The sequence below is a fragment of the Cyprinodon tularosa genome, unplaced genomic scaffold (genome assembly GCF_016077235.1).
Source record: "Cyprinodon tularosa strain WSP-4 unplaced genomic scaffold, ASM1607723v1 ctg49, whole genome shotgun sequence".
Lineage (NCBI taxonomy): Eukaryota > Metazoa > Chordata > Actinopteri > Cyprinodontiformes > Cyprinodontidae > Cyprinodon > Cyprinodon tularosa.
The window spans coordinates 413,402-485,490 of NW_024039218.1; the positions used below are offsets into that span (position 1 = coordinate 413,402).

General features: G+C 39.0%; 1 protein-coding gene across 2 annotated transcripts; it reads right to left on the reverse strand.

Annotated features, from left to right (window-relative positions):
* Positions 1 to 1,393: 1,393 nt before the first annotated feature.
* Positions 1,394 to 32,463, reverse strand: sox1a (SRY-box transcription factor 1a). Of its 2 annotated transcripts, XM_038302400.1 has the most exons (3): positions 31,250 to 32,463; positions 20,295 to 20,491; positions 1,394 to 3,618 (listed from the first exon to the last, which is right to left on the reverse strand). In XM_038302400.1, exons 1-2 carry the CDS (start codon positions 32,090 to 32,092, stop codon positions 20,360 to 20,362), a joined length of 975 nt encoding a protein of 324 aa, XP_038158328.1. In that variant the 5' UTR covers positions 32,093 to 32,463; the 3' UTR covers positions 1,394 to 3,618; positions 20,295 to 20,359. The 2 variants fall into 2 exon arrangements, with proteins under 2 accessions (XP_038158328.1, XP_038158329.1); XM_038302401.1 differs by lacking the exon at positions 20,295 to 20,491.
* Between the last annotated feature and the right edge of the window lie 39,626 nt (positions 32,464 to 72,089).

Sequence of the window (72,089 nt, forward strand, 5' to 3'; positions counted from 1 at the left end):
TAAGTCATAATATGTATATTCTCTTTGGGGAAAAAAAGGCCTCTTACTTTCCATAGTAATCCTTTGTCCAAATTTATGGAGAAAGCAGCAGATATTTGTCACATCTACAGCATTACCTACAGCCTTTGCTGATCAGCTTTCATGTTGCCTTTCTAAAAGAAATCTTAAATTCAGTGATGTCAATGTATTATCCAATCGTGGAAAACTGGTTAGCTCTGACATTTTTGCACCTTTCTACACGCTTTAGCGCATCTTAAGAGTATCCACATTTATAAAAGCAAACTTTTGTTGTTGTTGTTGCTGCTTTACCATTTTTCCTCCAAGAGATTTGACTGATTTTCAGATGAATAACGCAGAAATAAAAATGCAGATAGAGTGTCCTGACTCTTTTTTCTCATATTATTAGAAAGGGAAGGAGAGCCTCATAAAAAAACATGCTGGGAGAGATGTTCACCTGAGACAGCGCAGTCACCAACGCTCCGGGCACATCAGCGTGACCTAAATGCTGACAGTGTTTGAAGTTTGAAGAAAAAGCGACACAAAAGCTTCTCGATCTGAAACTGTTGTCCTTGGGGAAGGGGGGGTGTAGAGATGGGAAGTAATGGAGAGGAAGACATGAAGGAGATAGAGAGAGGAGGACAATAATAAAAAAAAAATTCCCACAGGCCTGCATGAAAGTTCAGGCCAGGCGTTTTGTATACCTGTTCTGTCATCTTATACCTCTTTACGTCTCTTAAGTCATTGTGTTTACACAAGCTGCTACTGCCGTCTCCCTGTTGTCTAACCCGCCGCGGCTGTTCCACCATCTTTCCCTTCTTTCTTTGTCCCTTTTCCTGCCTGTTGGAAATCTGTGAGGCTTGCTCGTCGACGCCAGCGTCTGTTAATCCCCTCCCAAAGCACCTTAGCAACGCTAGGAATTTACAGATACTAAAAAAACACACCAACACACACACAACACGATAACTGTTCTTACCACTGGGCTCATATTGGCAAGAGTGGCCACATCTTGAGATGTGTGTGTGTTTTCCATAAGTAGTTTGTAACAATCTGGAAGGGTGTGATAACCAAGGATCTCTTAGGAGTGTGCATTAGTGTGAGAATGTGTATGTGTAAAGAGAGAGCGTAGGTTTTTTTATGGTAACACCAGAAACCTGGTAATCACTGCATGTAGTCACCTGAGAAGCTCCTTATCTTGTCTCTGGGCATGTTTTTGTCTTTGTCTGTTTACTATTTGCCATACCACAGCCTCAATGAGGGAGAGAAAGAAAAAGAAAATGAAAAATAGACCAATTATTACATGACTTATGCTATCATGGGTGCAACTTTGATGTTGTTATCCAAATACCTTTCATGGAAAAAAGGCAAATCAATAAAGCAAGGTTACAACACTCACAGGAATTACGATTTCAGTTATTTTTCCATTTATTAGTTTTGTAGTCTTTTTCATAACAACACAGATCACCCCTCCACCTCCTGCTTTTCTCTGCCCAAAATCAATTACTTAAGGGGCTATGGTAAAATAATTGAGGGCACATTTAGGCCTTGGAATTAATACATATTTTAAAACGCTGAAAGTTTATTCTGCAACTTTTAACTTTGAGGTGTTAATTTACTTCTGAATTCAAAGGCACATTTTTTTATTATTATTTGGAGGCAGGAAGAGGAGTTTGACAGTCTATTTCATTTGTGCCCTTTTTTCTACTTAAAACAAATCATGTAAACAGCTGCAAAAAAAAAAAAAAAAAAAAGAACTTGCACTAGGTTCAAACCAAAATCTATTACATGCACACTCACACACACACACAACAAAGATGTTAATAAGAACATAACTAGTCACCTTGATGACAAACAATATTTTCTGTCTTTAGTCCCAATGAAATCTAGGCCATCAAGAGGTTTGTTTTCAAATTAAAAATTCTTCATCTTTCCCAAAGCAACTGAAGGTCATGGTCAAAGAAAAAACAAATAATAAAGCTTTGATTGATTCCCTTTAACAAACGATAACTCTGTTTAAGTTACACTTTCTCTGGCTACTGAGCAATTAGGAATATTTTGGAAAAGTTTGAGGCAAATTCTGCTAATCGGACAATTCAGCAGATTCTTGGCAAACATGCCAGCTTATGTTATAAGAGTATTAAGACGGTGAGGCTGTTGTCAAGAGAAAGAGAGCTGTTGTAGGTAATCCAATTTTTGTGTGTATAGAGCCTTGCAAAAGTATTCCCAACCAATGAATTTCCTTTAGCTCTGTCCCTTGAGAAATACTACTGCGAGTGTTTTGTAACCAGATTTATTTAACAGCTCAACAAAAAAACAGGGTGATAGTGAAGTGGAAGGAATTATTTTTTGTTTTGTATTTGATTTTAACATATATAGGTATGAAAATCCAACTGTTCCTGCATTTGTTTCAATTCCTTCATAGGAGGTCTTCAAAACTTTGCACATCTTGGCATTTCTTCCCCATTCTTCTTTACAAAAAAGAACCATGATCTGTAAGACTGCAGAGCATCTTGGAAGATTAAATTTCCTTACTGTGGCTGTGAATAAAGATATACTTTGATCTGAACTATTCAGTTAAAGCTTTTAGATAGCTTTGCCATCGATCTGCTATAAGGTAAAGCTCTGTTTTAGTTCAGGTCCTTTTGCACCCTCCAAAAGGTGTTCCGTTAGTATTTGACTGTATTTATCTTCCCTTTGACTCTGGCAAGTTCATTGTCCCAACTGAAAAAAAACCTTCCCCAAGGCATGATGCTCGTCTCTTGGGGTTTGCCTTTTGAATTCCATTAACACGGAAAAATATGTACAGAAGAACGCCACTGGCTTACAAAAAAAAAAAATTATCACTGAATTTTGTGAATTCTGAATTTAATCCTATAATCTGGATTTACTTTATGTGTTTAGCGATAAAAGTTATAGATTCAATCCACTCCATCTCCTTTAGAGATGAACAGCTCCTGACATAGTGTACTAGTTCAGGTCAGACAAGTTCTTGGTAGAATCACACTTGTGCCACAATTTTTCTATTTCAAAGCACTTTTCCCCTGGATGCCTGCAGCATATTTCTATATGGAGCTGTTAGTCCCTCCAGGGCCTTTACCAAACAGCATTTTTTTTTGTTAAGATCACATTACACTGTAGTAAAATATATCTACATAAGCAGGTTGGTGACACACTTTTTACACTGGATTTTATAGAGGATACATGTCTGACTAAATGGAATGGATAAATGCATGCAACATGTGTCTAAACTAGAAAAACTACTTAAAAGCCAAATGATCCTTTCACATCTGCTTTACAACTATGCAAAGGGTATCAATACTTATGCAAGGCACGGTTTGTCTGTGCATATTCCTGATGCCCTAAAATCATTTTAACACCAAACAAAGGCAATCGGATGCAGGGATCATGTCACTGAGGAGTTTGAAGGGCTTTATAATCACATGGTAAAGCAAACTTTAGCTTTTTCACATTTCCTTTGAGGTCCTTTTTTTTTTCTTGCTTGCAGTGCCTTTTCTCCCAGTGCTGGATGTAATGATGGCCAGTAAAGAGAAGAGACAAGGGGCTATCTGTAAATCATCATCTCCACTGGACGATCCAAATTCACTGGTAACGGTCACATAGCTGGAAGAGACAGACAGAAAGAAAATATGGACAAACAGTATAAGTATCAGAGTATTTATTCACTTACAATGTAATTCCTTATTATGCTGATAACTTAAGATATCAGTTCAATCAGAAATGATACCATGAATCTACTCTTAAACAGTTTGATATCTGGCATCAATTTAATGGCTGTGAAAACTAATAGCGGCCAGTTGTGATCATTAAGAACAATTTATTCTTGCTTCTTCTTCAATATTTCAGTGTGACATACAAATCCTTCACTTGCTCCAATCAGACTTATCTAAATGACTCGGGTTGTTGATCGCTCGATCCAACGAGGGTCAGAGGTCAGCCATTTCAAGCAGCTATCAGCGAGTTGCAGGTTGCAGCAGGTGCCATAAAACTGCTGTTTCTTATCAGAAATCTTTGACCCCTCATTAAACCATCGCTGCAGCTTTGACAATTATCACCTGACAATGAGGAAAAGAAATCCTTCACAGCATCCGGTGGGCTCATGCGTTTATTGTTCTTTGGTGTGTTTTAGATTGATTGTCTATTTGTGTGTATGAAACAAAAACAAAATACATTAAGATGTGATTGAATACATTAAGCAAATGAAAACTATTTAACTGTTTAATAAATTTGTTATAAATATATAATTTTAAATTTTACCAGGAAACACTTCCTCAGAATTTTTAAGCATTGTTTATTAAAACCATTTATGATTATTTAAGTATTTGAATCTTTTCTTGCAGCGTAATAATCAGCAACCCTGTAATGACACTGTATTTAGTCAGAAGTTACGTTTTTGCAGGGTAAGATACATAATATATAAAAAAATTAAGATTTGATAAATGATTTATGTCTATTTGTCTTAAAAGTTTTTATTTTATATGTTCCTTTACATTTACATTACATTACATTCGTTTAATTGAATATTTTTGGATTAGGTTGCAGCACCTTTGTTCAGTAATATTTTCTGACTGGATATCTGGACTTAAAAGGACAAACTTTTAGGTAGTGGAGTTTATGTTATCACAACCAGTTGGGAGAAAATGTTTAAAAAAGAGAAAAAAACAATTTAAGTGTCAGGATTTTTTTCTAATTAGATGTGGTGACATTCTTTTACCCAAGAATCAATTTTTTGTATTTATGATTTTATGCAAAGCAGGACTAAAAAATAATAATAATAATACAAAAAAAATTACAACTTAACATTGATAAATATTTCCATCTCCTCCCTTGAGTTTATTTATTGTCTCCTGCTTTCCTCAGGTCAGCAAATGCTCTGACAATTAAAAAAGTAAAAAAAGGTTTAAATAGCTAGAACTGTGAGAGACAACCCAGGATGAGGACTGAGATTTATATTAGGTTGTCAAAAGGAGTGAGCAAAGAATCCAGATTACACTGTTAGAGAGCCATAGGTAAAGTTAAGATTTTGTACAAACATTCATTATTTTGAAGTGTTTGTTCACAACTTGAAGGGTGCTGTTCCTTCCACTCGGCCCTCGAAGCTGCAGGGCAGAGGCTTTTTAGATAATAGTTATTTTTGTTTCATATCCAAAAGACCTAAATTTGACCAAAAAAAAAAAACTGGAAAACTTTATTCCCAGAGAACAGGATGCAGTATGCATCTGATATATTGAGTTTATGACTTTTTTCTTTCTTATTCAATTGCACAACACCGGGTCAGTAAAATTACTTCACCACTTTTTGGACTGACAAGAGCTGGAGTTGTGCAGATGCTATAACCTTTTTGTCTAAAATCCAGACATCTCTCAAAGTCAATTAAAGTTTTCTGTCTGCAGAATTTTCTGCAAGGACAGAATATTTACTTGCTGTCTAAAACATGCCACTCGCTTTCAACTTGAATTTTATTCAGATGATATATTTTCTTATAGGATTAGTTTTCAGAGAGCATCTTTAGAAAGATCTTTAGTTAGATCTCAGGGTTATAAGTCACATTTATGACAATGAAATGAAACGATGGCTGGAATGCGTAAGATAAAAAGCTGCAAAATGTGTTACCAATTGATGTTTTTTTAAACTAAATTAACATATAACATTTGTGCTGAAGAGAGTAATAATCAATCAATCAATCAATCAATCAATCAATCAATCAATCAATCAATCAAGCTCTTTGTAGCATGTTTTATACAGTTATCTAACAATTAGTGCTTTACAGGATTTAAATCTACCACCCTCATGCAAAATCCAACAAGCTCATAATGTTTTAAAAATCATTGAATGCCTCAGTAAACGAGCTGCTTATGGCAAGGGCCGTATCAAAAATGAATGTTTTAAAATCTATACATTTTCAGGGGGAAAAAAACAGTTCTTTTTAAATTTTTAACTACTTGTTGGAACAGAGAGTTAAGCTGATCAGCTGACCTCAGAGTTCTTGATTTTATAAGGGAGGATAATTGAGATGAGTGGGGCTCGGTTTATACTTCATACATTGTACAGGGCGCAAGTGTATACGTGCCAATGTTCGCATCGCTGTCATGATGCCTGCATGTGCATCTCTGAATTTGTGGAAGTTGGCATGTGCTGTTCTTCATTCAGAATGAATGACAAGTCAACATTTCATCCACATAAAAAAAAAAATCACTTCTTTAAAAACACAAGAAAGAGGATAGACAGGATATACTACAAACAAAAACAAGTAAACAAAACTAGACATGAGGTACAAAAGATTGTACTGTATACATCAGATATGGGCAATGTGGAGTCAACAAGTCATCTCCATGTCATGTATTTAATCTACCCAGCCAATTAACCAGGTGAGTCCAATCTGCACAGGTTAATTCACGGTGAAAATTGGACTCACCTGCTTCAGTGGTTGAATAGAACAAATACATGACATGGAGATGACTTGTTGACTCCACATTGCCCATGTCTGGTATACATTAACTGTTATTATTAGCATGGTTTAAAAACTTCTCAGCTTTTTTCTGTAGGACTAAGTTGTATCTAGGATCCTTTACAAAGAGCTTAAAATGGGTTTTATAAGAAGGAAATTTTGCACAAAGCAGTGGCAGGTTATTAATCATTTATGTTATCTGCAGAAATACTCAGATGATTGCATGCATTGGGTGTATCATGAGATGGACAAGAAGCTCAGTAAAGGGAGCTTGCAAATTATGCATCAATTAACTATGTATCTTTCATTTGGTGTTGCTCTTTCTTAGTTTAGGTGACAAAACATAAACAAAACATGTGTGGACACATTCGTGGACACTTTACATTTGTGGACACTTTTACTTCAATCAGAATTTTACTTAATAAAATATGCCAGGGAGTTGCATATTTGTTCCTTATTAATTAAGATTGTTATTTTAAGCTTAAATACTCAGCCTGTATTTGGTTTTCTGTGATGCGTCATTATGAGGGTGCGCCTATGAGAAGTGGGCAAAACGCAGTTCCCGTCCTATTATTTTTGGAAAAGCCAGGCTCCTAATTAGAGATGACAAGGCATGGGATGCCAAAAGATGAATGAAAACAGTGCACATTTTAAAAGATATCTTAAGCTTTGCCAAGAATGGAGCATGAGTGCAGATCCAATCCAGAAACAAAAATCAAACTGAAGGCCCACAAGTCTGAGAGACAACAAAGTCTCTTTAGTAACTATTTTAGAACTTTTAGGGATGACGGAATTAGATGAATAAAGACGAAAATGTCTTAATGTAATTTTTCTTTCATAAGAATATATTAATCTAGTTTTTTTTTTTAAATAATTTTTTAAGATTAAAAATAAACACTTAAAATGTGTGTTTCCTCTTGTTGATAAGTTTCTTTTTCTTTTCTACTTTTAGAGTGAAGCCGTCTCACTTAACAGCCTAATCAGAGCTCTCCACCCAGCCAGCTACCGTTACTTAATAATTGATTTAAAATTTAGATTGTTTTACTTAGAACAAATAGCTCATGCATCATTTTGTTGTGAAGGTTTTTATTTGATTACCCAGATTAAGTGACTAGTTAACAAGAATATTTGTTATGATCATGTGATTGCCAAGTACATTTTGACACCCACTACTCCCTCCACATTTACTAGCTCCATTAATAGGCAAAGATGCACATAATTATGAAGATATATTCAGATTATAGGAAATACACACTGAAAAAAAAAATCAGATTTGGTCCCAACAGGAATTTAATGATTTCACCTAAATAAGTGGTCCACCTAATTGTCAATCATGCTGGTGTTATGTTTATTTAAGGCATATGCTTTGCTCTCCGCACAAAGCATATGAGATTTGCTTTCACAGTGGCCTGCTGTCGCCATAGGCTGTCTCTACCCAACAGTGGCAAGTAATAACAAAGATGGCACAGGCACCACGCAGTAGAGGAGGAGTTACATGACCAACGGGGAGCAAATAGCAGTGATCATCTGGCCAAACCGTAAGTTAACTGAGTTCACTATGAAGTCCACTATATAGTCCCCACTCTAAATAGTGATTGAGGGATTTAGGGGTTAGAGCAGATGTTAGGGCACAGTAAGCTTGTACAGTATGAGCTATGAGAACAGCAACTTTTAAACAAAGCTTGCACAAGGAGAAATGGGCTGGTGCATGCTCTCACACATGTTTAATTGGCATTCTCTCTCGAGAGCAGGTACAGGGTTGTGCATATGCATTTTTTTTCAAAGTGGAGAGGGCGGGTCTTTTAAAATATTTGCATAAAATCTTCTACTATACCTTTAAAAAAAAGAAGGTAAATAGAATGTATTAAATTAGGTTTAAGTATTCGTCGAGAGGAGCCAGTTGAGGTGGCTCGGGCGTAACCCTGGTGAGGTGTTCCTCCGTGTGGGATGGACATGTCCCACCGGGATGAGGCCCAGGGGGAGTCCCAGGACGCGGTGGCGGGACAATGTTTCTCAGCTGACCCAGGAGCGTCTCTGGGTTCCTCCAGAGGAGCTGGCCCAAGTGGCTTGGTAGAGGGATGTCTGGGCTTCCCTACTGAAGCTGCTACCCCTGCGACCCGACCCAGCATAACCCCTTGCTCACACTGGCTCCGGTGCGGTTACCGAGCCGACGGAGACCGCAACTCCCGCACACCCCCTCTCACACCGCCCTTTAGACTACGGTGCGGTGCGGCTCTGCGGCTCCGGCAACAGGTCCGGAGATTTAACAGAAGTTCACTTGAGTTCCCGTAACTTCACGCGATAACACGGCCCAAATAAGGATATTTGCGAGAGCTTGTTGCGGAGGGCTCCGGCACGCCGCAAGGATAGCTTTCTTGCGGAATTTTCTGCAGCGCCGGAGTGTCTCGGTAACCGCAGCCGGACAGCTCAGCAGCCGGTGAGAGAGGTTTACGTCTTTTTAATGACTTGGAATCACTGCGGCGCCGCATCCACCGCACCGCAACGGTAAGACCGGAGTCGGTGTGAGCCTGGAGTAAGCGGAAGAACATGTATGGATGAATGGCTGGATATTAAATTCAAGAAATTATGGTTATAAGTCCAGCTTAGGTTTCCTCCAAAACTTCTAATGTGAGTTTTTTTTTATTTTTTGCATCCTATTGACCTTTATTGAGCCATTTACTGTTTATGTAAGTTTCCTTACATTGGTTATATTTACTGATGTTTGTTTTTCTGTTTTTACCTTTGTGTTTTAATAATTTCCATGTTGTTCATGTTTTAAAGTTCTTGCCACATTTAAAATCATTATTTTATTTGCGTACATAACATTGCAAGTATTCATGACATTAATGATTTTATTGAAAGAAAAAGCTCTAAAAGTAAGACCTTTTTCAATAAACAAAATAATTATAATACAAGTAATTAATTTGAATTATCAATGCATTTTTTAAATTATTTTTGGTAATTAAAAGATAAATAGAAACATTTAAAGGATTATTTGGTATGTAAAGGAACTCCACGAGTACACCTAAAAGGTGAAAGATCTTTTTGTTGAGGAGTTTAGATAAGGGTTAGATGATAAAACAATATCCAAAGCTTTTAACATCTTGCCTAACACTAGTCAATGCATAATCAGAAAGACTATAAACAGCCAAAGATTTATTTATTTTTTTATCTAAAAAGGCTCAGCAAAGAGAGTATTAATTAGGAAGGCAGCAGGCCAATTATCATGATCTTGGAGCGGAAGACTGGCTCAATGATTCATTACATTTAGCTGTCTAGCTCTGCCTGGTTGTTCCTTACTGCTCATCTCATCCACCTACTCCTAACTCTATTTAAGGTGCTTGCTCCCAGTCATCAGAACCAGATTATTTTCATTCTTTCTAGCCAGTGGTGAGAGTGGTTTTAGAGTTTCTTGGTGTTTCTGATTTCCTGATGCTGACCTGTCCTGTCTCTCAACCACTGAGCCTGCCTGCTTCCATCTGATCTGTTTGCCTGAAATGTCTTTGGACTCCTGGATCACTGAGCCTGCCTGTTCCTGTTCTGACCTGTTTGCCTGATTTGGCTTCGGACCTGGCAACGTGAGTTGCCACTTCTTGTTGGCAAGCCACACCTTGATCCTACCTCGTTCTCAGGACACGGGCTGAACTGCTAAACCAGGTTAGTGACTCACGCATTCATGTCATCCTCCGTCGGATTTACGTGATTACTAACCTGTGTTTCCTTTTACAGATAGACACCCTCGCCTCTGCAGCTGCTGAAGCACAGACCCGTCCTTAAATAAACACTTTTGAATTATCTCACTGTCTGTCTCGTCTCAGAATCAGAATCAGAATTCTTTATTTGTCATTGCTCCACAGGGGTGCAACGAAATTTCTCGAAAAAGAAAAAAAAAACAGTACAAGCAATTAGTGCAAATTTAAAAGAAAAATAAATACGAAAAAGTTTAAAAAGGGATACTGTGGGCTCTCCTGAGGTAGCGGGTACAGGTTATTGCACGTGAGGTAGCATTATTGATAGTTACAGTTGTTACAGTGTATGTGAGGCGTTCAGGGCAACAACAGCTGTGGGAAAGAAGCTGTTTCTCAGTCTGGTTGTTTTTGTCCTTATTGCCCTGAAACGTCTCCCAGATGGGAGCAGTTCAAAAAGATGGTGACCGGGGTGTGAGGAGTCCCTGATGATGCTGCGGGCTCTCCTGAGGCAGCGGGTGGAGTAAATCTCCTCCAAGGAGGGGAAAGGGCAGCCAGTCAGTCTTTGGGCGGTGTTGATGACCCGTTGGAGCTGCTTCTTCTCTGCTGCAGTGCAGCTGGAGAACCACAGCGAGATGCCGCAGCTCAGCACCAACTCCACTGTGCAGTGGTAGAAGGTCCGCAGCAGCTCTGGTCGTAGGTTGTTCTTCCTGAGAGTCCTCAGGAAGTGCAGTCTCTGCTGCGCCTTCTTCAGGATTGCCGTGGAGTTGGAAGTCCATGTCAGGTCCTCGCTGATGTGGGTGCCCAAGAACCTGAAGACTGGCACCATCTCCACCCTTTCCCCGTTGATGATGATGGGCTGTGTGTCCTGTTTACACCTCCGAAAGTCAACGATGAGCTCCTTTGACTTGGAGGTGTTCAGAGTCAGATTATTGTACATGCACCATGCTGACAGATGCTTCACCTCCGTCCTGTAAGCTGTCTCATCCCCTTCTGAGATGTTTTGTTGCCGACTGAACGCGTTATGAAGGTGGCTAAGGGCCGAGCTAGTGTTAGCATCCGGTGGTATGTACACAGCAGTTATCAAGACAACGGTAAACTCACGGGGAAGGTAAACAGGCCTGCATCTGACTGTGATGAACTCCAGGTCAGCGGAGCAGTGCCTATCAATGGTGGACGTGTTTGTGCACCAGCTGTTGTTCACGTACATACACAGTCCTCCTCCCCTGGTCTTACCGGAGTCTCCTATTATGCCGGTGTGCTGTGCGGCCTGCTAGCTCGATAGCCGTGTCTGGAATGGATGAATGAAGCCAGGTCTCTGTGATCAGCAGGATGCTACAGTCCCGAACAAGCCCGTTTGCTTCCAGCTGGAGCTTCATCTCGCTTCCGCAGTTGGACGAGGATCCCAGCCCGGCATCCACGCTTTTGCTTCCTCTCCCTACGCCACCTCCTCCTCCTGCCCGCGGGGATGAGTGCCCACGGTGGGCCCGGTGTCTGGGCTAACTCCGGTGGTATGTTACGTGTGTCCGTAAACTCTTCAGATGTGGGCTGTTTGCACCGTAATCCGATACGGAAAATATCCTGTCGGCTGTAGGTGGTCAGCTTACGACAGGTTGAACAGAGAAGAAACAGAATAACTAACCAAAACACTAAAAAGCACTGTTCTGTGTGAGAGCTACGAGCCGCTGCGACCATGCGCGCCGCCATCTCCGTTAGATGGTTAACTTAGATGACAACATCTCAAATACTGGATCCCTGTTCTAAGTCATGACATGAATGGTATCTATGGAAGAGCTAAGTACACAACTAATGTCTGGAGAACTTGTTAAAAGAACCATGAGTTCTATGCTAAAAAAATCAGTCCTTTATAAAATGGCAAAGTATATTGTGGAAAAAAGTCCTGAACAAATCTATTTTGGAGTTTAGTACAAGCTTTGAAGCCGATATGGGTTTAGTAGGTCAACATTTTTTTTATTTCTTCTATGTGGAGGTTGGTGTTCCTGCCTGATGAGGTAAAAAATGTATTTGTTGGCCAATGTGCAAAATTTCTTGTCCAAAGATTAACACAGCACATAACATGCCTACTAGGATGCTTGCTTGGGATCATTTGCTTCAGTTGGTTGGAATTGATGGACAGATTGTTGGAATTATATTGTGAGCAATTAGAATTGACAGAATTGAGAATGAGGTGAAATTTTACAATCTAAATAAACAACAACCCCAAACAGAGTTACAGTACAAAATTTTAAATCAAAGATCATGTGTTAAAATTTCCCAGTCAATGTATAGAGACAAATCACAGAATTTGTTCAAGAGTCACCCATGATTCCTGTCACTCTCCGATTATGCTTAACAAGCTTGAAGGTTTCTTTATTCATCACTTGACAGAGCTTTGTGGTTCTAAACAAAGAATAATAATATAAAGTCAGTTATTACTAATTAAACCAAATACTCATAAACCGTTCTTAACAGATGTTACATGCAAAACCTCACATTGGTGGTTTTACACACAATAACAAGCATGACATCAATTAAGAGTAAACATGTATATTCTACTACGTAAACTACATTATTAACTCTGGATATTGCATACTTAAATTTCTACACACACAAAGCAAATGAGGTGGAAATGAACGGTGAACAGCAGCTATAAACTCCTTTCCTGTCTGTTTTTGCTTAATTTACGGAGGGCTGCAGCTTAAACAAAAATTGAGCAGCTTTTTAGCATCTATTGAAACCTCATATTTGTTGACTTTTGGTTATGCAGGACTAGATAACCAGTGGAAACAGTGAACTCAGAGACTGCCCTCCCCCCAGACACCTTCTTCAACTCTTCTGGGTTGAAGAAGGTAAATCTATTCCAGGACGAGCTGGAACGAGCCTTTAGTGTGTCCCGGGCCATCCATTGGACTTCCTCCCAGTGGGACATGTCTGGAACAGCTCAAAGGAGGTGTCCAGAGGGCATCCAAAACAGGTGTCAAAGCCGCCTTAGCTAACTCCTCTCGGTATTGAAGAAAGGCAGTTTGAACCCAAGGCTCTTCTGGATGGCTGAGCCCCTCAGCCTATATTTTGGGGAGTGCCTGGCCACCCTACAGAGGATGATCATTTCAGGGATGAATCAGGGATTTCACTTTTCCATTCATGATCTAGCTTTTATGACCATCAGTGTTTAAGTGAATGTTGTGTAAAGCGCTTTGTTCGAGTCTCCTGACTTTAAAAAGGGCTAAAATCTGATTTATACTTCGAAACTGGGTAGTCTGTGTAGGTGTTTCAGTGAATACAAAGACGTCCCCGCCCCCGCTGCAGACACTCTGCTGCACGTCTCCCAAATCGTAGGTGACCGCAGACAGTGCCGCAGACAGGAGGCCTCTGATTTGTCAAATCTACATCCGCTCTACTCATGCGTATCTCCTGTTTGGTACCTTACCGACTTGTTTTGTTTGTATGACCACCATTGTGGAAAACGACTCGTGAAGTTGGACCAGCTAGAAATGCGAGACGTGCGGGAACGCTGGGACCCTTTTTCCACCTGGATCCCCGCTCTTTTTCGCCCCTCATGTCCCTCGGTTGTCAGACAAACTTGCCCCCATTTCTTCCACGCCTCGGCTGCATCTAGACCCACAGCTAGTTTGTGATTTTCCCCTTTTGCATTGTGGCATGGAATAAAATAGAGCAGACCGCGCTTTATTATTGAATATTAATCAAAAATGTCTGCGTCATACCTGTGACAAGCTCACTGTGACACACTGCTGCGAGAGTCTAACCAGCCCTTAAATAAGGGCCACTTACCATAATTAAGGGTAGGAACATAAACCAAACAGTAAATTAGTGCAGTGGCTGCAGAACAGCAGCAGCTGCATCGATCCATCGGTCCATTTTCTGCTCCATTCTCCCCTCACTCATTACCAATTCAAGAGATACTTGAATTCCACACTGTTAAAAAAGTAAATGGCAATTGTTGTTCTAACACACAATTGTATTGTAATCCGACTCAGAAATATAAATTTGACATCTAACAAATAAATACACGTTTGCCCAACTCAAATTCTCAGAAGTTGGTTTAACAAGGAGTTTTAAATCGCCTATACAAGATTTTTTGAGTTCCCTCAACTGTAAACTCATGGGCATGCGCACTGCTTATGTTCATGGACACGCCCACTACGGTACGGGGTTTCCTATCCCTTTCTTCAAGTGCACAGCCTTTTCCCCTCGTGTTTGAGAAGATTGGCGGACATTGTGATTTTATGCATCTGGAGAACCACGGAGGAACGACCCTGGGACCTTACCAGTTTTCCCGGTGAGTGCTGCAAAGTACAGACAGTTAGCGGTTAGCTCCGTGAGTTAGCATTCCCTTGTGGTGTATTGCCACCGAGTTGAAGCATGAGTTCACATGTTTTTCACGTTCTGATGAAAGGAAAAGCAGCGCACGTGCGCGTTTATAATGTGCGTGTGCGCGTGCGTGTTTATGCCGCGCATGTGCGGGTGAGTGTTTATGCATAGAGAAAAGAGTGTGCCTGTTATTTTCATTGTACAAATGAAAAGAGACATTAAGTTGAGTGTAATAACTTATTAAATTTCTAAATTGTTTTATGTAGTGCAGTGTTGTTGCACTCAGGCACAGAATATTACAAGACTACATTATTTTACTTAATCCGATGTGGGTATTTACTGTTATTTACATTATTTACATGTGGATTTTTTGCTTTCATGATTTTATTTGCTTTACAAGAAAAACAGTGACATTAACATTTTATATGTTAACCCTGTAATGCAGCAGTTAATTCGTAATGAGTTAGAAAAGTTACATTACACACTGAAATTTTTTATACTTGGAGAGATATAAACTGTACAGTTAAGAACAAGAAGTGAATGGATTTAACTAAGCCCTGTTGTGCTATGCAGGCTGGGTTTTTTGGATACCCTGGATTCTGGATTCTCTCCTTAAATGGAGATGGCGAGCCAACCGTGTGAACATCTGGATTTGGACTGAAGAGGATTTTCTTTTCTTGCATTCATCGTCCTGTCGGAGTGGTAGGACTAAAAAGAAAAACTCAGAGATAAAAAGGGAAAACCTTTTTCTTTTTCCGTTGGGAAACAAGACATTTTATTTCATTTTATTTTTTTTAAAAGGGTGCACCCAATTTAAAGAGACTACAATTGAAAAAAACAAACTGAAGGCCGTCCAAATTTGTAAAACTGTTATTTTTTCATATATGTTAATACACTTACTTCACAAAAAATTACCTGTGTGTTTTCCTCTTACTAAATCGGTGTCTTACTGTTTTTTCCCTCATCATCACTCTTACGAATCTAGAACATTCTGGTCCAGTGTCAGGTTACTTTGATCTGTGCAGTTAAGATTATGTTGTTGAACATGGTTTTATACTGTATCTATTGATGCAATGTTTGGCTTGAAGCAATAAAAATGTTGTATTAACATAATTTTTTGTGTGTTGAATGATTGGTAGTGAAGACGATTGGTAGGACTAAAAAAACTGAGTTGATAGAACTCAACTTGCAGATAACACTACAAAATCTGAGTTTGTAGAACTCAAAATCTATATGTCAAACTCATAAAACAAAGTTGATAGAACTCAGAACTTAAAGGTGAAACTCAAAAACCTAAGTTGGTAGAACTCAAAATTTCTATGTAACACTCCAAAAACCTAAGTTGGCAGAACTCAAAAATCTTTGTAAACTCAACCGTGAATTTAAGTAAGGAAAACTAAAAAAACCAAATGCATCACGTTGCCTAGAAAATGTAAGTTCTGTCAACCTCTATTTTTTTTTCAGTGCACAACTTTGGCGGGAAATCTGCTCCGATCTTAAGAATAGAAGTCACCCTTTTCTGGTTGGAAAACATTGACTTGGAGATGTAAGAGCTTATCTTTATCAGACCTGCTTTGCACTCAGCTGGGAACCACCCAAGTGTATGCTGTAGGTCTTGACTAGAGGAAGCCAGCTGAACCACATCATCCCCAGAAAACAGGAATGAAATCTGCTGGTAACTAAACCAGACCCCCTCTAGCACTCTTGCTGCACCTAGAAATCCTGTTCATTAAGGTTATATACAAGACCAGTGCCAGAGGGAAGCCTTGCTGCATTTCAACAAGCATGGGAACAGGTCCAGTTTAATTCCGGCAATGCCACTTTTACATTGGCCAGATGAAGGCCACAAGTAAAGGGCCCCAAGCTCTGTATTCCTGAAGTGCCTCCCACAAGCCACTATATTATACTATTAAATCCCTTCACCAGGTTCACAAAGTGTATGGAGAAAGTTTTGGATATCTCCCATAAACCATCAAGTATGCTGCAGAGAGTGTAGATCTAGTCCAGTGTTCCATGACTGGTTGCACTACACTGCTCTTCTTGAAGCCGAAGTTTGAAAATCAGCCAGACTCTCCTTCCTAGCACCGTGGCATATAGGTCTTCCCAGGGAGGCTGAGAGGTGTGATCACCCTGTAGTTTGAACACTGCATCTGGTTCTGCTTATTCTGGAGTGAGACCAAACATCCCAGTCTGTCAAGTGTGTCCCACTTCCTCCTCTTCCAGCATATCCAACCCAACATATCCAATCCCCTCTTATCGACAGTGTCCAAGAAATATGGTCAAATCTCAAAAGATATGACAACAGAGTCAATTATTGACCCCTAGTCTATGGTGTCCTGCTCCCAAGCGCACTGACTGATACCCTTATGCTTGAACACAGTGTTCATTATGGACAATACATGACTTGCTCAAATGTATAATAGAGAAACACTACTCAGATTCAGACCTGCTGGGTAGTTCCTCCAAATTTCTCCCCTTCAGGTGTCACTATCATTCCCCACATATGGATGTTGTACTTACAGAATTAAGGAATCATAGAGTGTGGTATTACCTAAGCTGGGGGAAGACATGCAGAACACCCCAGCCCTCCTCCTCTTTTTGCTCACGCCTCCAGAGTAGAAAAGAGTCCAAGCTCTTTCAAGAAGCTGAGAGAGTCCTTGAGTCTAGACTGTTTGTGGTGGTGAAGCTGACTTTGCCTAGCGGGTATCACTCAACCTCACAAACAGGCTCCTTCCCGCATGAAAGTTACAAAGCTAGTCCACAGAGCCGGATTAGGTGTCCGTGGATAAGGTCCCTTCTGGTTCCCCTGCAAGTGTTGGGACCATTGAGGGATTGCCTCACCTCTCAATTGAATTTGGCGAAGTCAGATTTCAAGCAATGCAGGGTCTGAGGGACCCATCCTTCTTCCCTACAAAAAAGAAACCTGCGCCAGCGGGATAGGATAAAGGGCGAATTATCCCAGCCTTTAGCGACTTGTTAATTTACCTCTACATGGCCTGGGATTAAGGTAAGGACAGGGAGTAGAGCCGACCTCTGGGGTAGTGTTAATTTCGTTAACGAAAACTAAAGGAAAATATTTTCATCAACACACATTTTGTACCGAACGAAAACGAGACGAGATTAAAATCCCCACTAATAAACAATAACTGGGAGTAAATCAGAAATAATTATCGTAGACTAATAAGGACGAGATGATAATGCAGTTCGGTAAATAAAGACTAGGCTAAACTCTATGGACATTTTAGTTCACGAACAAAGACGAGACGAAAATTACATATTATTATATGATATGGTTTTGTCAAATCATGTCTCCTCCTCCGCCTCCTCCTCGTCAGCTCTTCCGCCACACACCCACTTTCAAACCTGGAGCGGGCGGGCACAGAGTAGCCTACATAACACATGAGGCAGACAGGAGCTGGATTCACGGCGAGGCGGCGACAGGTTGTTTGTATGAGTTTGAAATGGATTGTCAAATGTAGTTTTTACAGAGACTTAGTCTTTGTTAAGGAAAAAAACAGACCTATATGCTACTTATACACTAGGAATTCCTGTTATGCTGTGCATCTATCCTGACATTGTATTAATTTCTGTTCCAGATTGAAGATACACCACCCACCAACAACCTACCAGCCACCCAGAAACAATGACAGGCCAGCTATAGCTGGCAGGAAAGCACTTTTGTTGTATCAGTTGGAGTTTTTTTTTCCACAACATTGACCTCAAATCTATTTATTTTATTATTCTATGTGAACTAGCTTTAAACCGCCAGCACTTGTGTTAAGTTCATAAGACACTTTATTTTATTTATTTGTTTCCTTTGTCAGGTGTGTTTTATTTGTTTTAATGCAAGCATTTGTGTTTGTGTCTTTGAACCTTAGCATTGTTCAAAATAAATATGCAAATATTGTCAGAACATCTTCCATGTCTGCATATGTTCCCTAAAATTGTGTTTTTTATCAAAAAGATGAAAGAAAATGTTGAAATGTGAAATAATTTTAGGAAATGTTAAATATTATCTGCTGACAAAAAAGTAAAAGGTTAAATGATGTCCTGACTAAAACTAGACTAAAATGTTGACAGTTTTTGTTGACTAAAACTAAACGAATAAAATTATGTTTTCTTGGACTAAAATAAAGACTAAAATGCTTGACTTACAGTCGACTAAAACTAGACTAAATAAAAATGGGATGATGTTGTCTAAATGTGATAAAAACTAACAAGCGATGCTGAAACTGGACTAAAACTGAAACTAAATTTAAAAATGGCTGGTAAAATTAACGCTACTCTGGGGGGAGTCATCCTGGGTAGCAATTTGATGCTGCAGTTGAATGGACGGTGAGGAGGCAGGGCCATGGCTCTGGACTTATTTAAAACCTACTTCAGATCATGGTACTCAGTGGGAACTCTAATCACACCGAGAGAGCTCGGGGGAGGTAAGGCGCAGTTTAGGAAATGTCGTTGTCACTTAGCGTGACATGGTGACTGGGGCTGATGCTTATAGAAAAGATGCGGCCAGAGAAGCCTGGCTGTGGAGATGAGTTAAAATCTCAGCAATGCCAGTCTCCAATTGGGAAATGGATATTTTCATGCCAGCCTGACATTAACCGTCTGGTTATAGGTCCATGTTTGTCCAGATTATACTGTGAGGAACAGTGGTTGGACCCAAAATTCAACCAAGAGAGGGCAGTGATGTTTGAATGCATTTTATTTCAGAATGGTGTTTGGTGTGCAGGGCTGGAGCTCAGCGGTCAGGCAGATTAGGAAGTCCAGAGGCAGTACAGATCAGATCAGGCAGGCTCATTAACAAGTCAGGTAACAGACAGGAAGGCAACGCTGGATGAACGCTGGATTAATCTTACTGGTATGGCTCAAGATAATCTGGCCCTGATGACTGGTCTGAGGGCTGGTTTATAGTGGTGCACACAGATTGATCCAGTGAAACCTGATTGCGGAAAGGGTGGAGCTGGGCAGGTGTGTGGAGTGATTGATCAGCCCAGCATCAGTACTGAGATCATTACAGAGAATGTAATTAGCTCAAATGAGAAAATAAAAAAGAAGATAGAATGCAGCATCAATCATGTCTTGAACAGTAAATATTAGTTCATTTTTTACTAGTGACAGTACAGCGTGTGTGGGAGCTCATTTAACATTATCTTGTCCAGGGGCAAGGCAAGTCAAGTTGGCCCAGCTGTTGGTATTGTCTTGACCTACAAGATTTAAGAGCATGAGATTACAAATCCTAAGCCAATGTTTTAGTTTGCGTTAGAAAAAGGAAAATATTTAATCATGTACCACTTTATATGATGCCTGTTTTATTAAGACACTTTGATCTAAAGGAAAAAAAATATTAATCCGGATTTTGGCTCTTTTACAAGTGTCATTAAAATTAGTGGAATCACAGTAGAGGTGTTCCTAGGCTGCAAATATGACATCAGTTTGTTTATACCTCGTGTCTTTATCAAAGTTTCTTTTTTAAAAGAAAGCATTAAATGATAAATCTGACAGAAATAATGAAAGGGAGGACATGACGCAAAGAATTAGGGAGTTCCACATTTCCGACTGAAACTGGCACAACATTAAGGCAAAGCCCAATGGTGGGATGGGGTGAAGAGGTACAGTTTTTGCACAAGCAGAACATTTTGATTTATGGCACTTCTCAGTCTTATGACAAATTTGTGTTGCTCTCTTATGGCACAACTTATTTTTTCTTCTGCAGAATGAATTGCTTTTTTTAAACGTATCAAGTTGAAAATCAAGCTCAAAAGCAAAAAGGGTTACACACAGATAACAGGGTTAAAACAAGACAAATCCAGTACCTGGACTTGGGTCAAACAGCTGTTTAGTTTGTTGAAACCAAGGTGACCCTCTGCTTTGGCTTTCATCAGTTCTCAGCCCACTCTGTCTGTGGGGTTGACAGATTCAGCAGTGGTTCTTCTTTTCTGGGTTGGTCATGTGAGGCGTGGAAGCCGTTGTTGTAGTGGCACAATCTGGACATCTGGGTGGTTCCTCTCACCTGGATTTAAAATAGAGTGGTGACCAAGTCAAAAAAGACTGTTTTGAAAAGAGAGATTATCTACATAGCAAGTGTATGATCAAAACAATAGTTAGAACTTAGAACAATGTAAATGTATTCTTCTATATGCAAAAGCTCTAGGAAAAGTCTGGTCATATTAAGAATTCAAACTTCTGAAAGTACTTTAAATATGAAATTATTACATGCTGTTCAATAAATGATAGGGATTTAATTAAGAGTAATTTTAATTTGAATGTGGTTTACTGGAGACATCAATGTTTGTCAAAGAGCACTACTGCCACCTACAAGTTTGTGACGTCACGGTGCGGTATCGGCTGTTGAACAAGTCCCAGTGCTGTGTCTGGTGTTTGTCACTACGCGCTATTATCCAAGTTATCTTGAAAACAATCTTCTTCAAAATGTTGGCTACATATGACGTGTTTTTTCTCTGGCCAGATGTTCGATGGAAAATCCTCTCTCCTTAAATTGGCAATCAAACAATGAAACAAAGTTTTTTTTCACTTTTACCCGATGTATTACAACATACAGCTGCCATGAACGTGGGCATTGTCAGTTTAACTATAGCTCTCGTGAATTTCAATGTTGAAGTCCTCTCGAAATCTTAAATAATTGATGTTGACTGCAGATGTGTTTAGTAGTTCGCATTGATTTTGCTTGTAAAGCGGGGTGAATGGCCTTCAGTTTACCGCACCGTGAGGTCACTGCTGAAAGATGTCAAGAGTGAGGTTTTACTATATTCAGGCAAAAATGGCCTGTCCAGTACTCAGTCATCGTGACAAAAACTATTGTTTTTATTTTTTTACTGATTAAACAATAAATTCATTAAATCACTGCAAACGTATTCATTTTAGGTATAAATAATGATCCATTGATTATTCCTTGCTGACCGGACTTTTGCTTTAAAAAAGATAAACTACATTTACCCACATTCCCCTCACCCCTTAAAATCTGCTTATCTAACTGTTAAGTTTTGATGACATAAATCTGATAGTCATATTTGTTGTTAATATTAATCATTGGCTGGACACTCAATAATTCTTCCATTATGGAAATTTTTTTATTAAGTGAAGCTTATAAATGCGCTGCTATGTATGCTGAACCAGTAGTTGCTTAGAGACTGCATGCAATCCCTCAGGGCTACCAAAAAAACTTGGGTGGAGTTCAGATCTCATTTTGGGAGCTGGTGGTGATTAAAAGAGGTCATCTGTGCTTTATGATAGGGGTTTCCAAACTTTTCATAATCACTGCCCCTAAACAGCAATAGCTTCTGGCCAGGGACCTCCCTTTCCAAAAAAAACAAAAAAGTATTACAAAAAATTGAAAGAAAAATCTCAGTAAAAACTTGTTATGTTTGTTTAACATAAGAGTATTTAATAACATCTTTTTAAACCCTATATTACCTTCCTATTTAATAAAAAAACTTTCCAAATATATTATATTATATTACAATAAGGGCAGAACTAAAGAAATGAAACCCCTGTAATTTTGTGTGTGTGAGTAGTGGAGGGGATGGGCTTAATGTCTGTAAGTGCCATACACGCGTTGTTGTCCACTTGCTCTATGTTTTGTTTTGAGCACCTTTAAATGTAGAAAAGCCAGACTGACACAAGTATGTTTTTTGGAAGGGGGAAAGGCATTTCAGGGCCCTGTCAGCCATGGTGTGCTCATACTGTTGCTGGACAGAGTACTCGTTTTGGAACTGCTGGACAGGCAGGCTGGACAGAGCCTAGAAGTTCAGTTTTAAATTCACATTTGTCACCTAAATATGCTGTAGCTATTGTATAATAATAGCAGAAAACTTTGTAAGCCATGATGATAAAAAAAAAATGCTTTTCTGCAATTATTTTGCATATTTTTGTTATTTATTCTCCCAATTTTCCAAGGCCCTCCTAGCTGCTACAGCTTTGAAAGAAAACAAAACATGGAAGGTTTTTAACTATGGAATTGGGGTGATAAAGTTTGCTAGAAAAATCACGTAATCATGGAATAATGACTAACAGCTCAACACAGCAGTTGAACAACCTATTCCCAGTTGTTGCATATAGGGACTGTGCAAACTGTCAAAGCATCTTTAAAACATCATCAATATCCCATGTGAATGTCATATTAAAAAATATATACTTCACTGATAGAAGTGGCTAAAAATCTTGATAGATTTGCACAGCATTATAAATCTGTGTTCAGGGAAATATGGTTAAAGATTATTTCAGCTTAATAAATCATCAGAATGTGTTTAGATTTGTGCATCATTATGTACTAAAATTGCACTTTTTTGCATGTCTCCAACAGTCCTTTGATGTGAAATAGACCACATCAGATATAAACAAACTTCTCTAATGCTTAGGAATTGCATTTGGTCAAGGGGTGAAGGAGTCATTCTAATTGGATCATAAGTAAAAAAAAAAAAAAAAAGTACGATAAAAAAATATAAAAAAAGGTATATATAAATTCAAAAAATTTTTTTAAAGAGGCCTATATCATTATGCTAACTAACTTGCTTCCAAATGTGTTGATTGATAATGTTTTTTTTTAATTAAAATATTTTTTTGTATTGGCATTTAAGGCATACCAAACCATTTAAGGCATACCATACCAAGGCGTACCCTTCAGGCCACATGTGCTCTACAAATATTTCAAGACAGAATCCCAATTGTGTTTAAAACCACAATTGGGATTCTGCACACCGCAATATCGTTATAGTAATCTATGTCGGTATGCACTTTAAACGTTTGGGGTGATTGTGTGCTAGTGAGTAGTTGTGTTTGCATGTGTGTGAATGGGTGATCATCCGTGGTGTCAAAAGTACTCACATTTGTTACTTAGGTAGAAGTATAGATAATGCAGTTTAAAAACACTCTGGTAAAAGTTGAAGCATCAACTTGACCTCTTTACTCAAGTAAAAGTGAAAAAGTATTTGCTCCAAAAACTACTTAAAGTATAAAAGTATAAAGTAACCGTTAAAAAAAACAGCCAGATGCCACTATATGAATTGAAAGCTCAATTTTTCAACTATTTCGAAAAATTCTTTGAGATAGGGCCAAGGATGAGGGAGGTCTTGTTGTTCTCCGTCTCCATCTCCTGATACGCTCATGCCTGTGTCCGACCATTCAGACATTTCCAATTACAGTAGTTTTCACTTGATGTGGATGGCGCCAATGATCTGCATTGGATGGCGCACATGATGTGAAATAAATATTTATAAACATTAAACTGAAGCCAAGAGTAATGAGTAACTTTTGTTTTAAAAATGTAAGGAACAGAAAGTACAGATACTTGTGTGAAAATATAATGAGTAGAAGTCAGAAGCAGGAAGAAAAATAAGAAATATAGTAAAGTATAGATACCTAACAAGTGTTCTTAAGTACAGTAACAAAGCATTTGTACTTCGTTACTTGACACCTCTGGTGAACATCATGTATGGGATCAAATGTGTGATAGACTTGATGTCGACCCAAGATCGTACCCTTGAGGTTTGTATGTGTGGAGATAAAGGACTCACCATCCAAAGCATAAACTGCAGCTAAAAGCAGCTAGATTCTGGAAGGCTGCATCAATCCAAGGCTGCCAGATGCAAAGCATTAGCTTAGAGCAGCCATCAACCCTGCACTGAGGCCAATAGCCATTGGAAACCCAGAGCTGTAACCCCCAGGACAAAGAGCCATGGGGTACTGAAATATTTACATTTATGGCCACTTACAAGTACTTGTTGGGACCAATGGCTGGTCTCCATTAAGAAAAGTTATCTTGTTGGAGGTTAGGTTTAGGGTTAAGTATGCATTGGTAATGGTTAGGATTAGGGTCTGGTTTAGGCCATAGTAATGAAACCAAAATAACTGAAATTATATTGCAAACAATCTACTGTTTATAAAAAGAAAAACAGGATCTTAAGGGGTGTTAATACCCCAGATACTTTGAACTCTTTAAGGGTCTACAACAATGCTTCAGAGTGGTGTCAAAATGGAAAAGGTTACTAGGACATCAGTAACTCTCTTTTTCAATAATCAGTAATGTCTTAATGTGCTACACTGAATCCTCTTGAATCACATCTTGTACACACTTATTATCTGCTCTCTCACCCTGGTTCCTTAGAAGCAGTTGGCTTTGTGTTGTCTCAGGTCCGTCCCATTTTCATCGCTGCTCTGATGGGTACCCCCTTACACCAAACCCCATCCTCCACCCCCCCTTACACCTGCACTGCTCCCACATCTCTACAAGAATGCGCTGGGGCTTGTAATCGCCTTTGTGGGGTCCATTGAGCTGTATACGGCTGACTGAAACTTCCCAACCTCACAGTGCCCAGCATGGCCTCTGAAAGGGACTCAGCGTGGGGCGACTCTCCAACCCACGAACACTGCCAAATTCCAACAGTTGCGCTGCACAATCACTCCCACACAGACCCTGGTACCCTGGCTGGCAGGAAGAGACGGGACAGGGAAGTAGAGAGGCACGGCGGGCTGAGATGTGACTTTCATGAATGCATTTACACTGTACAAAGGAATTTTGGAGGGCATTAAATATTAGCCATTGATATTTACTTCAATGTTAATTGACCATTTGCTTTTAAAGGTGATGTTCTAATATCATTTGCTGCTTTATCTTAGTTAGAAATACTGTTTTTATTTTGTGATAAGAACTTATTCAAAGGTGTTGATTCCTTCATTCTTAGTTGACGATCCTAGCAGACAACACAGTTTTTTAAAAGTTTCATCAAAATTTCACTACGGTTGCAAAACAAATATCCCCTATTCTTAAATCCTGACAGGGTTATTTTATGAACGTATAATCCGCTTAGAAAAAAATTGATTGAGTGCAATTAGACCAGAATGAAGTACATATTGTGCTGAAGTAAATTTGAACCAGCAGAATAATTATTCAGTCACTTTTTTCTTTTTCTAGCTTTGTAACAACAAACCAGTATCTGCAATCAGATGGAAACCTTTTTAGCCACCAGCGTCTGTGGTAGTTGGAATATGAAATACACTTGCCACAGATATTTTTTTTTACCAGTCAAAATTTTGTTACGTCTAAAATCAAGTTGAACAACCCAGAAAATTCTTTAAAATGGTTTTTGAAGTTGTACAGAATACACATTAAACTGATTTCATGTTATTTACCAACTTAACCTCATTTATGACTAGACCTACATAATGATAACTGTATCTGAGCTGGTGTGACTATAGAAAATGATAGAAATACAAACAGCCAATCATCTCACTGATGCTCACATTTTTTTTTTTTGTTAACACCCAGCTGGAAATCTAATTAACTTTATAGCTGATTTTTTTTCTCCCTGTTTGCTTCTAGGTTCAATTTTTTTAAATGGATTTTAATAGATATTCTCAGGACGTTATACTCTCTCCTTTATTGTAAAGACACTACATAATTTTCTCTGCATGCTGGCCTCTGGTCTATCTCCTCCCTGACTCTGCTCGTACTGTTATATTAATAAACATTTAAAAACTGTGCAAATTTTTTTTACTTCTTGCTGCTGATTTGTTAAACATTCTGATTCTCACATTCAGCTTTGCTCTGCATCCTGTTTTGTGATGAACTTCTGCCTCAGCATGTGTATGCTCATGGTGCGTTCAAAGATAGCTCAGAAAAAACAAATTACTACACATTAATAACACAGTAATAAGGATTTTAACTGTTTTAATGGTTAAACACCAGCCATATTTTTGCCATATCTTGTTTAAACCAACTCCAAGAAGAAAAAAAAAGCAAGGATTACCAGAAAAACAGTGGGCTACATGATTGGTCAACAACATAACCCTTGCTCAGTGTTGTGCGTTGTCTTTTTGGCCCCTCGCCAATGTGGCAGGTAAATTGACAGTTTCAATCCTGGCTGCCAATTTCATGGCCTGTCTGCAATGAATGCACTTCACTCTGAAATATAATAGTAACTTCTGGCTGGTATAGTGAGGTAAAGTTAGTTGTACCTAATTTGCTCAAAGGACTACTATTTGTTTTGTTTTTTATTAACATTTTTTCTTTTCTTTGTTTTATCTTTTTTTTTTTTGTTTGTTTGTTTGGTTTACCTTTGTTCTGTAGAATCACCCCGAACTACCGAGTTTTAAAGTAATTCAAAGAAAAAAAAAACATAAAATTGGTTCCTGAAGAGGACTGTGGTAGACTGGAATTGACATGTTTTATTGTTATTCACATCTGTCCAATTAAGTGCAAAACATCCACATTAAGCACCACAGAATGACCACAAATAGGCTGACGATATGTCAGTTAAACCAGAGTCTCCAACATAACTGCACATGGAATATGAACCAATGTCATTCTTTTAAAAGTTACAGTGGATTTGAGTGTCATCTACAAAAATGCCCTGCATGGAATGTATGAAGTTGTTACAGCTGATTGAAAGAAAAGCATCTAAGTACTGAAGTTGATCCTTATCCTTGTCATCGCTTGTTTCAGCCTCTCGTTAAGATGGGTCATGCATCACAGGTCTTCAGAATCATATTCTGGCTAAACCCTACACGGCTGGCCTGCTTTCAATTAGAACTGTTCCTCTATTGGAGATGGATGGCAAACCGGACTAAAGAAAAAAAACGTTTCAGCATCCATGTCATCATTAGAAGTCTTTAATAATGCCAACAAAACATACTGAAACTTGGAAATGTGTCTGCTCTCATTCTTTACAGTTGTTCTAATGCTCAAGTGAAATAGCATCAGAACGTTTTATCCTTGTGCCTGTCTAGCCATTGCATAAATACAAATAAGTTTGGAAGGGCCTTGGTGCCTTTCATATTTTTGGGGGAAAAAATAACATGCAACATTTGTGGTTTCAATTAGTTTATGACTAATGTTTTATGACTTTGTCATAAAACTATTAATACTTGTTGCTGATTTTCCTCACAGGGGATGACAAACACTATCCACAATAAGTTTTTGTTGACAGAGTGCAGTTTAAAGATTGGTTGGAATCTTACAGTTTCATTCAAAAGTAAAATAAAATAACCAAATAGAATTGAAATAAGATAAAATTATATATTCAAATAAATGTAGAAACCACACAGCTTCCTTTATAAGTGTATAAAACCCCATAGACATCCGAGGATCTTATTGAAAGTCTTGCTGCTGTTATCAAACCAATTTATTTTCACCTCACTACTGAAAACTTCAGTATGAGTCAATTCCAACACCAGAGAGTCAAATAAATAAATAAAAATAAATAGAGAATAAAACAGCATTTGTTTTTTTCTGTCTGGAAAAGTTGGAAAATAAGCCAATTTTTTTTTTACTTTCGCCATATTTGCGTTGCTTCTCAGTGCATTAGGTCTGTGCGCCGGCGTGCAGAACGGTAGCTGTGGGTAGATAGAGCAAGCACTACAGGATTAAGAGGCAGCAAGATTGTTAAACATGTCAACGTGTAATAGCACGATAAGGCCCTTCCGAGGAATCCATTGGCCCAGCTGCGTTCTCTATTCCGCGCTAATCTCGCCCGGCACATTCACTCTGTGCAATCTGTCTCCATAATCTTCTGTGACAGAGAGCAGGCTGCCTGGTATTTTTTATTTATTTTTTTTAGGAAAAGAGGGGGGAGAGGTGGAGAAAATATGCAGAGGCGTGATAAAGTGACGCTAATTATCCCCATTTAGGACAGGGAGTGCAAGGGATCGGAGCTTTGCGAACAACTGATTGTGCGCCGCGGCTGATGGCCTCATAGCCCGGAATATATCGGTGGCTACAAGATAAGAGCAGCGCACGGAGGAGAGATTTATTGGCCGGTCAGCTAAAAGCATGCGTGCAGACCACCAAACAAACACGCGCGCATTTTGGGCGCGCGAGAAAAACCGCTTTTGCACACAAAATGAATCCCTCTGTATGCGTCGCACCCTACACTCAGCCCTCTTTGCACCTCAAGGTGTAATTTATGCGGGTTAAATTTGCCAGAACGCGCCTCTTTTAACCTGGCGATGCGCCGTGACGCGCTCCGCCTCTCGGAGCTTTCAGTGTCTAATCCGCATCTCTTCACATCAGCAGATAAGAGAGGAAACAGACGCAAAGCACACGGGTGGAGGCACTCTTTGGCGCAGAGATCTCTCCATAGATGTATCTTCTTTGCGCTTTGGAATTTAAAGTCTCAATTGTTCCTCTTAGATTTGCTCCAACAGATTAATGCGCATCTAGACGTTTAACACGCTTTACTGTGAGGCCTAACAGGTTTAATCCACGTGCCAAGCAAGTCTTCATCAGTGTGAAATAGGCCCTTTTAACTAAGTAGGCCTATTTGTGAATTGATTATTCAAACGCAAAAGAAACATAAATGTCTCCTATATTGGCATGATATTAGTCATTATGAAACGAGGCCCATGGCAATCAAAAAGTGAACAGCTGTCAAAAAAGTAATCTTAAAGGCAAATTTCTTTCTTCAATTATTTTAAGAGGATTGGAAGTTTAAAATCGCGTTTCATCTTTTTTACACAATCACGTCAGATCATTTCTGCGTTGTTCCTGAAAAAAATAAATAAAATAAAAATCACTCTTAGTGTGAAATTAAACACGTGGTTAATTGAACCAGATTTGTCACGAATATTTCTGCAGTTGTTAAAGTAACCTTCAGGCGTGCGCAATAACAACCAAATCTTCCTAAAAGCTTCAGCTCTTTAGTACCATCAAGTTTTTAGATCTGGGACTAATGTTCCTCACATTTATCTCTGCTTTCGGCCACAAACTGTTGAATGAATCCCACATTTCTTGTTGTGGTTACATGATTGCTCTGCCTCAAGCACTTTACTTTCCCCGACTTTACAGACTTGAGGCTATCAAGTGTCAGACGAGAAGACACGGAGAAAACTCTCAGAACGAATTACAGCATTTGAAAATCACAGGATGAAAGAAATCGGGATAATCTTTTGTCATTATCAGGATATAGATCTTAAATTAAGTTAATAAAATGATCAAAATGTCAGATTTCAAACTATTCGTTCTTCAGTTGATCCAACTGATGCTTAAAATTGTTTTTTTTTTTTTGTTTGTTTGTTTGTTTGTATTAGAAATTAAGTATCGTCCATTGGGCCTATAGCTCACTGACATCTCTCAAAAGTATGATGTGATAAAGTTTATATCAAAATAACTAGGTTGTATAAGTAGATGTTCAAATTTGAGTTTAATTGCCGAGTACCTAATAATACAACCAGAATTTAAGAATACTTTCCAGGAATAAAAGAACTAATTCAGCGCATTAATAATCCTGGGAATGTCACATTTTCTGCAGGTGTTGTTTTTAAACGGATGACCCAAAACAGGTTTCAACTATTTAAAAAATGTAACACGTTTTCGACAGGTTTCCAAATAGATTTCAAGAAACTGTTTTGAAATTGACAGAGAAAAAGTCTGGAACAGATCTGTAATTCTAAAAAAAATAAAAAATGAAAAATTGAATCTATGGATATTGTATGATGCTTTCGTTTAAAAAAGACACATAATTTGACTATAAGGTAGTGGGATAACAAAATCAATCAAAATTATATATCATAACTAAAAACAAAATAATTTTAATCCCCAAAATTAACAGGTGGTTATCAGAGGCCTCAGCACTCTGTATGCAAAATTTCACAGATCATCTGAAAACAAACATTTACAGTCTTCTTCTTACCAATATTTTGATTTTAGGGTAAAGAATATATTAAAAATGTTTTAAAAAAAAGTATAATCTACACATACCCGGAATGTATGTGAAAGAATTGGATGATATTATTTTATTTCAAGGCAAAGTTCTGATAAAAGTAACCCTTAAACCGACAAATTAAACAAATAATATCTTATTTTAAAGAATAAATACGCAAAAAATCTTTAATGTTAAGGTGCGGGAATATTTTCAAGCGACTTATCGCTTCTTTGCTGCACTGAAATGCTTTAGTCATAAAACGGCAATAAATAATCAATCTAAGACCGCATTTTAGGAATCAAAGCAACATCTTGTGAAATTTATTCAATTATTCTTCAATGCAATATCAGGGGCTTTTCAGCTGCAGAAAAGCGCTTAATTTACAACAGCGGGTTGTCCGTCATTCTGTGGAAATAATCAAATTATTCACAATTTACATTAATCAGAATGTTACAATAAAAAGATGACCTCCAAGTAATTAAGACACAGGCGTCTGAAAATGAACACAAATATTTAAGGAAAGTATGCTCTTCTCCATATCTTTTAAAGCACTCTCTTATGAACATGACATGTTTTCTCACTTTGTAAATAACTTACAATGACGTAATTTAAAAATTATGTGTGATTTTAAGCAAATAAATGATCCCCCCCATGCATGTAACCCTGACGACCCCCCTTTAAATAAGAATGTGAAGTGATGAGCAAACAGATGGTAGCACAATTACTAATTTCTCAGCGTCATTCTTGTTTTATATTTCCACTTGGGAGCACAGCTGAGATTAATATTATTTACCCATTCATTTACAATATCATAAACATTCTGTACAAAATTCATGGAGCTCTGGGGAGCGGGGTTATTTAGAAAAGAGGTAATTATTTGGTTATGTGTTCAGTCGCAGTTTGCAGTTAATTTAATGTCAGGTCTAAATGTGCGTCAGAGGGACCGTCCCGTTCACTCCAGCCGCGGCGCTCTGGTAATGCTGCGGCAAGGCGTGCAGTCTGCTCTGCATGGACGGGTCCCCCGGCTCCCCGGTTGGTAAATACATGCTTATCATCTCCCTCAAGTCTCCAGGGCAGGGACCCCGAGAGTGCGTGCCGCTGACGGGTGGACTCACGCTCGGTTCCGACTTAACCAGCGATCCCAGTGTCCCCATGGCAGCCGAGGAGGAGACGGCGGAGCCCTGGTGCTGCGTGTAGGTGATCCCGCCATAGCTGGACGGGGAGGCATTCATGTAGCTCTGAGAGTTCGAGATGGGGCTGTACTGCAGGGCAGTCATGTCGTAGCGGTGCATGGGCTGCGGGTTGTGGGAGTGGTGGTGGTGTGAGTGGTGATGGTGGTGCGCCCCGCTGCCAGGGTGCTGGCTGTAGGCGAGCTGCGCTTCCTGCATCATCGCAGCGGCCGCGGCTGCTGCGGCGACCTGTCCCGAGTACGCACTGTTTGCCCAGCCGTTCATGTGCGCGTAACCGGAACCGGCGGATCCTCCGTGACCCCCTGGGCTCTCTAACCTCTGTCCGACCCCGGATGAGTTCATACCGACGCTTAAACCGACTCCACCGCCACCGCTGGGCCCGGAAAGCAGCCCGCCGGCCAGTGAGTATTTGTCCTTCTTTAACAGGGTCTTCGTCTTTCGCCGCGGCCGGTACTTGTAATCCGGATGCTCCTTCATGTGCATGGCACGCAGCCGCTTCGCCTCATCGATGAAGGGACGCTTCTCCGCCTCGGACATCACTTTCCACTCAGCACCGAGGCGCTTGCTGATCTCCGAGTTGTGCATCTTGGGGTTCTCCTGTGCCATCTTCCTCCGCTGGCCCCGGGACCACACCATGAACGCGTTCATGGGTCTCTTCACGCGTTCTTGGTTGGCTTTGGAGCCCCCGTTCGGCCCCGTTGGCCCCGTACTCGTGTTCGTTTGGGGACCGGGGGAATGAAGGTCAGTCTCCATCATCATGCTATACATTCACCCTGGATTTAAAGTTCACCAACAGCAGAGAAAAAAAAGTCTGTTTTTATGATCGGGTCGGGCGCGCACAAGTTGATGCTGGGTGCGCCGAGGATGACTGAGTCACAAAATTATTATTCGTACCCCTCAATGAAACAAACTGCAGATGCAAATTAATCCAAGAAGGCATAAATACATTTATAAAAAAATATTCTCCATGCAGTATTTCACTCAGGCTTCGGTCTTGGAGTCTCTTCTTATCCAAACGTGACAGAATGCGCGTTTGAGCCACTTTCCTTGTTGGAGTTGCAGAAGTTGCTTGAAGCGGCGGTCATGTGATGCGCACTGACAGCAGTTAAATGAGTCAGAAGCGGCCAATAGGGCTGCAGCAGCAGAATGATTTGCATGGCATTTAGTCAGGTGACTATGGAGTAGCACGGAGGAAGAGGAGGAGAAGGAGGAGGAGGATCAATACCGCAAATAGCACGATGCATTTGAACATTTTCAAACAGACTATCAGACACTTCAACAACAAAAATAACTCGGATTTGTCTGCAGTGACGGTGGCTCCTGTCAGTGATAGTAGTGAGTCAGACATCTCTATCAAATTTAAAGAGTTCTAATTTATGACATCTTAGCAGAGGTACCTGAAAAAAAAAAAAAAGTTTTAAAGAAGCATCTGGATGGTGGCACGGATGGAGCCATCCTTAGGGGTGCAACGGCCATTTGCATTGTCACTTTATTACAAGCATGTTGTTCAATAAGTTAGGAAATGTATTTAATAACAAATAAACTGTTATGATTTAATTAGTTGTCACGAATGACATATGTTCTGTTTATTTTTGTGAAATTCACACATTAAAACGGTATTGTCTTGAATTTTATTTGTGTTTTCTGCTTACTTATACAAAAGAATAAAAGTATAAAGCAAAAAAAACTCTGCTATCACTTATTATTGAAAGTTGTATTATTGCAACAAATGTCGCAATAGTGTCGTGCTATTAATAATGAAAATAAAATTTATTAAGAGATGCAGATTTCCTCTTTTCCCTAAAACGATAGTCACTAAAACGAAAATATAATGTAAATATTTTAAGGTGCGCTTCCATAATACTGATGGGGGCTCAAAGTCATGACTTTCCAAAACAAATATTTTACATTGTCAGCATGGCAGAAAACGAGCCGATTATATAAATATTGGACCATACTATTTTTTTAGCCATTAAAAATGTTGAGACCATAGTTTTGAAATCATGGAAGCCTCCTCTTTTATACTTCAATATTGAATGATTTGAGGGTGTGTCCAGCAGTGAGTGACGGGCATTCAAAAGGAGGAACTGGAAGCAAATCAAATCAACTGCTTTTGTTCCAATTTAGATTCTTAAAAGCATTTTTTTTCAGGTCGCATTTTCTCCATAATGTCGTAGAAGTAGGGCATCCTAATCAATGCACATCTAAACAGCTCGGTCCTTGTATTGTATGCACAGATCCAGAGGAATAACACTCTTCTTCACCCGATCTCCTGAACCGACGCTCCAAAACCAATTTCCAGTTCACAGCGTCTTTTTCCCTCCTCTGTCGCCCTCTCTCTGCTTCCCTTTCAGGTATGTAATTAAGGTGCAGTAATAACATGTGTCAGGGAGAGAAAATGCGCGCACTCGGAGCAGGAAATGATACAAAAGTGATTTTGTAAAGAAAGCCAAGTAAATCTTCTAAGAGGAGAGGTTCATAAGGATGGATGGCCGCGTAATGAGGTGAAACTGGGGCAAAGCGCAGGTATCGCCGTCTGCTGGCGATGGTAACATTTAACATTAAGCTCTATTTTAAAGCCAAACATGGTTTTTCTTTAAGATTTTGCTGAAAGCCGGTGGCAGATAGAAGCAGTTCACGTGTCTTAGAGTGCGCGCATACATAATCCAGATTACACAGTTGACCTCCTCTGAAAAGCCCAATCAGCCTCTAATTGAAAGGGAAAACGAAATACCACTTCCCGTGGCGAGACTAACGATTTAATCATTTCTATCCTCCTTTTGCGGTGTTTTCCCCTTTAACGCTCTCTTTTTAAAATAATTAGAGTTCAGGGGTTGGTGATGCTCTCTGCTGAGGGGTTTGAGGAAGCGGGATCATTCGGACCGATCCGTGGGTCTCTGCGTAAAGGGGTTAACGGGAATGTCACAGCGCTCAGTGAACTACCCCACAGCGGATTTTTCATTGTGTGTGTTTGTGTGTAGGGGGGTGTTCACGTGGCTTCAGGCCTCGTGCACTGGAAGATAGCAATGTATGATGGAGAGTCAGGAAAGCACACTGGAAACGCGCAAAAGAGGAGAGAGCAATGGGCCAAATTGAATGCATGTTATTCTGTATTTAAAATATGAAATAAATAGGATTGTTTAGCATTTTGACGTTTAAAATAGTTCATGTATTTCATTTCAAATAATTGACAATGTTTACGTTAAAAAAAATTATTGCCTATTTGTATTTAATATGTTCGATTGTCTTAAAAATACGGTGAATTAAAAGGGAGCAAAAGAACTAAAGGGTGCAACAATAAATGTTAAAATTGAAAACTTTGGCGGTTTAAATTTTAATTCAAACTAAGGGCTATTTTCACCGTATGCACATGAAAAGTAAAATTGGTGAAATAAATCTTATCATAAAATTGTAAGCTAGTTGTTTTTTTAATCTCTTGGGTGCAATCATGAAGTCATATGGAAGTAATGATTAATACTGCTCTTTATTCTCCCTGTTGACAGAGGATTTAGGAGTTGTACATAGAAGATTAGCCTTTTACACCGACACTAGGACCCTGGTGGCCCCCTGTTTACTTCCACTGCCACCCTCCAGCCCCCCTTCTTCAGTTCCTCTTTTAACAAACCTCCTTTTCAAACCTCCACGCTCCTTTGTGGCCCCTGCTTCTGGATAAGAATGTGTGAGCACCGTCGTGACGGTGTACGACTGGGGCCAGGGGGTCAAAGCAGTTATCCAACACACGACCCCCCGCCCCCTAGACACTCACACACAAACTCTCCCCACTATGTACAAAAAGCAAATTTTCTGTAAACGGACAAAACTCTCATGCGTCTTTACGCTTATAGGGGCGCAGCGGCTACAGCGTGGTCGATGCCCTTTCCTGCAGTTTAATCATTGTCGTCTCCTTTATTCCTTATTCATTTTTATCACTTTTCATTTTCAAAGCAATTCACCTGCGCCGGGATATGTTTTTTTTTTTTTTCCACATGCGACTACAACGTTTGATTATGCGCACGGCGGCTGGAGAGGCATTGGGTGCTGAGCACAAAAAAGGCAGCGGGTCATCTGGTGATCAAATAAACGAACTGACGAGACAACGGCGCGTCGTTTTGCGCGTTAATCTAAATTGAAAGTTGTTTAGATCAGAACCTCCCCCCCACGCATATTACGCGCAACACGTCAGTTTAGTTGCCACCAACCATCTTAAAAGGATTGCGTTTGAATAACAGAAAAATCTAAAGGTTGCTATATTTTTTCTTTTAGAAAATATTCGACAAATCAAGTCTTTTAAAATCAAACTGAACTGCATTAGAGAGCAACTAGTAGAAGGCGCAGACCTATGTGCGCTCCCATGCAGCATCTCCCGAGGGGCTTATTGGCTCTGAAATAAAAGTATAACCTGCAGGCGCAACAGGGCTGAGCAGGTATAAGAACAAAATACATGGAGCTCTACAACTAACGACAGATTTTAAACTAAGAAAAATACACAAAAAAAAGCTGAACTCAAAATCCCCTCCGTCATTATTTAAATTATTATATGCAAACTTACGCATGGTCCCCCTCGTAGTTCCTCCAGACAAAGTGGACATTTCCCCCGATCCACACGCGCAAACCCCACAATCCAAAGCTCCGTGTAAAGACCGCTATTTAAGCCACCACAGTCGCGGCCGCTGGAGTGCCAAGGCCATCCATGCCCGGTGCCCAAACCCACCACTCAACACACACTGAGGGGCCGACACAAGAAGAAATTACATTTATTATACTCTGGGAAAAAACAGACAATTCCAAGTTATTGTTTCTCTCTGCGAACGGGGCTTGCTTCTATCGTAATGAACGTCTTTTGTGTGGCGCAGAACAATACAAAACAAGTATTCTAATAAATAGCCACTTTTTTTTTTTTTACGGGACTAGGGGTGGGGTGGGGGGGGGGGGGGGCGAATGGGGTGGGGGGGACTCCGGTATGAATGGGCTGGAGCGGCGGGGTTCTGAAAGGCAGCTGTGCCGCATTCCGGGGAGGAGGGGCGAGGACTTGGCGAGGAGCCCCAAACACCCCCCTCGCCTCCTCCTGGATACTGACTCCCATTACTGATACCGAAAAAGAAGGATACAAAAAAAAAAAAAAAAAGGGTCGGGGGTGGTTGGGAGAGCTATCAACTTATGGAGGCATTTATCTATTTATTTATTGCACGCAAGACATGCACTGTTTTTAACTACATGATCAAACTGTGAGGCGCAAAACATCCTATGTGTTGCACATAGGGCCTATGTGAGCCTGCACCGCCTAAAAGCATGCTGGCCCTTCAGCTTCCAGGTGGAGAAACACACACACACCCATAGTACACACACAAACACACAACTTGATTAATTAAAGGATTCCTAATTAAAGGAAGGTTCACCTATTTTAAGTGTTGCTCCTACTGTTTAATTTACTACTCCTATTAAGTACCTCAAAGATTGAGTTCTTCTCAGATTAAACCTCAGCATGTTTGTTGTGCAAACATGGGAGCAGAGACCCTGGTGCAGATAAGTTTGTTTTGTTAATAAATCCCGTGGGCTGCTTTTTGCCTGTTACAACACATCATGGGGCTTCACTCCTGCCCCCACCTTACCTGTGGCACCTGTTGGTGGCCAGAGCATTAGATGTCTGTAGCACGGATCTGGTTAGCCATTTATTTTTATTTTTACTTTCCAGGAAACAGCAGCAAGAAAAAAAAAAGGAATAAAGCATGACCACAGTCTGAGGACTAAATTATCAATTATTTTCATCATTAAGTAAATTTATTTATAATGCAAATACACAATTTTCTAGAAAATTTGTGCTGCAACCAGAAATGTCTGCTTTTAATAAAAGGTGACTAAAACTGTAAATTCACTGTATTGCAAATTTCAGTCTTCACAATGTTGATATAGCAAAATACCCACAGGAATAAAATGTTTGTTTATCATATTCTATTATTCAGGAATTCATTACTGACACTTTAATAACTTATTTTAATTTTGCCTCTAGTAAAGGTGGCTCTTCAAAGCATTGTGCAAAAAGATTAAACCAGATGTAATAAATGTGAATTTATCACATAATATTATTGCAATAATTAAGATTAGTATCACTATTGTGGGATTTTCTTATGCAGCCTCCTTGATAAATGAGCACAAATAGTACAACATTTTGAACGTAAAAGAAATGGGAAAAAAGTTTTCCTTATTTCTTACAAGTTAAATTTTTTTAAAGTTTTAATTAATTTGTTGTTTATGCAATTCAAATTGCATTTTATTTAGCAGAAAATTCAACTGCTCTTCCAGAAACTGGACATCTTGCTCATGGCTAAAAGGTTGGAGAGTTGCTGTAGTTCATAAAAAGAAAACAAAAAAAACATCTTTAGATTAAACGTCACTCCTATTTTAATTGTGGCTTTGTTAGCCCCTTTTTATAAACTCCACACCAATTTTAGCAACATTTAAACATCTTAAAAAATCTGTAAGTGTGCAGCTGTCAACCATTTCATTGGTTGTCAACCTCATTATTTTTTTCTTAGTTTAGATGTATAGCAATGACAGATTACAGATTCTTTTCAAATAAATGTTAAAATCCTAAAACCCTTGCATCAAATCTGGTTGGACTAACACTCTAAGCAGTTGCACTTGACAATTTAGAGCTAATCAAGGTTTTATTTATTCAGCTTATAAAGAATATATCAGAATTCTGATTTGTTTTTGTTATTTTTACCTCCCATACAAAATCTGCAGAAACAAATCTGCTGAAAGTCAGGTCTGCCTTGTCCATTTCATCAACCAAAAGTGCTTTACAACAACACATTCACATCAGCAATCGCCTCCTCTCAAAGTTTCAGATTGTCCAAAAATCCTTCTCTTTGTATTCACCTTATGAAATTAGCTTATCAGGTTGAAAATAAACCAGCTCAGGGCATGCTAATTAAACATTGGCATCTTTTATAATTGAAGATCTGAAAAGACTGATTGCTATTTGTATCCAGCTTTCTTTGATACATATACTCATAAACAAAATGTATTGCAACTGAAAAGTGAGTCCAGCTCTGTGTGATTTAATCTTATGATTTCGGATCTTTAGTTAAGGCCTCAGAGGTTGTTTATGGAACATTAGAGATCAAACATCATCACAGAAACCAAGGGACAAAGCAGGAAGGCCAGGGCTAAAGTTTTAAATTTTAAAAATGTTCACAGTTCTTTACATTATATTTTCTGCATTAAACGGCTCCCCATTCAAACATATTCCTAACATAACTCTGTTGTGGGTTAACCAGCTTTTTCCTTTACCATCTTCACCCACTTAAAAAAAAAAAAAATAACCTGCATCCAGATTAAAGCTAAAACTTCTGCATTCAGTCACGAGAGATTACTTTTGCAGCTTTTGAAAGATGTGGCACTGAGGACAAAAACAACAACACATAAACCGCATGACAAGGTTGACACAGAGTGGTTTGGCTAAGTAAAAGTGTGTTTGGTAAGTGAGGGGGAGAAGAGAAGGAGATCAGCTCAAGTTCAGGTCTAAAAGGGCTGGAGAAAGAGGGAGCCAGTTGTCTAAAAAGCATAGGTCTTAACTCAGCTACACTCTCACCCTCTTCAACACCATATCACTGTGCTTACAAACCTGGAAGACCAATAAATCAAAGGCGATTGATTTAGAAGGATAATAAAACGAGAAAACAAAACAGTTTTCTATATTGCATGGATGTAGATTCAGCAGAGATAATGTCAGACTTCAAAGCATATCCCATGCTCCTAAAAGTGACAAACTGAGTGTGGTTTTTGTTTTGCAAGAGAGCATAACATGTCATTCAAATCAGGGCACTCTTGTCTACGAGCAGTTTGGTCCTTTGTTTGCTCCGTACGCTCTATTTTCATCTTCTTCTCTTGCAGGAGAGGAGCGCACGAGGGCTTGATGGAGTGGTGAGTCAGAGACGGGGTGACACTGAGGGAGAAAAAGGGAGAAAAGGAGGAGAAGAGGGAGACCAGGGAGGCCAGTGTCAATCCCGCGGCAAACAGCGGTGGATAATCATGGGCTTTAGGAAAACACTGTGTCCATAATGCTATTACCCAGGATTACCTACTCCAGCGGAGAAGACGAGACTCTCTTCACAATGTGCCACAGACCTTTCAGATAATCATCTTATCACAGATGACAAACCCAGAAGAAACATCCCATTATTCAAGAGGAAGTAGAAAAAAAATCCTGCAGCATGTTTAGATGAAGACATATTGTAAGCCTAAATTATTCAAGTGGAAAAATATCAGATTTTGAAATTAGCACGGCAGTCTCTTATACATTCTCTTCCTCTTTTTTTTTCCCATTCTCTCACTGTATCTTTCTCCCTGGGTGCTTTCTCTTTTTTTCCCCCACAGGGCAATTAGAGACAAGATTTTTACACATTGTTCGGCTTATCAATTAGCCATAACACCTTCCCGTCTGATTGGTCTGTAACGAACATAATGGTTTTAACAGTCAGGAGTTGCGACTCTTAGAGGTGCTGTGCTAATGGTATCGCCACAGAGATGGAGTCAGAGTAACAGCTTTGCAGAAAGGCAGAAGGAGGAGGAGGAGGAAGGGGGGAAGGTAAGTCAGCTCTCCCTAACACATCTCTAATTAGAGCTCACAGTCAGTCATTACTGATGTAATAGGGTGTAACACTAATGGCTATCAGGCAAGCCCCCACAAACAACTGAGGGGGGCTCTTGTAAGGTGAGAGGAGCTGAAAATTAATGGAGGAAGTGAGAAAAAAAAGTAGATTACAGTAAGGAGGCAAGGTGAGATGGAAAGTTGGAGTGTGGATGTGTTTGGATAAAGGGTCAAGGAATGATTTTTAAAAAGCACGTCTTATGGCAGAAAAGGTTCTTTAAGTGAAGTTGTCAGACAAGGTCAGAATCCATTAATTGAAAGCATATTTGGCAATGATGAAATCTGTCTGGCCAGATACAGAGACTTGCAAAACAAAAGGAGAATAGAGACCAATATGTAAAAAAAAAAGAAAAGGAGGCTTGGGCAGGCTTGTTTTTCATGGGAATTTTCATGGGAACAGATTATTCACAGAAAAGCTGGATGAGTGAGAGGCATGGAATCTTGACAGGCAAGGTTAACCCTTATGCACTTAGACCTTGTTATCATCGATGAAATCACAGGTCCATTCAGCTTCTGATGCATGTTTTTATACTTTTCGAAACTAAATTGCGGCATTAGTGTCAAAACAGAGCCATATAAGGACAAGAGAAATAGTCAAAAGGAAACCACTGCTTACAAAATTTAAAGGTGAAAGTTATTTTAACCAGCTGCAAGTATCACTTATTGCCCCTGTGTGCATATGGGGGAAACCAAAGTTTTTTTTAACATGAAATCATTTATTGTGGTATCAACATGCGGTGGATTACAGTTTCTTTTTCCACCTGAAAGCAGTCAAAACAATACAGCAAGTTTGCTTTATTTATTCAACTTTGTTGTAGAAAATTAGGATCTAGAATGCAGTTCAATTTCATCGTGGGACATGAAGAAATTGAAAATTTTTCTTCTGTGGCTGCTATCAGGCAGTCAATGATTGTCCTGTATTTAGCTTCTCTTAGGTTGCAATCAACAAACCAGTTTTTCTGTACTGCTGGAGAAAAGCCTCCCCACATCATAATGCTGCCAATGCTTGGCTTCGTAGCAAGATAAGCCTTGGTGATGTACAGGTGCTGGTCATAAAATTAGAATATCATGAAAAAGTAGATTGATTTCAGTAATTCCATTTAAAAAGTAAAACTTGTATATTATATTCATACATTACATACAAACTCATATATTTCAGATGTTTATTTTGTTTAATTTTGATGATTACAAATGACAACAAATGAAAATCTCAAATTCATCATATCAGAAAATTAGAATATTACTGAAGACCAATAAAAACAAAGGATTTATAGAAATGTTGGCCAACTGAAAAGTATGAACATGAAAAGTATGAGCATGTACAGCACTCAGTATTTAGTTGGGCCTCCTTTGGCCTGTATTACTGCAGCAATGCGGCGTGGCATGGAGTCGATCAGTCTGTGGCACTGCTCAGGTGTTATGATAGCCCAGGTTGCTCTAATAGTGGCTTTTAGCTCTTCTGAATTGTTGGGTCTGGTGTATTGCATCTTCTTCTTCACAATACCCCATAGATTTTCTATGGGGTTAAGGTCAGGAGAGTTTGCTGGCCAATTAAGAACAGGGATACCATGGTCCTTCAACCAGGTACTGGTAGCTTTGGCACTGTGTGCAGGTGCCAAGTCCTGTTGGAAAATGAAATCTGCATCTCCAAAAAGTTGGTCAGCTGCAGGAAGCATGAAGTGCTCTAAAACTTCCTGGTATGTGGCTGCGTTGACCCTGGACCTCAGAAAACACAATGGACCAACACCAGCAGATGACATGGCACCCCAAACCATCACTGACTGTGGAAACTTTACACTGGACTTCAAGCAACGTGGATGAAGTGCCTCTCTTCTTTTCCTCCAGACTCTGGGACCTTGATTTCCAAAGGAAATGCAAAATTTACTTTCATCAGAGAACATGACTTTGGACCACTCACCAGCAGTCCAGTCCTGTTTCTCTTTAGCCCAGGCAAGACGCTTCTGACGCTGTCTGTGGTTCAAGAGTGGCTTGACACAAGGAATGCGACAGCAGAAACCCATGTCTTTCATACGTCTGTGTGTGGTGGTTCTTGAAGCACTCACTCCAGCTGCAGTCCACTCTTTGTGAATCTCCCCCACATTTTTGAATGGGTTTTGTTTCACAATCCTCTCCAGGGTGCGGTTATCTCTCTTGCTTGTACACTTTTTTCGACCACATCTTTTCCTTCCCTTCGCCTCTCTATTAATGTGCTTGGACACTGAGCTCTGTGAACAGCCAGCCTCTTTAGCGATGACCTTTTGTGTCTTGCCCTCCTTGTGCAAGGTGTCGATGGTCGTCTTTTGGACAACTGTCAAGTCAGCAGTCTTCCCCATGATTGTGTAGCCTATAGAACTAGACTGAAAGACCATTTAAAGGCTTTTGCAGGTGGTTTGAGTTAATTAGCTGATTAGAGTGTGGCACCAGGGGCCATCAATTTTGAACCTTTTCACAATATTCTAATTTTCTGATATGATGAATTTGAGATTTTCATTTGTTGTCATTTGTAATCATCAAAATTAAACAAAATAAACATCTGAAATATATGAGTTTGTATGTAATGTATGAATATAATATACAAGTTTCACTTTTTAAATGGAATTACTGAAATCAATCTACTTTTTCATGATATTCTAATTTTATGACCAGCACCTGTATAAACTTCCAGAAGACATAGGGCCCTATTTTCAAAATAGCAGGTGCAATATATGCTTATCATCACAACATCCTAAATACTGGGAGGAGGATATGCAAATGTATTACTTACAGCCTGCATTATGATATTTCAGTGGAGTTTCGGTTTTCTATATTTATTAAGCTTGAGAGTCAGAAGTAAACTTAAACGCAAATATGTCCACAGTTATAATGCTGAAAAGTAGGTAAAGGTGTGATAACAGACAACAGAGAGTAAGATTCGTCTGTCCATTTGGTAATGTATTTGGACTTTTTGAGGTTGATATAAAAGAAGCGTGTCGTTTATCAAGCAACGCTAATTTTGAGCTGCAGTATTAACTAAGTGTTGATTTGTCACCAGTTACACCCTTACACTTTGCCATTCATCATCTGTGGAAAAACTGTTAGCATAGCATTGCTGTACCAGTGTAGTTTTTCTGAAATGTTGTCCAGTGGTAACAGAATGATTGAAATGAGGGAGGCTCATTGGGTGTTGCATTACCTTGCACATGTCTGTATACTTTTATTCACAATCATCAGATCTAGTGGAAAATGAGCTTTCATTTGAAACCAGAACTAACAACCTGCAGCAACAATGAATATGAAGTTGCTCTTTATCCACATAATGGAAATATCTCTGAGTTAATCAGAAGTAGAAGGCGTTATTATATTGTGAAATAAAAAGTTCTCTATATATGCCACTATAGTATTGCAACTGTTCAAACATCTGTGGCGTATAAAACCCACAATCTGAAGTTACTACTTTCACCAGTCTTGTTATTCAACTTATGCATTAGGAATGAGGATCATTGGCCAGAGAAAATAATAACAATGTTTTCTCTTTTGTTTTGTCTTCATGAAGTTTTTGAACTTTTTTTTGTTGTTTTTTTTGTTGTAAGAACTTCTGCTGATTGATTTTTCCTATTTGCTTTCATAAACCAAAAACTTTTAGAAAGCTTTAAACATGAGACAAGATAAGAAACTGCCTTCAAGTAATTACCCCCAATAATCAGATTAGCTGATTTATTTTTTAATTCCTCACTAAGAGTCGCTTCTCTTTTCCTTTCCTCGCACCATCTCTACATGGTGATCATACCTGCCATCTGTGCCCAGGGCTGTTTCAAATTGCAACTGCCTTTGGGAAAATGAAAATAAATATACTCTGCCTTAATATTCTCTCCATGGTGACAAGAAGTTCCAAATAAATTGCAATATGAATGAGGCAGTCAGCAAAACCTTTGCATCTGTTATTAATTGCAGGCATAAACCCATTACACATGCACATTGTTATTTCAAAAAAAGAAAGTTAAAAACAATCTACTGGACTTTGTTTCCGAGTTTGAAGACGTTTCGCTTCCCATTTTCAAATGACCTGGATGGCAGAGAATCTTCACCAGCATATTGCACACTGTTATCTTTGTAGATTAGGTCCCTAGTCTTTTGCATGTAGGCTGAATACAGGGAGGAAAATAAGTATTTGAACACCCTGCTATTTTGCAAGTGCTTAGAAATCGGGGGGAGGGGGGGTCTAAAATTGTCATCATAGATATATGTCGTCTTTGAGAGACATAATCTAAAAATTAAATTCCAGAAATTAAAGTTTGGTACAGTAGCTTTTGTGTGCAATTACAGAGGGCAAACATTTCCTGTAGTTTTTCGCAAGGTTTGCACACACTGCAGGAGGGATTTTGGCCCACTCCTCCACACAGATGTTCTCTAGATCAGTTAGGTTTCTGGGCTGTCACCAAGAAACACAGAGTTTGAGCTCTTTCCAAAGATTATCTATTGGCATTAGGTCTGGGGACTAGCTAGGTCATGGCAGAACCTGGATATGCTTCTTACATAGCCACTCCTTGGTTATCCTGGCTGTGTGCTTCAGGACATTGTCATGTTGGAAGACCCAGCCTCGACCCATCTTCAATACTCTAACTGAGGGAAGGAGGTTGTTCCCCAAAATTTCACAATATATGGCCCCGGTCATCTTCTCCTTAAAACAGTGCAGTCGCCCTGTCGCATGTGCAGAAAAATATCCCCAAAGCACAATGCTACCACCTCCATGCGTCACAGTAGGGATGGTGTTCTTGGGATGGTACTCATCATTGTTTTTCCTCCAAACATGTCTTAGTGTATTATCAACAGTAACCTGTGGTCCCCGTTTTTTTTTCAGGTAATTGACTAGCTCTCCCTGTGTAGTTCTGGGTGGATTTCTCACCTTTCTTAGGATCATTGAGAACCAATGAGGTGAGATTTTGCATGGAGTCCCAGTCCAAGAGAGATTGACAGTCATGTTTAGCTTCTTCCATTTCCTAATGATTGATCCCACAGTGGACCTTTTTTCACCAAGCTGCTTGGAAATTTCCCCGTAGCCCTTTACAGCCCTGTGGAGATGTACAATTTAGTCTCTAATGTCTTTGGGCAGCTCTTTGGTCTTTGCTACGATAGTAGTTGGATTCTTACTGATTTTATGGGGTGGACAGGTGTCTTTATGCAGCTAACGACCTCAACCAGGTGCATCTAATTTAGGATCGTAAATGGAGTAGAGGTGGATGTTTTGAAGGCAGTTTAACAGGTCTTTGAGGGACAGAATCCTACAGTCTGGACTCAGACTGCCACCTAGTGGCTATAGTAGTCACATGTTTTTCATGCAATTCGTGAAACACGGGGAGCGTGAGTGAAGTGTCCATTTCCAACCAGCGCCCACTGTAGCTGATAGACAGGTATTCAAATACTTATTTGCATCTATATCATGCAAACAAATAGTTTAAAAATCATATATTGTGATTTCTGGATTTCTTTTTTAGATGATGTCCCTAACAGTTGACATGCACCTACGATGACAATTTCAAATCCCCCCTTGATTTCTAAGTGGGAGAACTTGCAAAATAGCAGGGTGTTCAAAAACTTATTTTCCTCACTTTAGTTCAAGTTCAATCTCATCTGATCAGATCTGATCATATATATTTTTTCACAAGTTGTTTGTGTCACCAACATCAGTATTTTTTTAACCCTATTTCCTTACAGCTTAGTGTCCTGTATGTTGTAGTTGAGTCTCTTCACCAGCAATAAGGTCTCCCTAAGCAGATAGAGCGAATGCTGTCTGTTCTCACTCAGTCTTTTAGACTCTCTTCATTCCTGTTTGTCAGGCTTGATTCTAGTTCCAGCATTTTCTAACAGCATGCTCTGCATACATATAAAGACACAACCTCATCGAGTATGAAGTTGTGGCTGGGCAAAGAAAACTATAACCTTAGTGTTGCTTACCTCATGGTGTTTTACATTGATGCTGAAAATATCGGGCCAGAGCAGACATAGAGCAAGCAGAAACTAAAGCTATTTGTGATTTAGACTATTATTTCCAAGGGTGCTTTTAGCACTGATAGTCTGTCAACCTCAGCTTACTCTTTTTATCGGTGTTTCCCCTTCATCCCTTCTCTAGCTGACCTGTTATAATAGGTCCAAATGTGTATGGTAAGAAACTCATGCCATCAGAAACTGAATAGGAATTTTCCTAAGTAAATGTACATAACCAAAGTTCAAATTTAAAAATATTTGCCTAAAAAATAAACCGACACTGTTTGTTTGGGGGTGGGTGGGATGGGGTGGGGGTGCTTTGAGGACTCAAATGCATAGATGAGTAGGCAGCTATGAGTTTTCAATAAAGACTCACAGGCAACTGAGGAAAACATCCAGGAAAATTACAAACATACTCTAAACCAAAAATCTATTGAACTGCAGGGATAAAAACGTGAAGCGCAAGAGATGACGAAGCAACTAAAACGACAAGAAACCAGCCCTGAGTGAAGGTTCTGCTGCTCTATAAAGCCCAGCACTCGGATGAGACTGATGAGCTCCACCTTTGTAGACTACCCAAATTCTGCACCAAGATCCTCTCTGGAAGAGATGCTTCACTCGCACTCACACAGACACACCAACACACACCTACACGGGAACCCTGACAGACATCGTATTTAATAATATGAACCTTAATAAAGACTGTAATTAATCGTTTGAAACTGTATGTATTGCATTGCATTACAAAATTAGTAATGCTAATTTACACTTTCAGTTCTAGAATTCATTGTATTTCTAATGCATCAAATTAATGGCATGAATAAAAAGAAGAACAATTTTAAAATTTCCAAAGTAGTAAAATACATTTTTAAACAAATTAATTCAATTTCAAACTATTAAATGCAGCTTTTATTTAGTTCCACATTATTAGATACAGTTTCAAACAGTGCATTTAATTTTGTGTTTTGCATATACAGAAATTTAGGTTAAAATTCAGCTCATGATGACACAATTTTCTTTATTGGCTGATAAAAGCTAATAGCTGTGCTATTACTGAATGTATGTCAGCCTAATCATGTATATTTTTATGCATAAAAGTTATCGTACATGTGAAATTTATAGGATTTTAGATAAGCTTTGAGATTATCTGTATCAGTTTAGCTACCAACCTTTACATGACATTGAATGTAAATAACGTCATCAAAATTAACATAACAATAGATTTACATTATAAAAATAATTAGTGATCAAAAAGGTTATTGTTTTCTGATTTGGTAAATCATTCTTTAAAATATTATCACATAATGATTTAATCGAACTTCTGAATTTCATCTCAGTTTTGGTTTCTGTGTATTTTTTCCCTTATCTAGTTTGTATTCCTTGATTTTGTAGGGATGTTTCTCTTTGTTTATTCTGTATATGTATTCAGGACAGGCTTTTTTCCTCCATTGTTGTATAACACCATGCCATGTTGGTGTGATATTATCAAAAGGACAAGGCTTGATAGACCGAAAGTTGTTTGGTTAACTTTAAATAACCAAACCTATTCTTGCACATCTGCATGTTTTCACGTGCTACAGAATCCTGTTAATCACCCTTTACTAAACTTAGGCATGGGCAGCAGTTTCCTACTAAATGATTCAGGAAACTGGTCACCAATAGTCAGTGTTAAGAAATGGCTACCATGGTTTATGACAAACTGAAAATGGGATTCCCAATTTGTCACAATCTTCTCACAATTACATAAATGTCAGCATTCCCCTCGTGCCATCACCACGCTCATGGATGGTGACTTGTTTCACGGCTGATGTGTTCTTTCTTTTGTTTGTTTTATGCAGTATATATCCCCACTTAGGGTTTCAGATCTAGGTCAGAAAATTGCATGGTCAAATTCATCTAGAACACCTCCTTCCAGGTTTTTGTTGTGTTCTTCTGATTGCTTATTCAAAAAAAAAAAAAAAAAAGAGAAGAAAGAAAAAAGCAATGTTATATAGTTTTTTCTTTTTTTTTTTTTACTCTTGAAGCCTAAAACTAACAATTTTCTGGTTGCATTTCTGCCATGCAATGCATATTTTCAGACGACAGATTGCACAATGGCTGCATGATGGTGCCGTTTGTCGCACTGTTTGGAGCTGTTCTGAAGAGATTCGGTTAGGTTATATCCCAGTAACATCTTCCTATGGGCAACAAGTTAAAGGCACAAACTAAACAGTTCATAATTTATCATTTATGGTACGCCAGCATTCATAACATGTAGGCGAATCACTGTCCCCCAGACATCCGTTGTTATATTTTTTTATATTTATATTCTTTTAAAACAAAGCAGAATGTGTATGACGTCATCCGGCATCTTCAAAAATCTGTTAAAGTTCTGCTATGGTGTTTCTGAGTTGTTCTTAATGATTCACATCTGTTACCTTCATTAAATGGCAAACAATTTGGTCAGGTATAACTTTGAACCTTCACACAAAAAAGTATATTACATTATATTGTAAAGGCTCAGGGAGTAGGACCCAGAATTCAGACAAGACAGACAGTGGAATACTTAAAAAGCGTTTGTTCAAACAATGACGGAATGGATCTGCAGTAGCAGTGGCTGCAGCGGCTAGGGCATCTGAAGCAGGAGCGTCTATCAGAGAGAAACACAATTAAGTGACCACGATAATCTGACGGAGGATGATTATGAATGCTTGAATCAGTAACCTGGTTTGACAGTTCAGTCCGTGCCCAGAGAACGAGGATGATTCCAGCAGATTGGCTGACAAGACGCAGCGGATGCTGCCAGAGAGTTCCAGACACAGAAGCCTAGAAGGCTGCAGAGCTGACAGGAGATCAGATCCGAGCTGACGAAGGAAGGGCAAAGTCACAGGGCAAAGTCACGAGGTATATCCAGGTTCAGTCCACAGAAGAATCAAACAGGAGTTCGAGGACAGGCCAGGCAAACAGATCTGACAGGGGCAGGCAGGCTCAAACGTCCAAAGACAGAAACGGATCAGAATCAAAAAATCAGAACACAATAGAAACACTAGAGAACTCTTAACACCAAAGGCTCAAGAATAATTTGGCACTGATGGCTGGGACCAAGGAGTTTTAAATAGAAGCAGGGGCAGGAGGATCACATGAGCAGTGATGAGAAAAAGGGCAGAGCTAGAGAGGTGAATGAAATGAGCAATCAAGCCAGTCATCAGTGCCATATATGAGACAAAACAAGATAAAGTTTCTGGCATCACCCCTATAGTAAATAATAGATTTTTTTGGTCTTTTTGGTAAATATTACCTCAGTCTTAATGTAAAATTTATTGCAAATTGCTGTGTAAGTGCCTTTAGCTCAAAATTACAGCTTTTATTTAATGTGTTACCTAAAATGTATTTGTAAATCCATATCAATCAAAAGAAAAGTAAATTTAATTAATTTTACTAAATAGTATTAACAAAGGAAATTAAATAAGTTACCGACTTAAAAGTCTATTAAAATGTATGATCTATGGCTAAAAAGATACCAAGCCATTGTCATGATCTTAGCACTGATGATTGGATTATTAGTTAATTTTTTCCACCTGCTTAGCTCCTCCCAATTTTTATTTGCTCTCATCTGATCCACCTGTTCCATTTCCTATTTAAGCTGCCTATTTCCATCCATCAGTACCACATTATTCGAGCCATGTGTGAGAGTTCTCTAGCATACCCAGTTGTTTGTGATTTCCTGCTCCTGACTTGTTTCTCCCTCTAGACTCCTGAGTTTTACTTACCCCTGTTCCAATTAGTTTTGCCTGCCCTGTCTTCAGACTGCTCTTGAGATTCTGCCTACTAACACCCTTGGATCTTTCTCATGACCCCGTTTTGGATTTCCCTTTGGCCCCCCTTTGACTCTCTGATCTTCTTGCCTGGACATCTGCTCCGGCATTGACACCTGCTCTGGATTCTTCTGCTCTTCCTCGTCTGCTGGCCTCTGCTCATCAGTCTGCTCTGCTTCACTCCTGGAACTCTCTGGGCGGCTACCACCGCATGCTGTGGAGAAATCATCTGACAGGTTTTCACTCGTTCCTCTGGGCACGGACAGAACTTAAGAACCAGGTTAGCGACTCCGGTGCTTGCTATCATTCCCCATCTGAGATTTGTGGTCACTAACTTGAGTATCTATCTCTACAGAGATTCTAGTACGCTGGACCCAGCAGTCAATAAAGATTTGTTTTAAAACACATCTGTTCTGTCTGCCTGAATTCTGGGTCCCACTTCTGAGCCTTGACATCCAAATGGTTTTCCTTTAGGATTAATTGATTCATATTTAAATTAATTGACCTGAGTATAGATAATACCCACCAACTTTTCTGAAATTAATAGCCCATTACCAAGCCAGTTACCTAGTTAAATTTTAGCTTCTCTGCAACCTATATGCCTCATTAAAAGTTATAAATTATTTTAAAATTAATGCCTTTGATAAGCGTATGTAAACTTCTTTAAGGGCTACAGATCTCTTACCTAACATATGAGGTGGGCAGAAAATAACACTCAACAAACCACTCATTAGATACATGATGCCAAACTAATGCATGTGGAAGAATGGTAAGCACTGAACCCCAGAGGAAGATTTAAAGAGTGTAACCTATTCTTTGGCTCTTCAAAACAACAGGGGCAGCAGCTTGGCCTTTTAGGGGGCTGCAGGACTTCAGGGGAGCTCTCCTTTTTTGAACACAGTCATGGAAATTTGTTTGATTATGTGTGTGCATGTGTGTATATCTGAGAGTTGCAGATGAAGGTGGGAGGGAGATGGGGTCCTCAGTTGCCTAAGTGTCATCCATTGCCCAGAATTTAGAATAAGGTCATAATCTCCAGGAGGCCTCAAGTCAAAGCATCCGTTCTTCACCTGCCCTTTAACTCTCTTCATCGTGTTCTTTTTCTCTCTACTCAGCTCCTCAACTCATTTTCTCTACTATCTTCTTATGCTTTCCTTTTCCTTTACCTTTGTTTAAATGCGATTACTTTTGTCTCTGAAAGAGAATGTAAACACCAAAAGAAAAGCAGATCAAATAATTAGCCTCCTTTTACTTAAAGAATGAACACATTTTTATTTTAATTACTGAAAAAAGAACGATCATAATCAGTTTGTCATTTCTTGAAAGAAGACAAAACTCAACATTGTAAAGAAAAAGAAAAGTTAAAAGACTTCCTTAAAATGAAGGGGTATCTGACCAATTCCACATATTTTCTACAGGAAAGGTGGATTAATAGAGGCTATAGCTTTAGGGTAGAAATAGTTTCTCTGTGTGTTTTGTCCTTGTAGTAATTCTCAAACATAACAAGAGCCAATGGGCCGGATTTATCAAGATCCAATTTTGCGTGCAGTAATTAAACTGGAATTTTGCGGGAGGGGCTGAACCATGGTTTGCGGGTGATTTAACAAGAGCGACTGCGTAACTGGTGGCAGGTGCAAAACTGTTGGAGACGCCCTATTTAAATGATGGTTTTGCGCGTTTTGTGGTTTGCGGCAAAGTAGTTTGTAGTTTGTGCAAACTAGTGCATTAAGAAATTTTAATCTTACAGTGACACCCCCATATATATATATATATATATATATATATATATATATATATATATATATATATATATATATATATATATATATATAAACAGGTGTTTTGTATTTGCCTGTAGAAAAATGCACATACCAAATGGCTCACAAGAAGTGACTGTGGATAAGATGACTGTGCCTACGCATCCCCGCAGCATTGGCATGTTGCTCCACAGGCGCAAGGAGGAGGTCGGGGTTCTCCGTTAGGGCGTCAGGGCGACATGGCATTTAGAACGTCAGACAGCACTTCTGAAACACTAGATTGGGAGATCCAATGTTGCAAATGTTGCAAGGAGTTTTGTGATATCTGGTATTGCGTGGGTCCTCCTTGTGGCTGGCTCCAAATCCATTCGGAGTTCCCCCAACAGCTCCAAAATGGCAATGCTGGATAAACGATATGTTTTGATGATCGCTTCCTCGTTCATTGCAAAAATATTCACACGGAGGGAAAAAATGCGTTCTATGCGTCTCCTTGCTTCATTTCAATGTCTCCTTCTTGCGACAATAACAGCTGCCATGAGTGCGCAATTACGCATACAGACCATTTGCACCTTCTTTTGAAACGTGTTAAATATAGAGTCAGATACCGTTAGCAAAATTGCTTTCAGGTTTAATAAATCACTTTGCGAGTGCTAAATTAATATATTTACATGTTCTCCTCCCACAAGACGCACTTTTGCGTGTAAACGCCCCATATTGCATATTCATTGCAGAAAAAGTACTAAATGGATAAGAGGCGCTATTTAGCACGTTTTAAAGACCAAATCCTTTTAGCACGCTGTTGATAGATCAGTTTGTACATTTTTTAGCGTGCGCAGTGAAATAGCTCACGTTTTTATACACGCAAACCTTTGATAGATCCGGCCCAATGTGTTTTCTGGCATTGAGAATGCTTTGAGATTTATTTTCCAATTTATTTGTATACAAAGTTTCCAGTTAAGGGAGCTACAACCTGATGGTACGCTTGCCCATCTTCACCAAATTCATACTCCTTTGCACAGTATCCAACTGGTTGTTGTTGGTGATGACAACAACAACAAGGTCCCTGGGACCTTAGGTTGTGTTGTTGGTCCAGGTTTAAAAAACCTCTACATCTTCCAAACTATTCCTCTAAATTATTGTGATTTTGGTGAAATGGTGATAACCTTAGTTTTGAAGTTCAGGCTTAGCTCATTATTGACACACTATTGGGTGGAGTGATATACTTCACCTCTGTAGCCCATGTCTTATTCTAAAATCAGATTATAGTATCATGTTGGTGTAGTACAGTAGTATGGTGTTTAATGAGAGTTAGATGGGTATACAGTAACACATACTGCATACATCTAACCCAATAAACAACTTGTTTATCCAGTTTGGGTGAGATGTCGCTTGTATAGAATGCAAACACTGGCGTCTGAAAACATTTTTGCAACAATGGTTTAAGAGTTATAGGATGGTCATCGATCAAAGAGATATTTTAGGCACAGGAATGGCGGTGCAGTTTTTGAGATATACTAGTACCACTGCTTACCCTTCTAGGCAGGATCTTCTTTTCATTCTGACCTATCTTAGAAAGGATTTAACAAGAAGCTGCTGCAGTAACATCAGTGGCTCATCCTTCTTTAGGTGAAGGAATAGGCAAAGAACACCAGGGAGCAAGGCTTTCCCATCAGGCAGTAGGTAAGCCCTTGATGCAGCTGCACATGCTGCATAAGTTACTGGACTTTAAAAATGCTCCTCAGTGTGTTTTCAGGTGAATGTTTTCTCTCCTCTGTTAAACCTGCTTGTCCCCTGACCTAAGAGCTACATCTTGACAGCAGAATCCTAGTAATGCCAGGAGAATCAGGCTTCTGGTTTGAGAATAATTCAATAGACTTTTATGCTGGGATGTTTTCTGAGCAAAATGTAACATAACCCAGTGTAAAGCTAGCATAATCACCAAGATTTGCCTCCTTAGAAACAATCCCATCTGTTGTACCCGTGTTAAATATTCTCTTTTTCCTCAAAAGTTAGACCTTATTTTCAATTTGTCCTGCTTATTTGATTCTTCATTGGTTTCAGTGCAGAACAAAACAAAACAAAAAAAGCTTCCAGTAACGTCACTGGCTCTTTAAACTGTAATTTGATTGGCAAAATGAATTTTCTGGATTAGCAAAACAATAACAGAAATGGCATAGTGTGTTGATAAGGCAGGTAATAAGTGCATTAAAGCTTGTGGTCCAAGTGTATTTGTGTGTGTGGGTGTGTGTGTTTAGTAGCACAGATGCATATCCAACAAGAACCATAGTGAGCAGGACAATAACTCACTATTCTTATGCTAATCAAGGAGGCCATTAATGTTTACATTTAAAATCAGGCCAAGCAAAAGAAATATATTCAGTGCCCGCTAAACTGGGATAATTAGTTCCCTCTTAAATCCATATTCCATTAACTCAGGTGAATCCATCTGAGTTTCATCAAATTTCTGCTTTATTTTGCATAATGAAACAATTTAAAAGATAATGACATATTCAGTATTACTCCAGGAAGAGCAATGCCTGTTAGAAACTAATTTGTAAAAAGGGTTTTTTGTTCTACAGTACCTTACCTGCACCTGAAAATATTTAAAGGGATTTTTATGACTCAGTAAATGATTTATGTATACTTTAAATCCTTAACTATGTGCAGCTTATTGGATATTAGTGATTTATGTATTAAAGGCTTGCTGTTGATATATTAGGTTTATGGTGTACGTAACATATTGTATTACTTTGTAAATGTAACACCTTAAATTGACTGGTTAGGATTTATGAGGCAGTTGATATGCTGCAGATATCTCCATTGGCATCTTTATGCACAATACAGAATGCTCTTTGCCAAAGTCAGAAGGTAATTGCTAGTCTTTTAGAGCATAATATTGAGGTCTTAGCAAATGCATCTTTCTGCAGCTTTAAACTATTTGCATGGGGTGGTGTGACAGGTGTTCATGTCTCCAAATAGACAAGCTGCTGAATGGTGAAAGTTATGTTGAATTTACTGTTTATTTGTTGTTCTTAATAAAAGTTCATACACTCATGGCACTTAAAATGCCAGAAAATTTTAGATTTTATATATATTTTTTAAATGTAGTACATGATTTAATCTGACTTTTTGTCGGACTATTTGAAGTCTATAAATTTGGTTGATCATTTGTTCATTTGAAAGTTAATTTGTTTTCCCAAGTTTAGCCATGAGATAGTTCTGCTGGCGCCAGTCTACAAAGTTCTGCATCCACCGTCTGTCTGAGTAATCTTAACCTGTGAGGTGGCTAATGGTCTGAGATATTCTGAAGGGTGCAGACATTGGAGTTGATGGAGAACTCTTTAGTGTAGGCGGTTAACAGAAAGGGTACCAGCACAGTTCCCTGTGGGACCCCTGTACTGCAGACCAGCCTGTAAGACACACAGCCCCTTAGCCTCACATACTGCTGCATGTCTGTCAGGTCGTCAATAATCAGATGGGACAAAGATGTCCACTTCTGACTGCTCCAGCTTTTCCCTCAACTTCTGATTGGATGTTCAAATAATAAGATGATCAAATAACATGGTCATAAAAGTGCTTCCGGGATTCTCCAGGAGGGTCAAAGATTGGTGCAACAGGTGAATAATTGCATCTAAATTAATTAATTGAATTATTCAATAGAGCATTGTACAACATAATGGTATGTTAAGTATTTGAATAATGTCTTAGATTAGTAAATAATGCTACACTTCCTTATTTCACAGTACATTTTTACTTTCACATTTATGTATTTTATGAAATACATTTTGGTGGTTCATATTCCTCACTGTCGCAACCCCTGCTCTAAACAAAGACACAGAAGTGGAAGAGTCACCTGTTTACAAGGATTTAATTTGGTTTTCTAAGAGAACTGAACCAAAAACACAAGTTGTTTCAAAGTAAGCATTATTTTCTTAGTTGTGTTTTGCGGTCCTGGTATTAAATTCTAAGGTATTGTAGCTACAGTCGCTTAAAAACTTGGTTTTATACCTTCTTTATTGTTATTTTCCTTTTGAGATTAACATAACTTAACCCATAAAATTCCATCTGTTAATGATGGCTTCTAAGAAAAAGAGAAATTCTTTGTAGCCGGTTTTGCACTCTTGCAGCTTCTTATAGAGTTCTTATTTCTTAGATATCAATCCTCACTTTAGTTATTTTAGGGGTTTTTTGCACATTAGATGGGCTCTATGCACAACTCCACTACTTCCTGAACTTTAGGCAGCTTTTTTGTTTCCTGTATTTTATTACTGGGTGAACTGAATGATCCAGGTGTGTCTGGCCATGGTTACTGAGGTCAGGCACACCTGGATTAATCAGTTCATCCCATAGAAAACTACAGGAGACAAAAGAGCGGCCTTAAGTTCAGAAAGTAGTGGAGTTGTGTGTAGAGCCCATTGCCTTCCTTTTCTTTGTGTATTTTTAATAAGCTAATGAGTAGTTTTCTTATGGAAGTTAACATATAAAAACATTTTTCATTGATGTCATTTAGATGTAGGTTTTCATGGCTGATTAAATAGAGTGACAAAATGGTATTTGCAATAAAAAGGAATGAGGTTATTAAATCTAGTGTGAAACAAATACCAAGATGGAACCCTTAGAAATAAAACGAAAAAAAAGAAATAGAAGGAAACCAAATTAGTTATCTATTGCTGGGAATTTTTTACTTATTACCTGGTTTGCCTTTTTAAAGCCATGTTAACATTTTTGTGAGGGAGCTCATGCACAAAAATGTTGAAAATCATCAGTTTAGTTCCAGTTTACTGTTCTACTTCATTTTCAAATATTATTACTTTAACAAAGAAACATATATGCATAATATGGTGTATGCACACTTAAAGCTGAGGATTATTTACAGTGAGATGCATTACTAAAGTCACGCTTTGTTAGTTTGCATCATCAAAAGAAGAAGAACTCATGCCTGAACAATCCACTGTGTGATAGTGAGTGAGTATGAGTGGGCCAGGTGTGCATCAGTCAATAATTTCATCCTGTACAAAAAGGCAAAATTACAAGAACACAGCAAATTTCCCTCTGTTATGTTAGCCTCTAAGCAAAATCTATTGTGTCTGTCTTTATATCAGAGGCATTTATAGTGATGAAAACACTTATGGTTTATACAGTAAGCAGCCTCACACGTCTCACTCTCACACTTACTCACGCACACACGGTGTAATGGATAGGAGCTGGCTGAGGGCGTCTGTCAGGGGCGACTGTTCTAATCAGAGCAGTGGGGAGAGAGATAAAGGAGAAAATAATGAGTGTGGCATCAGGCCTTTCATAGCGCAACAAAAGGCCACGGGATCAGATAGACACACACAATGTGGAGAGGAGAGGAAGGGAGGAGGAAAGAGAGGAGAGGAGAGAAGAGGGGGAGAAAGGAAGGAATGGGAGGAGGGAGAGGACTGTTGGACTGAACGAGGGGATGACCAGGAAGATGGTTTGCAAGTAAGCTTCTTTGCAGTAAATGTCATTACAAAATGAGTTAGCTATGTTAAATTACTACTGGTCACTTTTTTTTGGAGGATTAAAACAATCAGAGTGGATGGGCATACATTTACCAGCATGAAATGCCATGGAAAAGAATTTTTTCCACTTAAACTTTTACTCATATGGAATTGAACCAGTCAATGTCAACATATTAAGTGAAAGTAACAACAAAACTGAACAAAAACAACAATTTTTTACCAAGAAAACCCTAAAGATAGGTCCTGTTCCTGTTTCTTATAGTGAATTTAAAAAGATTAATTTGAGGACATAATGCTTTAAAATCTAAACCCCTCACAATATGGGTTGTTTTGTTAATTATAACAGTTTGAATATTTACTTTGTTTGTTGATTGTATGATATTTTCAAGAAAATCAGTACATTTTTGGAAATATGGCGGAATGCCATTACTGTGAACTGTTAGGCAGCACAGTTGCACTACTTAAATTAATTGCTTTACAGAAGCTCTCTGTGTGATATCATGTATGATTACATTTACAGTATTTGTGTTTTTGAGGCTCTGAGTACATGCAGTGATTGTGAAAGTGGCATCTAGTGTGCCCTTATTTCCTAAACTGAAGATGCAACATTTTCTACTTTTTAAAACAGTGATTAGTGATAGTGGATTTACTGATTAGTTTAACAACGACTTTTTAAACAAATCTTTCTTTCATAATCATCTGGCTAAGGTACCCCATCTAGAGTTATTCAAACATAGCGCTGCCAGTCTTCTATTAATTATCAAGTTCTTCTGTGGAACCAGTTTTTGAAGCTAAGCGCAATGAAGCTGGGGTGAGAATCAGCTCCTCCAAGTACAAGGCCATGCTTTTAAACTGGAAAAAATGTTTGCCTCCTTCAGGTTGGAGGAGAGTTCCTGCTTCTGTTAACGAGTGAGAGGACAATGGAGGGGGAGACAGATAGACAGATGCAGCTGCTGCTATAATGCAGACGCTGCACCGGTCTGTTGAGGTGAAGAGAGGGTTGAGCTAAGAGGCAAAGCTTTCGACTTCCTGCTCAGTTTACTTAAGCCGGGGATACACTGTATGATTTTTTGCCCTTTTCAGGGCTGAATCTAAAGTCATGAGAGAATTTTTCGATCGGGCCGACTTTTAGTCTGATCGTTCGTCGTGTAGAGTACAGGGGGTAACGAGGGGTGATTAGCTGAAATGGTTTTTAGACGTTTTTAGACGCAGTTTCGTCGTACAATGTGAGCTGCCATTGCGTGCAACGATTGAAAAAATCATTCATTGAATGCCCGGCTTTACCTACCCTCACCTATGGTCATGAAATCTGGATCATGATGAAAAGAACAAGACCCTGGATACAAGGGGCTGAAATGATCTTTCTCTGGAGGGTGGACATAACCTTAGAACAGGGGTGTCAAACTGGCTCCAGAAAGGGCCGTGTGGCTGCAGGTTTTGTTTCCACCCAAGCAATAGCAGACCAGACTCCAGTCATCTCATCAAGTCATCATGTTTAGATTGGACTCACTTAATGAGATGACTGGGGTCTGGTGTGCTATTGCTTGGTTGGAAAGAAAACCAGCAGCCACACGGCCCTTTCTGGAACCAGTTTGACACCCCTGCCTTAGAAATAGGGAGAGGAGCTAGGTTATTCGGCAGAGGTTCAGAATAGAGCCACTTTTCCTCCACATCAAGGGGTTTTGCTTTTCTTTAAAAACAGGATTTTGGACCTTCTTCATTAATTTCAAAACATCATTAGGAGGTGCAAACTTGCTTAACAGCATTACCTCCTTGTTTACCCTCTGCACATATTTGCAGTACTGTACCTCTTTTGTTATTGTAACTAAACACAAATGGCTTTATTTACCAACACAATAAAAAAAAAAATTTTAAAAATCCCATAAAAATATTGTATGGACCCAGAATGAGCTAATGTAAAAATATGGCATAACTATGAAATAGATGTGCATGTTACTATGCCACTTTTAAAAGTCTAAGGGATTGAATACTTTGGAAAAGGACTGTACTCTCAGTGTTTTGTGTTTCTTTTGCTCTAAAATACTTTTCTGGCCCTCTGCCCCTCTCTCTGTGCTGATTAGCACCGCTTCATTTGCTGCATGTGATCATTTCCAGTCATCCTTTGATTATTAATGCTTAATTTACCCAGATTACACTCTTTTGATTATTAATGCCTAATTTAGCCTGATGACACCAATCATTAAACAGTGCACCAAACTGAAAGCAAACAACCTCAGCAGTCCTCCAGTGTACCGATACAACCTCCTCTACAGATAATGATACTGTTCCGAGGGGCCGGCGGGAGTTAAGTCAGTGCCCATGTTTTTTCACCCAAACTCCCATCAAACTTTAAAGGGAGAAGAAATACTAATTAGAAACTGCAAGCTAGGAGAAATGAGCAGGCAGAAAATCCTATTCAAAGACTTAATGAGCTTGTCAAAGCTGAATAATTGATTTCTAATTCTAGCCTGCAGCTGTTGACCCGACCAGGGAATGTTTTGAATGGATCTGATATGTGGTGCGCTCTGACTTGGCATCGGTGGCCTTCCTGTAAGGAACCCATTACAAAAACCCAGACATCTACCTCACACTCTTTATTTTTTTGTTTGTTTGTTTGTTTGCTTGTTTTTGTCTTTTTGCTAAAATACTTTAGTTTTGATGTCTCCTGATCATCACTGAGCCTTAATTTTACACCCGTCACACATAATTCCCCTGAGGTTTCAATCCTCCCACAGATCTTGTTGGATGCGTTTTTGTGACAGAAGGCAGTTTCATTTTCAGCTGCAGAAAGCTCGGCAAGGTAACGCTCTCCCAGCGTTGGGAGCCGCAGTCCGTATCAGATTGTGGGTGTTTTATGTTTCGCTCATTTGCTGCCGAGTGATTCTTTGTTGCCCTGCGTGGACGATCATATCCTGGGGGGTTCTGGGGCAGGAGCAGCATAGAGCACCCTGTGTGTGAACCACAGCCGCCCAGCGTCCCTGTAAGATGACCTCACGGAAAATAGGCCTAATTATTACCGTGACAGCCCGCGCTATCATATTCTACCAGATCAGTCACTACACAGGAGAGACATGGCGGGAGAAAAATTAACAGAAATATATACCCTGGTGGCACCAACCCCCCAAACCACTACCCCGCCCCTCTAGCCTAAACTGAGCCCATTTATTTTTAATACCCTAATTAACGGGGCCCAAAGGTGGCCCAGCTTTCACTCACCTGCACAGACACAGGTGAGTCCAGGTAGGGCAGCAGGGACAGAAAAGGCCAGCGAGCATCAGCTTGGGTTAGTTTAAAAAAAAGAAATATTTTCAGCTTTTAGGCAAATAGAGAAAAAGACGACAAAATTATGCTCTAAGGACACTGAAATGACAAGAACCAGAGTTTAAGGAAGACAGCAGTGATTAACTTGAGGCCCATCCTCAACTCATGAAGCCGGAGTCATTAGGGGTGGATCATTATATGATAGATTTCAGGGCTATTTGCCTGGTTTTGTTCCCAGAGACGGTATTCCAAGAGACACCCTGGGAATGGGACACACTACACCAACAGCTACCTCCGTGAGAAAAACACAGCAAATGTCAATGCTCTGTGGCAACATGTGCTTGACACACTTGTTTTGATGGGCTCACTGTGAAGCATAAAAAATACTCACTCACAGCAAATTATATGCAGCATAAGAATCTCTTCATGTTGGAAAATAGGAGAGTCTATCTAAAAGTGTAAATTTTTCATAAAAACTTTACATAGAAACTTTACATCTGAATGCTTATAATATAAAAAAAATCAAATAGCCACTTATTAGTGGCAGAAACCTGTACCATTAGAATGGGAATTGCCCTGACTACATCTGTATTGATATCATTTTTAATTAGATGTATTAGTTTGAAAATAAATTTCACTAAATTGTTTATAACCTGAAATGATGTCAAACTGAATCATTTTGCTTTGAAAAAAATTATTTTGCTGCACTGGATTGTAGGCAGGTCAATGGAGCAATGGAGCACTGCTGCCTTGCAGCAAGAAGGTTCTGGGTTCAATTCCCGGCCTGGATCTTTCTGCCTGGAGCTTGCATGTTCTCCCTGAGCATGTGTGGGTTCTCTCTGGGTACTCTGGGTTCCTCCCACAATCTAAATAGGTCAATTGGCTTCTCTAGATTCTCCTTAGGTGTGTCTGTGTGTGAATGGTTTTATTGCCCTGTGATAGACAGGTGACCTGTCCCGGGTGTACACCACCTCTCACACGTAGACAGCTGGAGATTGGCAAGCGTGATTGAAAATGGATGGATGGATACAATAAATTGCATTGTTGCAGCTTTTGTCTTTTATTTATTAAGTAATTTTCTTTGTGAAAACTGAGTTCTTAAGCCACACAGAAATAAAACACAGATTCAGATTTAGTTTTTATTTAAGGTCGTATTTACGTACTTTTTGACATTCTAAACTGCGGTACATGAGCATGTATACAGTAAGAAGCATCATGTAGGATAAATAAAAAACTCTTGGGCTAAATATAGCAACAAATTGTAACTATTAGTTGAAAATGTACTGCTGCTACTACGTTGTTCTTTGTTTTCCCAATAAGTTTATCATGGTTAAGGATGTTGTTATAACATCTTCCAAGCTCATGTATGAACAAATGCTTCAGCTCATAATGTGGTAAAAAATAAGTTAAAGGTATGGAGGATTTTTGCGAATTTTTGAAAAGACCCGCCCTCTCCACTTGAAAATAAAATGCACACGCACAACCCTGTACCCACTCCCGAGAGGGAACGCCTATTTTATGCCTGCAAGATGCACAAGCCCCTTCTCCTTATGCACACTCTGTTTAAATGTTGCTGTTCGAACATCCGCCCTAACCCCTAAATCCCTCAGTCACTATATAGAGTGGGAACTATATTGTGGACTTTATAGCGAACTCAGCTAACTGACCCTCTGGACAGATGATCACTACTTCTTACCTCCCAGTTGGTCACATAGCTCTTCCTCCACTCCGCGATGCCTGTGCCATCTCGGTTTTTAGTCGCCGCTGTCGGGTAGTGACAGCCTATGCCGACAGCAGTCCGCTGTGACAGCAAATTCCATAATGCTTGGCGCGGAGAGGTCTCTGCCTGGAGCATTACAGGATATATCTGCCTCTTCTGAGGCCTTTCTTTTTTCTCATACACTTCATAGACACTTTTTCTCTCACGACCCTCAAAGAGAGGGTGAAAAAGGTGAGCTTCAATGACTGTCTAGAACTGTAGCTATACACCTGAAAGTGTGCATGTGCAGAAAGAGATAGCTCACTGGACGACCATGTAGGATGGCCAGAATTCAAATTCAGTTTCTGATTGAATAAGTTATTGCACATAAAAATATGGACAATTACGACGGATAGCCAGCTCCCTTAAAAATGAAAAGCAAATAATTGGGGATTAAAAAATGTTACTTTTTGAATTTAATTGTGAACGGCAAAGAGATAATAAAAACATTATTCTTCAAACAAGAGTTTCTTCAAAATTTCATTCATTTATTCAAATATATATTCTATATTCTCTAAACATTTCAGCAGATTATATTCCTAATGTCTGTTAAAGTGTTGAAGAAAAACATATTATGCCAGCCAAAGTTAATTTTGAATCTTTAAAGTTTAAGATCTACCTTCAGACTCAGACTTGCAGTTTTTCTATCATTTTATAAGAAATTCCATAACAAGCTTAAATATTTTTTTTTATGGAAGGACCATGATGAAATTGATCTATTTAGGTTTGGCTACAAATCCTCTTTGAATTGGAGATCAATTTTAAAAACACCACACAGCTTAGATGTATAATCTTAAAGATCATGGCTCCCTCTCACAGACTCAATCATTGTGTGACTTTATTTTTATATCACATCACCCTTTTTTTCCTTAAAAGTAATATGATGAAGGGCTAAAACGACTTTTGAAGAATTTTATATTACTTCTCATCCAGAATAATTTAGATTAATCAAAATCAAAATATTTTCAATGTATTATAAGGAATGACTACTCTGAATTTACAAATTGGAAACCTCTGACTTTCAACAACACATTGAATGATTAAGCTCTTTTTAACTGGTTCTCATCAACTGAATAAAAGAAATGTTCAAACATGCATTTTAAAAGTCGAACAGGGATTAAAGGCACATTTTCATTGCTTAAAACCCTGCTCTTTATTAATCGGGCAGTTCATCTAATCCAAAAAACAACAAGGTGATCCTTCTGAAAATGCAAGGTCCTTGTCAGAAATTTCAAGGCAGACATGCTCTACAAATACTTCTCTGCTGAAGTACAAAAATGCACAATGCCAGGGTCAACTAAAGAAACCAGGCGCAGCAGATATCTCAAGCTGACTTCCTTTCAAAAAGGGAAGATGCATGTCCAACAGGGGCATCATTTTGCAAGTGGCAGAATCAAGGGGGAACCCGGTACACATATTTACACTTTAGAAAAGTCTGGCCAGAAGTGGCCTGCTCCCATGACAAGGAAACTACAACAAGTAGTATACAAAAGCCAAAGAATTGGCCTGAAAAGAGAGCAGCATGTGCTCCGGACATACGATTGAAAACCTCCGATGTTTGACTCTACCAGAGGGCAGTCCTTTTGCTGCCGCAGGACCAGAGAGGGCTATAAGCAGGAAGCTGCGACTGAGGTTTCATGCAGAGCTCCAGTAATGAGGAGACATTATCAATAATAAAACATGAAGGTTTAAAGCTTTGGGAAATCCTTAATATTTCTTCAACTTTTTTCACATTTTGTCACTTTTTTAATTTATCCCACAGTTCTACCCTGAATTTCTCCACTGTTAGACAATAAAGGGACAATTTCTATACTATGCTAAACTTCACCTTTTTGGGATGGTTTATGTGAACGACAACACAAAGTAGGGTCTAATTATGAGGTGGAAGAAAAACAACACATGGTTTTGTTTGGCATACCTTTAATTAGCCATCTACACTCGGTTTCCTCTAGATTAGATCCAGTGCAAGAAATTAGCTTCAAATGCCATCTATTAATTAAACAGAGTCTACCTGTATGTTATTTGATTTCTGTGTAAATCCGGCTTCTCTATAAACGCATCAGAGGTTTGTTAGAGAATGTTAGTGAATATCTAGCTTAATAAAAAAGGCAAAAAGTTCAGGGATAAGATACAAAGAGGTTTAAAACGATATTAATAATTCTAAACATCTCACTGTGCACCTACCCATTTTCTAAATTTATCAGTCCAGTCACAGGGAGTGATAAATAAGTGAAGCAGACAAGAGACCCAGTGTGACTGCTGATGACCTGCTAAGATTTACTACTCAGGGGGAAAATTCCTTCAACTGGAATTCTTAGTTTTAACTGAAATGAGGCAAGAAGAAAGCCGAATTTTACAGAAAACAGTAAGAATAATATAAGGTTGAGCACACAACAACTGAGATTAACAAGCAGGGCTCAAACCTGCGGTTCAGGAGGTTCGTCCTGTAATCACATACTATCACAATATAGTATGGAATGGAATATCATTACCATTGTAAAACATGATGGTAGCAGTGTCATGCTGTGGAGGAGATCCATCTTCTGACACGCTATATCCCAAGCGGGGTCGTGAGGGATGCTGGTGTCTATCTCCAGCTGTCTAGGCGAGAGGCAGGGTAAAGCCTGGACAGGTCGCCAGTCCATTGCAGGGCGCTGTGGGAGAGATCGATAGAGCTAAATATAGAACAATACTGGATGGAAACCTTTTTGAAGCATAAAACAAGTTCATCTTGGTTGGATGTTAAGCTTCCAGCAGGTCACTTACTCTTAACATGCAGCCAGAGCTACAATGGTGTTTATCAGACTTCCTAGATCAAGAACCACTCAGTTTGAGATTTCTGCAGTGAGGAAAGGGTATAAAGTTAAAATCTAATAGATCTGTAAAGATCTGTAGCTAAAATGATTGAACCCAAACATGTTGACTTGGGTTAATGACAGATGATGAATCAGATGTTAGAAGTCTGACAGGCCTGACTGATAACTAGCAGCATCAATTTAACACACGGTTACATTAGAATGGCTTAACCAGCAGAGATATCTAAAGAGATTTGTAGGTGTTGAGTGTTGGATTTAGTTATACTTCGTTATCTGAACAAGACATGTTTAGTGTTCATGCATCAACCTCTACAGTAGGTCCTGAGCGACATAAAACACATTTTGATGAAGGAAACAGAAGTCCAGAAAGTACAAGGAGCATCAGCTAAACTATGACAGATTAAACGAATAGACTGGGACTTATTAACTTTCTCATATATATATATATTTAGATTAAGGCAACAGCTATGTTAGCAGTAATGGTAGAGACTGATTTTTTACGTGTTCACACATTGTGTGTGTGGCTGTTGTCTTTTAATTTCTGTTTTTACATGTTTTTTTCTTGTTTTTTTACCAGGAAGAGAGTACAGTAGTAGCCCTTGTAACCCATTCCTGCCCTCCACCTCCCCGGACCCTCTCGCTGTCACTGGCCATGTGTAGTGTGTAATAGGCACTGACAGTTGTGGTGCAGGTCAGTAACCCTGTGGCCCCGTCTAATTGAGGCTAAGGATCCTGGCTTGTCCTGCCATCCATAATTAACCGCATCATCTGCAGCCGAATGAAAGATTCAGCTGGACTGGGAGTGGCTGACACATGATCCCGCCTGTGGCGTTTATCGGCTTTGTGTGTGCCAATGCATTTATTAGTGGATGCGTCAGTATAACTTTGAAGAATCTTGTGACTTGCAGTCCATTGTGGAATCATTTCACATAATTATTACATATTTTTCCATATTTTATATGAATCCTCTGCAACAGACAAACACAGAACATGGCAGAATTCTGACAAGAAAAATATAATGAAGCATAGTTTTCTTTTGACTTATAAAATCTTGAAAGTGTGGTAAGTATATCTGTATTTAGTTTCTGAGAACATATTTTGTAGAAACTTTGCTAGGAGCCATTACTTAAATTGCTTGGTGTATGTCCCTATAGGTATAGCTTTAATGTAAGGTTGCCAATCTAGGCCTGATTGTGTAGACAGTTTTGTTACTGTATCCTCTCTTAGTACGACCATCCATTTCAATCAACCTCCCTGCTGATTTCACCACAGCAAGATGATGTCACTGCAACATGTGATTTTAAGCCTAGTTTTTTTTTTCACAGCAGTGTTTGATGTGTGACCTTTCTCTATTTTTTTTACAAGTTTACTGTTGCTTAGATGTTTATTGCCGAACTCTTCTAAAACTTCTCTCTTTAGAAATGGGAGTTCTCTTGCTACTTGTCTGTGTAGACAGCATGCATGATTAATAGTTGTCTTGTTAATAGATTCTTGACCTTACCTTGCTTTAAAATTTATTCCTCACTGAAAGGTTTTAAAGATATTTTATTAAGTCTCTAATGACCTTTAGTTTTGTTATTTTTGAAATAGGCATACAGGAAATGGTATTAGAGAGAAGGAAGACATGCAACAGATGTCACCAGACTGGGACAGCCTCTTACATGGGTTGGGCACCCCTGCCGTACCCTGACTGCAAAGTTTTAAGAAAAAATTATATTATGTAGCATGTGGGTTCTACTTTCTATTCGGTCATCTCAAAAGCATGTGGGTTACACTGGATTTTAAAAATGCTATATGTTTTCAGATTTTCTATTTGAAAAATAAGTATGATTAAAGCACATTTATGTGAAAGATGTGTCTGGTTAAAGTCCCGGTTTAAGATCAATAGATTCTGCTGCAAGACAAGAAAAATTATGTCTCACTTGTACTCTCTGTCCAGTCTAATTGGCCTCTTTTACAGCCTCTTTTGAAAAGTGGTAGTTTTGTAAATGTATCCAATTTGCAAATATAATTTAATTCATATCGGTCTATGACATGAAATCCTAGTGATAGGTGTTGAAGTGAATGCTTGTATCTTTACATTTCGATTATTTCAAAAGACATATGTTTGCAAAGTCCATTCTTCTGCAACCTTAACATCCATATATTTGGGGCCAAAACTACAAGTTGAATATTCAAGATATTTATAAGGTTACTGGATTTAAAGGATTTATAGAAAAAACAGAACTTAACCATTCCTTTTCAACTTCATTGTCATTCTCTTTATTTCTCAGGTTGAGATGCGCTGTGACACAAACTCCAAACTGTACTTTGGCCCTTCAAACACCTTTGCTCTCTCTTCCTTTGCCCTCGTCTCCTTTTCTTCCTCCTCCACCTCCTACTCTCCAGCTCTCCCCCCTCATGCTGCCCCACTCAACTCCACTCTCTGTCCTGTCGATGCCTTTGAAATACGCCTTTCAAAAATGCTGCTTTTTGAATTAATGAATCATTTTTCGCCAGGTGTCGTTGAGGGAGGAAGAGAAGGAGGGGTAGTGGGGCCAAAGGGGGAGGGAGTGGGGGCTAATAAATACAGAGTGCTGAGAGTCTCGCCACTACCAAACCCTCCCCTGCTTTGCCCAGCACACTCTGCACCTCTCCTTACCCAACACACACATACACACACATGCACTTGCCTTCCTCCCTCACCCCCCACCCACTCCTCCCTCCACCTCCAACCCGGCTCTAGATGAAAGGCCTGGCTTGTTCCTGTACCTTTAATTTAAAGCTGAAAAGGAAAACGAGAGCGGGGGTGCGAAACACGCTTATGAATATGGAGAAAATTGAATGAGAACCATCCCTTTGAATAAATCAGTATGAATATCCCTTGGCCTTGTTGGGAGGAAGGTCGCAGGAGACCCTTGGATATACAGATGGAGAGCTGCTAGATGGACTGGTGTGTGTGCATGTGCTTATTCCACAAACTATGTGTGTTCTCTTTATGTCTATGCAGATGATTTAAGAAACGGAGGCTGCTCATGATGCTTTTTGTCAGTTTTCTCAATAAAATGTGGATCGGGCAAACCAATGAAAAAGCAGCCAATTGCTGATTAAATGAGAGTATGATAATTGGACTCAGGATGCGATTTTACCTTTCTAAAAGCATAATATGTCAACATCCATGGGCAAATATAGAAAAAAGAGAAAGGAAAATATAAAAAATAAAGTTTTGCAAGATGAGCATATAAATTCAAGTGATGCCAGAAGAACATTACATTTTTTTAATCAATGCACACTGAAGGGACATTTAAAGACAAAAAGTAACAAAAAGAAAATCAAGGCTTTGCTAAAGTACATTATCAAAGCCACAGGTTTTGATCATTAATTATGATTAATGGTTTTTAAAAGTTCCTACCAAAAAGGCCCAGTCCATTAACCAATCTCTTTACTGTCGATGTCTGCTCATCTCTGCTGGGTAAACTTCATATTTTTCAATGGTACTTAGTGGCTAAATCCTAGTTTGCTGATGCACTTCCATTTCATGGAATACAAATGCAGCATTTTTTTTTCTTTTTACATGCTGCTATTTCTGGTATTTGCAGCATTTTTCTATTACACCTGTTTTCTTGGTAGTAGCTTTTTGTTTCGGTCTATTTGCTATGATTTTAGCATTTCTGTTTTGAGGCTCTTTCTGTAGCATTTTTTAATGTTTGTCTGTTGGAGTTTCCATCATTTCCGTATGTTAGACTGTCCATCTTGTAGGTATCAGTTAAATTTATAACAGACTAAAAAAACTATCAGAAAGTTAAACACTGAGAAAAGTAAGTGCTTGTGCTGTATATGTACACGCATGTACACACATGCTTTTTGTGCATTTAAAACTTGTTTTATTTACAGCACCCATCAAAATAGAGGAGAAAGTGTTATATGTGTGATAGTGGAGTTCATTGTTTTTTTTAGTTACATTTTCGCTGTTTACAGTAAAATCCAAAATCTCTTCAGTAAGTTGCTCGCTGGACAGGAAGTAACTCTGCAAATGTAACTTAAGAAAATTGACATTGACTGCACAATAGTTAATATGCAGTATCAAGTACAATTTATACCCCAATAAATCCTCTCCCAAATCCTCTCCTAAAGTGTTTTTGGATGACTAAAGTCTTTCATCATTCCCTACTGTGTATAATAGTTGAATCCTTCTATGCCTCCTATTGGTGGCAGCCTCATGGTTCTGATAAAGATGAACAGCTTTACAGCAGGAAAGGAAGCCCATTAATGTCAATTGCCACCAGCATGTCACTGCACTACTCAAAGGTGATCATAGAACGCTTTTGGATATTGGAGGTTTATGAAATGGCAGAGTCAGCAAAAAAGACAAAGAAAACCTTTGCCCGAAGTGAACGGAAGAAAAAACATAAATCGCATCAGTGTAGGACTCAAAGAAGAGTGAATTTGACCACTTTGTGGTAAAACCTTAAACAAAAATAAGGATGGAAGACTGAAGCAGACCTAACAAGGTTGCTATCTGACTTTAAGTGCCATATGTACTAACCTCTGTTAGTGTTACTAATTTGACTTTAAAGTGATTGATTTTTAGTGTGCAACTACAAGGTATGGCTGAATCACCTTGCAAGAGCAATTAAAAACTGCGTACTTGAGCAGCAGACTTAAACTTAACCTGTATAAAGTTATGTAACACCTACATTATATAACTGTTAATATATGTTAGATGATCCACATTACTTCCCACCTTTTCAGACATTTCATACTGACAGGCATATTCCATGACATGCCACAAAGGTGTGGTCACTAACCTGTTGTCTCCTCCTGCAGAGGTTCTTGCCTTAGATGCTGACCCTGTTCACTTCGATTCAGTTTTCAATTTAGTTTGTCCGCCTTGAATACAGGATCCTACTGTTCTGAGCCTGAAAGCGAAAGCTCCTATCGACAGGGGTTCATAAATCAGCATTGAGTGAACATCTTTTGATTTAGCCCATATATATAATAACAATCAACAGTTTTTGTAAAACTCTTGGAAAGAAATTACGTTCAGTCTTGGATGACAAACAGAGGGTTTGAAAAAGTAGAAAAAAGCTGTTTTTACTACTTCCTCATGTAGTTTAGTGTGCTATAAAAGCATAACTGAGCCTTGAGTTAAGAGTTATTAAGTTCTAGCAAACAAAGGTTCAGGGTAACACATGCCTTTTGGTTATTTTATCTATCATTTCTAACTTGCTCTTCCTTACTTCTTGATTTAGTCACTAAAAAGTAATACAAAAATCCAGAATTTGGGAATCAAAAAAATCAGAATTTGGGAAGCAGGAGTTTGGTCCACATTGTCAGGATCAGGTAAGGCCTGTTCCTCATGCATGGTGGACTATGGAAGGGTTCTGTCAACCTCCTCCTGCCAAGACCTACACCATGCACTCGGGCGGTTCACAGCCCGGTTGGATGTGTCTGGGATGAGGAATGGCTCCTCCAAGTCTGAGGCCATGGTTCTTGACCATTAAGAAGGTAGTCACCATCCTTCAGGTCAGAGGAGAATTCCTGCTTCAAGTAGAGTTCAAGTATCTTGGGATCCTGTTCACAAGTCAGTGTGGAACAGAGTGGGAGATCAATAGACGGATCAGTGCCACTGCTGCTGTAATGTGGACACTGAACAGTTCTGTTTTGGTGTAGAGAGCTTTGTGCAAAAGCCAAACCATTGGATTTACTAGTCCTTCAACATTTCTACCTTCAATTTGGTCATAAAATTTGGATCATGACCGAAAGAACAAGATCCCAAATACAAGCAGCTGAAAAGAGCTTTCTCTACAGTGTGGCTAAGCACTCCCTTTGAGATAAGGTGAGGGGCTCTGTCATCAGAGAGAGGCTTGGAGTAGAGCCGTCAGTTATGGTGGTACATCTTTGTTGGATGTCCCCTTGATGCCGCCCTCAGGTGGTGTCTCAGGCATGTCCCCCTGGACAAGGCCAAGGGGATGACCAAGGACATGTAAAGGGACTATGTCTGTTGGCTGGCCTAGGAGCCCGTCGTGCTTCACCCAGCATAGTGAGAGTCTGCTGAGAGGTATCTCTTTAAGTCTCTGCTGAGACTGCTGCCCCTGCAGCCAGGTTTTGGATAAAGCAGAAGATGAAGAGTGTGAGTACCATTTACTTTAAATTATAATTTTCCTAAATTAATCACAAAAAAATTTACACTAAACATTTTCAAAATGCATTGTTAATCAGTTGTTTGAAAGTTTATGTGTTGTAATTGAAAAGATAAAAAAACTTCACCTTTAGAAAGTTGGGATCTGTAATAAAACAGATGAAAAGTCACTCTTAGACTTTCCTGTCTGATAAGTTCTTTCACTGCAAATAATTTTACTGGAGCACCAAAGCTTATTGTCTGCTGGTAAAAGATTTAACAAAAATATGAAGTTTCTTTTCTAAAAATAATGAAACAATGTTTAAGTTGTTTGAGTGAGGTATAGTTTGATATTCTAACAAGCCCCAGACAACCAGACACTGTGCTGGATTCCAATGAACACAATGTGTTTTACCTTGACAAAAGTATACAATCCAATCCATTTCATATATGGACATCTTTTATCCTAAAACTCTACTTCATGCTGAACCAAGATAAAGCAAAGAATGTACTTTTCATGGCCAAAGGATAGACCATGACATTTTCTCTAATATGTGCAAACATCACTGCAGAACATAATGGAACAAAGACAAAGATGTACTGAACATCAATTCAATGACATAAAGAATATGAGATAAGATTATAGAATAAAATATATAAAAAACTTCTTGAATTTTTTCATAATCATAGTAATAATATTTCATCAAATTATTTTTAATGTGATACTGTAAAATTCCTTTTTTTTAGCTTGATTGTTTGGTATTGTTAACAAAGTTTTTTTTTTTTATCATGAAAAACAGTAAGTGACTGTTTATGTTAAATGAATGCAGAAAAGAAGAGATTTCTTCTGATTGTCTTTTAGTTTTCAGAATTAAATGTTCAAAGCCCGACAAAGAAAACCAAAGTAATTACAAAAATCTGTTTTCAAAAGATGATTTGGGAATTTATCGTGGGATAAAAGGTGTGCAAGCCAGTTATGCTCCAAATAAAAAAGTCATGTAATTTCTGTCTCAAAACATTTATTGTAACCTTCTAAAAAAAGTGTGCTTAAAAATATCAAAAAGCAACACATCTGAACCAATTTATGAAGAGATGAGAGACATTCTGTAAAGTCATTGAAGACATTTTTAAGCTTTTAGATTCCACTAAAACATGTTGGAAGCTATTCTTTAAGAATA

Excerpts from the sequence above, each read along its gene's own strand:
- sox1a (XM_038302400.1), bottom strand. The coding sequence starts at position 32,092 with ATGTATAGCATGATGATGGAGACTGACCTTCATTCCCCCGGTCCCCAA. Across the intron at positions 20,492-31,249 it reads TGGTTAAGTCGGAACCGAGC|GTGAGAGGAACCACCCAGAT; the intron begins GTGAGTCCACCC and ends TTTTAAATCCAG.